The sequence below is a fragment of the Emys orbicularis genome, chromosome 9 (assembly GCF_028017835.1).
Source record: "Emys orbicularis isolate rEmyOrb1 chromosome 9, rEmyOrb1.hap1, whole genome shotgun sequence".
Taxonomy (NCBI): Eukaryota; Metazoa; Chordata; order Testudines; family Emydidae; genus Emys; species Emys orbicularis.
In genome coordinates, this window is record NC_088691.1 from 432,187 (window position 1) to 501,588 (window position 69,402).

The 69,402-nt window shown below is 54.0% G+C and overlaps 2 protein-coding genes across 2 annotated transcripts; one reads left to right on the top strand and one right to left on the bottom strand.

The window, feature by feature from the left end:
* The first annotated feature begins 2,782 nt into the window (after window positions 1-2,782).
* Window positions 2,783-60,228, top strand: ZMYM3 (zinc finger MYM-type containing 3). Its single transcript, XM_065411334.1, has 25 exons — window positions 2,783-2,836; window positions 25,277-26,176; window positions 27,764-27,807; window positions 28,169-28,241; window positions 28,903-29,194; window positions 29,631-29,808; window positions 30,300-30,512; window positions 31,349-31,499; window positions 31,861-31,976; window positions 34,743-34,829; window positions 35,226-35,376; window positions 35,955-36,127; window positions 36,519-36,684; window positions 41,164-41,222; window positions 42,010-42,169; window positions 43,113-43,228; window positions 43,424-43,598; window positions 44,241-44,387; window positions 45,800-45,903; window positions 47,847-48,015; window positions 48,230-48,381; window positions 57,285-57,399; window positions 58,684-58,938; window positions 59,014-59,131; window positions 59,825-60,228. The coding sequence occupies exons 2-25, from the start codon at window positions 25,294-25,296 to the stop codon at window positions 60,021-60,023; spliced, it is 4,296 nt and encodes a 1,431-aa protein (XP_065267406.1). The 5' UTR covers window positions 2,783-2,836; window positions 25,277-25,293; the 3' UTR covers window positions 60,024-60,228.
* A 2,878-nt stretch (window positions 60,229-63,106) lies between these two features.
* LOC135883578 (gap junction alpha-3 protein-like) lies at window positions 63,107-64,093 on the bottom strand. Its single transcript, XM_065410779.1, has one exon. The coding sequence runs from the start codon at window positions 64,091-64,093 to the stop codon at window positions 63,107-63,109; it is 987 nt and encodes a 328-aa protein (XP_065266851.1).
* Window positions 64,094-69,402: the final 5,309 nt, after the last annotated feature.

The window sequence follows — 69,402 nt, forward strand, 5'->3', positions numbered from 1 at the left end:
GAGGTGTCCCTGGGGGAGGGGGCCCATGGGAGTGGGGCAGAAGAGGCGGGGGGGTGAGTAGAGTCGGGAGTGTCAGTGAGGTGAGGGGGCCATGGGGGGGGCGGCAGTGGGCGGGGCCCGGCGGGTGAGGAGAGTCGGGGTGTCCATGGGGGGTGGGGGGTGAGGAGAGTCGGGGGTGTCAGTGAGGGGAGGGGGCCATGGGGGGTGCCCGGCAGTGGGCGGGGCCCGGCGGGTGAGGAGAGTTGGGGTGTCCGTGGGGGGTGTCAGTGAGGGGAGGGGGCCATGGGGGGTGCCCGGCAGTGGGCGGGGCCCGGCGGGTGAGGAGAAGTGGGGGTGTCCATCGGGAGCGGGGGGTGAGGAGAGTTGGGGGTGTCAGTGAGGGGAGGGGGCCATGGGGGAGCCGACAGTGGGCGGGGCCTGGTGGGTGAGGAGAAGTGGGGGTGTCCATGGGGGGCGGGGGGTGAGGAGAGTCGGGGGTGTCAGTGAGGGGAGGGGGCCATGGGGGGTGCCCGGCAGTGGGCGGGGCCCGGCGGGTGAGGAGAGTCGGGGTGTCCGTGGGGGGTGTCAGTGAGGGGAGGGGGCCATGGGGGGTGCCCGGCAGTGGGCGGGGCCCGGCGGGTGAGGAGAAGTGGGGGTGTCCATGGGGAGCGGGGGGTGAGGAGAGTTGGGGGTGTCAGTGAGGGGAGGGTGCCATGGGGGGTGCCCGGCAGTGGGCGGGGCCCGGCGGGTGAGGAGAAGTGGGGGTGTCCGTGGGGGGCAGGGGGTGAGGAGAGTCGGGGGTGTCAGTGAGGGGAGGGGGCCATGGGGGGTGAGGAGAAGTAGGGGTGTCCGTGGGGGGCGGGGGGTGAGGAGGGTCAGGGGTGTCAGTGAGGGGAGGGGGAAATGGGGGGGCCCAGCAGTGGGCGGGGCCCGGCGGGTGAGGAGAAGGGGGGTGTCCGTGGGGGGCAGGGGGTGAGGAGAGTTGGGGTGTCAGTGAGGGGAGGGGGCCATGGGGGGGCCGGCAGTGGGCGGGGCCCGGCGGGTGAGGAGAAGGGGGGTGTCCGTGGGGGGCAGGGGGTGAGGAGAGTCGGGGGTGTCAATGAGGGGAGGGGGCCATGGGGGGGGCCGGCAGTGGGCGGGGCCCGGCGGGTGAGAAGGGGTGTCCGTGGGGGGCAGGGGGTGAGGAGAGTCGGGGGTGTCAGTGAGGGGAGGGGGCCATGGGGGGTGCCCGGCAGTGGGCGGGGCCCGGCGGGTGAGGAGAGTCGGGGTGTCCGTGGGGGGTGTCAGTGAGGGGAGGGGGCCATGGGGGGGGCCGGCAGTGGGCGGGGCCCGGCGGGTGAGGAGGGGTGTCCGTGGGGGGCAGGGGGTGAGGAGAGTCGGGGGTGTCAGTGAGGGGAGGGGGCCATGGGGGGTGCCCGGCAGTGGGCGGGGCCCGGCGGGTGAGGAGAGTCGGGGTGTCCGTGGGGGGTGTCAGTGAGGGGAGGGGGCCATGGGGGGTGCCCAGCAGTGGGCGGGGCCCGGCGGGTGAGGAGAAGTGGGGGTGTCCATCGGGAGCGGGGGGTGAGGAGAGTTGGGGGTGTCAGTGAGGGGAGGGGGCCATGGGGGGGGCCCGGCGGGTGTGGTGAAGTGGGGGTGTCCGTGGGGGGCGGGGGGTGAGGAGTGTCGGGGGTGTCAGTGAGGGGAGGGGGAAATGGGGGGCCCAGCAGTGGGCGGGGCCCGGCGGGTGAGGAGAAGTGGGGGTGTCCGTGGGGGGCGGGGGGTGAGGAGGGTCGGGGGTGTCAGTGAGAGGAGGGGGAAATGGGGGGCCCAGCAGTGGGCGGGGCCCGGCGGGTGAGGAGAAGTGGGGGTGTCCGTGGGGGGCAGGGGGTGAGGAGAGTGGGGGGTGTCAGTGAGGGGAGGGGGCCATGGGGGGTGCCCGGCAGTGGGCGGGGCCCGGCAGGGGAGGAGAAGTGGGGGTGTCCGTGGGGGGCGGGGGTCCCTGGGAGTGGGCGGGCGGGGGTCCGGGCGCAGCCCAGCCCGGGGGCGGTGCCGTGTCCCGGGCCCCCGCCGAAGCCCCGCCCGGCCGCGCTGTCACTCACCGCCCGGGGGAGACGCTCCAGCTCCAGGGAGGCGGCGGCGGAGCCCGGAGCGGGCCGGGCGGCTCCCGAGTGGCGCAGGTAGGGGCCGGAGCGGGCCGGGGCCGGGAGCCGTCTCCCGCGCGCTCGCAGGGCAGGGCCGCCCGGGGCCGAGGCGAGACATCGCGGGGCCCGAGGCGGGGCCCGTTCCGCAGCGGCCTCTCCTGGGCCCGAGAGGGTTAACGGGGCAGACGGCTCCGGGGGGGGGGCGGTACTCCCGCTCCGGCGGCAGGATCCGCTCCGCACTTTGCGGGCAGCCCCCAGGAGGGGACGATGCAGACGGTGCCGTTCCTGATCCCGGGTTCCGCGCCGGGATTTCACCCCACAAGCGAGCATGGGGGGCAGCTGCGGAGGCAGCGTCCCTTACCGGGCCCGGCTGCCACACCGAGTTTCCCGGGCTCCCCCGATTCTGGGCTATGCTCCAGCTTCTTTGGGCTTTATCCTCCGATCCGAAAATCCATCCCGCGTTTTCGGGCCGCCCTGCAGATCCCAGGTTCTGCCTCCGATCCCGGACACTGCAGTCCGCTCCGGGTTTTCGGGGCTGCCCTCTGAAAGGGAGTCTCGCGAGCCCAAGCTCCGCCGCAGCCAATAGGGAACCACCCCCCTCCCGCCGCAGCCAATGGGGAGTCGCCCCCGCCCCCCCTTGGGCTGCAGCGCGCTGAGGGCTCGGAGCGGCGCCTCCATTTAAAGGGGCCGCGACCCGAATCCGGGCTCCGGGCAGTGCGGGCGGCGCGGCGAGCCAGGTACGAGCCGCGGTCGAGCTGGGGGCGGGTCCTCATTGGTTGCGGTGGTTTAGCGCGGCCTGCGGGGCGGCGCGGTCCCGGATAGGGAGGGGGTGGCGGCTCCAGCCTTCGCCCGCGGGGTGCCTTCTGCCTCTGCTCCCGGGTGGGGGCGGGGCTGGGGTACCCGTGCGGAGAGGGGCCGGGCCCCTGGGAGGAGGGGCCCCCTCTGGGCACAGTGACGGGCGCGCGCCGACCCTTATCCCCTTTCCGCGGATTGTAGGGGGCGCGCACCGACCCTTCCCCCGCCCCCTTTCCGCGCAGGGGGGAGGGGGCGCGCACCGACCCCGCCCCCTTTTCCGCGCAAGGGGGAGGGAGGGAGCATATATGTGTAGAGCCGCTATGGGGGAGGGGGAACAGGGTTGGGAGCGCAGGGGCGGGTGCTGCTCCCCTCATGTGGGAGGGGAAACAGGGTTGGGAGCGCAGGGGCGGGTGCTGCTCCCCTCATGGGGGAGGGTATCTGTGTCCTAGGGAAGTGGGAGAGAAGATGGTAGGGGTCTATGGGGAGAGGGTGGAGCAGATGAAGAGCTGTCTCTAGGATTGTTTCTGTCTGTGCTGGTGGCAGGTGGCCGCAGCTGAGTGTTGATGCCTGCCAGCACGTGGGGCAGTCTGGGTCCCCAGTCTGCCCCACTGCCCAGTATTTCAGACCAGTCTGTGCTGGCGTTGAGTGCTTGCTCTGGGTCTCCAGGAAATAGTGTGTGTCTCTTCTACCCCCATGTCCTGACATCATTAGAAGCCCTGCAAGCCTCTGGTTAGCCCAGCTAAGATGGCGCGTTGCCCGTGGTTGGCTGTACAGTGGTTGATTGTAGGTTGTGCTTTGGCCTTGGGGACTTCTTGTTTCCCTCAGACGCCAAATGGGATCAGAACATTTACACCTATTGAGCTTGTTTTCCCAATACCTTTTTCCACATCAGAGTCAAGCAGGGCTTTTTCCAAAGCCCTTTCCCCTCCTCTTCGCCACCTGGTTTGCATGCCCTTTGGGCAGAGACTTTATCTGCAGAGTGTCCCATGTGCTTGGCTCTCCACACATGAGAATAAAAAGTTTGCATTTGAAAGTGCCTAAAAATACTGTTGCTGCTGCAGGAGTCACACTAGGGCTTCCTGAGCTATGTTGTAGGCCCTAGAGTGGGAAAAAGGAGGAGATGCCTTTGTGTCCCTAAAGCAACAGCTCTACCCAGAGGGTGTGCCTGGGGGAGTAGGAATGGGGTGGGGCAGGGCAAAGCTCTGACTGGAGGTTGCTGTTGGATTGGTTGTGGTTGGACATATCTGCTGGTGGTGCCTGCAGAACATGCTTGCAAGGGGTGGGCTGTGGCTGTTGATGGGAGGGGGTATGGCTCTGTGGGGTGGAGGTGGGGTTTTACCTGCCATGTGGGCTTGTTCAGGGTAAGGGTTGAGATGTGGCTCTGGGCTGCAGGGAGTGGTCTTGTGGGATGGGGTATGGTACATGGCTCTGGGATGCAGGGTGGGGATGACCCTCTCAACTAAGTCAGAAGGAGCCATTATTTGAGTTACTTTTCTGCCCCAGTAGAAGCTTCCTCTCATTTCCTGATGTGTTGTTCCAGCTCTGATTCTAGCCTGCAGCTCACTCACTTCTCATCAGTCTGCTTCTTCCTTGTAAACTGTGCTGCCATTCCCTCAAACTACCTCCCAAATTCAAAGCTCCTGAATAGAGCATGACTTTGTCATCATCTCCATCCTAGCTCCTCCTTACCTGAGGAGGTTGTGAAGGCTAGGACTATAACAAAATTTAAAAGGGGACTGGATAAATTCATGGTGGCTAAGTCCATAAATGGCTATTAGCCAGGATGGGTAAGAATGGTGTCCCTAGCCTCTGTTCGTCAGAGGATGGAGATGGATGGCAGGAGAGAGATCACTTGATCATTGCCTGTTAGGTTCACTCCCTCTGGGGCACCTGGCATTGGCCACTGTCGGTAGACAGATACTGGGCTAGATGGACCTTTGGTCTGACCCAGTACGGCCTTTCTTATGTTCATTTCTCATCTTGAAAGGGACAGTAGCACATTTGCCCTCTGGGGTTGATGGAGCAAAAGCCAAACCAAGCTGCACCCCATTGCTCCAGCCATGCCTCTTGCCCATTCACAAGCCCAGGCCCCATTCCATGTTCCCTTTGTGCCTACAGTCATTTCTGCCCCCCACCCCCCCGGCTGCTGGGGGCAATGTAACAATCCCACCCAAACAGCTGGTCACTCCAGACTCCCAATAAAAATCTGGCATCTGGGACAAAGGACCAAAGTTAGGTCCTATAGCTTTAAATTGGGTGGGTGGGAGAGAAGCCTAAGATTGTGTCTAGGCTACAGACTTCTGCTGGCGGAGCTATGAGTTTGAGCTGTGAAGTGGTGTGATCCCTGACTGATATAGCTGTGCTGGCAGCAGCCTGTAGGATAGACACAGTGGCAAAACTGCGCTTTTACTAGTCTAGCTTGTTTTGCTCAGGGTTAGAGGGTATAGCCGAGTCCACACTAGGAGCGCTTTGCTGGTATAGATCTGGCGTAAGAGACCCCATCCTCTACCTCTTCCTCCTTCCCCAATGAAAAGTGTTCTTGGTTGATGGGCATGGACCCTACCAGCAGCTTCCTGTGGCTATCCCCTGGCCAGAGCTCATGGGCCTCTCCAATTGCCCATACTTGAAGTTAATCAACGTAAAGGAAGAGAAACCTAGGATTTACCAAAGTGTGTGTGTGTGTGGCGGGGGGGGACACAGGGACACACTGGTCTATCCAAACCAGCATCCTGCTTCTTCCAATTCCTGATGCTCTCAGGAAAGGTGAAAATTCCCTGTAATGCCCCTGGCCAATTGTATACACCTGCATGTGGGGAGAAAATTCCTTTTCTAAGAATCCAATCTGTGCTGGATTCTCACTGATGGGTCTTTGGTTCCTAGCTCAAGACTCGTTAGAACCCTCTCCCAGCTCTTCAGGTTTTGGGGCCCTAGAAAATAGCATGGCATCAGTGCCAGGCTGCTTACTGGCAGTTTTGTTTGCCATCCCCACGGAGTATAAATGTCTCCAAATGTTCAACATCACAGCTAGTAAATGAGCTTGCTTCAGGGACTGCACCTCATCAAACCAGCACTCTAGCTCTTCCCCATGTCTCAGCTATACTCATCTGGTGGTGGTTTGTGTCTGCAACTGCTTTCCAGGCAGCTGTGGTCATCTGTGGGAAGTTCTGAGGCCATTGCCTTGGCATGTTGGCATGGTGGTGCATGTTTGGGCAATTTCCTTGGCATTGAGGAGCCACTATTCTTTGGCCTTTTCCAGGGCTCCAATACCTGTTTTTGTCTTTTGGCTGGTGACTTGACACTGAGCGACATCCACTTAAGTGTCTCTCTCAGTTTGATGCTTGTTCTTCACTCACCCTGATTTTGTGTATGGTATTGTTTTGGAAGGTGTCTTTTGGTGGCAGGTTTTTGGTCTGCGAAGAAATGCTTGTGGTGGTGTTTGTTTTACAGGTGAGGTTCTGGGTAGAGGCAGTGGTTCTTGGAGAGGGAGCTGTGCAAGCTGCAGGAGAGTTTGCTTTCTGCCTTGGTCTCTGACTGGGGTCAATTCTTGAGACAGAATTGCTCCCTGGGAATCAGGCATTGGAGTTGGGCTGATATTCCTGAAAAAAGGGATTGCCTGCATGTCTGTTCCGGGGCTGGTGTATGTATGCAAATAAAATGAGTTACACTTAGAATGCACCAAGATTCCATATTGTTCACTTCTCCACTGGGAAGCTAATGGGCAAAGACCTAATATCTGCCATCACTTGGCAAAGAGGTGACATAGGTATCAGCAGAGGGCCGTTGGTGTCAGAAGAAGGGAAAACAAGGAGGAAGGAGTCTGCTCCTCTGCTCCAAAATCTGTCACAGGCTGCTGAGCATGCGGATATTGTCTGCCTCAGAGTTTATCACTAGTGCCGAGGTGTTGGACACATCAGCGGATGTACCTGAGTGGTGAAGAGGCGTGAGGAGTGCCTTCAAGCCCTCTGAGGCATCCCAGAGTGGCCCTGTAAGTTGGGCTTTCTGACACACCCTGTCAAAGCCCCAACTCTGGACAGCTCTGCCTTAAGGCTTCTGGATTTCACCCTCCTGCATTCATTTGGCTGAAGCAGGGAGGAGGATAAAGTTTCTGTGTATATTCTGGGCAACCTAGTTTGATTACTGCTGCTCTTGTGAAACTATCCTGAAGCCTACAATGCCGACTTCAGGGCATCCTGTTGCTCTCTCTTGGCAGGTGTACGATCACTTGATGAATCAGAGTAACTACTGCACCAAGACCTGAGGCTTGAACCCCAAGAGTTTGGTGCTCCAGGTGCAAGAAACTCTGGTCTTGGTGCTGGTGTCCCTGGCACTGATAGTTGTGGCAAAGCCAGTGATGGTGTTTTCCAGAGAGCTTGGGATGACCCATATTGTGTAGACCATTCCAGCTGCATGGGGGGGGGGGGGGCAGGCTTGAGGGATCATGGCGTGGATGGCTGCTATTTAGACTCGTATGAGCTAGAAGATTGGTACAGATTCAAAGGCCAGGAGCGGACGATTGTGCTCATCTAATCTGACCTCCTACATAACTCAGGCCAGAGAACCTCACCCAGTGATTCCTGCATTGAGTCCAATAACTTAAGACACTGGGAATGTAAAGACTGCAAATGATGGAGAATCTCTGTTGGCCAGTGGTTAGTTACCGGTGCTGTTAGAATTTGTGCCTTACTTACAGTTTGAATTTGTCCAACTTCAGCTTCTAGCCATTGGATCTTGTTCTGCCTTGTCTGCTAGATGAAAGAGCCATCTGCTATCAGAAATTTCCCCATGTAAATATTTCTAGGCTGTGATAAAGTCCCTTCTTAACTTAATTTTCAATAAACTAAATAGATGGCGCTCCTTACGTCTCTCACTGGAAGGCAAGCTTTCCAAACCTTGTCTGCTTCTTATGGCTCTTTCTTGAATCCTCTTGTTTTTTAATGTCCTTTTAAAAGTGTAAACACTAGAATTGGACCCTATATTCCAGCAATAATCTCACCAGTGCCATATGCATGGGGGGAATGCCACTCCCTCCTCCTGCTCTCCCTGTTTCTACATCTGTCAAAGGCTACATTCCCCAGTTGCACCCTTGAAGTGGGGAAGGGCATTTCACTTACCTCCTACATCGTTACCTCGTTACTTGAAATCCCCTTCGGGATGTCCCTTCATCTGTGCTGCTTGAGTCCACCCCCTTCGGTGGGTACAGAACAATCCAAATGAAAAAAAAATACTTCCATCTCTCTCGGGGCTTTGTGCCAATAAGGGGAAGCCAGTCATTCAGATCCCCAAAGGAAGTCTTGGCCCCTATAGCTAAAGCCAAGGCTTAATCCCAGGGGTTCCAACACAGGCTGGTTTCCTTTTCCGTCTTCTTTCTCCAAAGGCTAGGCCAGGCAGCGTGCTCAAGCCTTTCCTTCAGTAACCTAGGGCCCGGGGCTGGGAGCCCTGTGCTCCAGGTCTGCTTGTTTCAGAGGGCCCCCTCAACTGGCCTGGATTCCTCCCTTTTAAGGGCCAACCCCAAGACCTGACAAGCCTCAGAGGCTTGTCAAATTGGAGCTGGTTGTGACCAAAGGAGTTCTGTAACACCACCTTGCCTGATGGCGGTGAGGGAGTCATTTACATCACCACAACAACCAATAATGGCATTATCCATCTTAGCTGCAGCATTGCAATGGGGGCTCATGTTCAGTTGATTATCTACAACATCCTTTGCAGAGGCTCAGCTTTCCCAGATACAGGCCCCACCCTGTAAGTATAACCTACTCTTTTGTTCCTGTATGTTGGCCCTTGCATTTGGTTGTATTAAAATGCATGGAGTTTGATTTATCAAGTGATCTGGATTTCTCTGTAACAGTGATCTTGTCCTCCTCATACCACTCCCATCAACCTTAATGGCCTCTGCCAACTTTATCAGCAGTAATAATTGAGCTATAACTATTTAAACCAAGGGGATTAGCCCAGATCTGCAGGGCTGACCACACACCACAGTTCCCTAATGCTCTTGGTGGCAGATAGGAAGGAACTGATATGTTTGGGGGCTGTGCTCCCTTGATATGAGTTATGAAACTGAATGTCAATGTCACTAAGGTCATGCAGCCCCAGTGGACAGCCCCTCAGACAAGGGGGTGCCAATCTTCCAAGTGTGAAATCAGAGTTGACTCATGAAGAACAAAAGTTACTGGTAAGTAACCTTTTACTTTTTCCAGGTCCTTGATAAAAATATTGAGTAGCATTGGGCTGAGAACCAGTCTCTCGCAACACAGTCATTCATTGATAGATCTCAAAATGTTAATGGAGAATCATCTGTTAGCACATAAGTGTATTAAAATCTGGCTATGTTAATATTGTATAGTGCTAACTTTTGAATCAGAATATTGTGTGGTATTAAGTCAAATGCCTTACAGAACTCTAGGGGTGTTTTTGTCCACCCAATTACTCTTATCAATCAAACTTGTAATCGTCTCAAAAAATAATATCCAGTTTGTTTGACAAGACCTATTATCTAAAATCATGTTGACTGGGTATTAATTATATTATCATCCTGTAATTCTTTATTGATTGAGTCACTTATCAGCTGTTCCATTATTTTGTTTGAGATCAGTGTCTTGTTTGCCCTTTTTAAATATTGCACAAGATAAGCTTTTTTCTAGTTCTCTGGAAATTTCCCATTATTTAAAGATTTACTGAATGCCACAAGTACTCCTGTTCTTTTTGCGGATACAGACTAACACGGCTGCTACTCTGAAACCTGAAAATTAACATTACTGGTCCAGAGAGTTCCTTGGCCAATTCATTTAAAACTCTTGGGTGCAAGTTACCTGGTGTAGCGAGGTGGTCAGCCCGCTCCTGCCTGAAGGGGATAAAGCAGCTGCAGTGGGGAAAGCGAGGCTGATTGGGAAAGCAGCCACAGCTATGGTCAGCTTAATCAGGGCCCAGCTGGGCCTTATAAGAGGGCTGTGGGCCAGAAGCTGCAGACACACACTCCCTCTAATTTTCTTGAGAGAGAAGGACCTGACTGCCTGGGAAGCTGAGGAGGTTACCTAGGGTGGAGTAGTGCTGGGGAAGGGCAGAGGGAGCTGGGGAGCTCCAGCCTAGCAAAGCCCAGGCTGCAGGCCGAGTTAAGAGCCCACAAAAGGTACTGGGGCTGCAGAGGGGCAACCCAGAGATTGGCAAGGGGGCCAGCTGCCTCTGCCTATGATGAGTGGTTTAGAGACTGCAGTCCGCCCCAGGGAGCAGGGGCTAGATGATGACTGGCAGTAGCCGTTGAGGCAAGGTTGGGGATAGAGGGTTGGGGGTTCCCCTGGGAGGGGAGACCCAGAGACTGCGTGGGTACTGCAGAGGGCAGAACCCCAAGACAAAGGGCACCGGGGTCTGGGAGGGACACAGGGGCCAGTGGCAGGCAAGACATCAGCCATCAGAGGGCGCTCCGAAGCTGGAGAAAGAGCTAATTCCCTGGACAACCATCAGGAGGCGTCGCACCGGTGAGTCGTCACCCCATCTCACCTGGACTTGCTGATTTTAAAATGTTGAACTTTAGTAGAAGTTGTTTAACACCTTCATTATTCTAGATACTTTCTGATAGTCAAAAAGATGAGAAATTTCCAGCACAGTCTGGATCTTGGAAATCTGAATTGGTATCTGGCAAAAGAAAAGTTTAAGATGGTTACCCTAGGAGCCATCGTGTGTGCTAGAGAAAATCAGCTGCTTGAATGCCCTGGACCTTGATGATGCTTCTGTGCACAAAGGGAAACGTCTCAAGCACTGGGAATATCTGATTGGTCGTAGGGGAACAGCATTATCTGCACTTTTAGACTGGTATCAGCACTGTGTTTTCATTAAATGCTTGGTAGTTGTGGACTCCTGGTCTCTGTAGGTAGCCCCGACGTTCCCCTGTCATGACAATTAACTGATTAAGGACACTGCTCTGGATGGTGTCAAAGATCAGTGTGTATATCCTGTGGGGTTCTTAGGATACTTTATCAAGAAGCTTAATGACCAAAGTTCCAACTTGCACCAGAAGACAATTGTCATATTCAGGAGCCCTCTTAAATACATCTCAACTCAAATCTTTCCTGCCTAGGATGGGATCCAACATCTAATTCGCTTGGCAGAAAAGATAATGAAAAGTCAGCAGGTGACAGTACAGGCCATGCTATGAATGTTCTATCTAGTGGCTACAACTGTATTTGTATTTTCCATGGCACAATCTGCACATGAGGCAACCTCAGCAGACCCTGGGATCCCACTGGAAATAAGCAACACAAGGGCTTCCATTTCATATCTGTGTAACAGATTGGATGTCTCAACACCTATCTAAACTGCAGCTGAGGGACTACCCCTTCATTGAACTTTGTCTCCTCAGGAACAGCAATTGCACATAAATGTTCTGGAGATGAAGGAGTCCTATCCTAATCCCAAAGACCTTCAGTGATCTTGTATCCCCAGTGATGGTCTTCATGGAAAGCATGGCAACCTGATACCCATTTCAATCAACAGACAAGGAGGTACTGGGCAGTCCAGATTTGGGAACAAGCTGTGTCCCTCCCATTTTTTGTCAGCAGGCACTTGGCAGGGAACATAAGAACGGCTATACTGGGTCAGACTAATGGTCCATCTAGCCCAGCATCCTTTCTCTGACAGTAGCCGCTGCCAGATGTTTCAGAGGGAATGAACAGAACAGGGCAATTTTAAGTGATCATCCTGTCATCCAGGCCCAGGTTTTGGCGGTTGGAGGTTTAGGTTTACCCAGAGCATGGGGTTGCATGCCTGACCATCATGGCTATTAGCCATGATGGACCCATCCTCCATGAACTTGTCTAATTCGTTTTTTAATCCATTTATGCTTTTAGCCTTCACAGCATCCCATGGCACTGAGTTCCATAGGTTGACTGTGCTTTGTGTGAAGAAGTACTTCCTTTTTTTTTTTTTTTTTTTAAACCTTCTGCCTATTTCATTTGGGTGACCCTTAGTTCTTGTACGTTGTGGTGTTGTAGCTGTGTTGGTAGTAGGATATTAGAGAGACAAGGTGAGTGAGGTAATATCTTTTACTGGACCCACTGCTGTTGGTGAGAGAGACAAGTTTTCAAACTTACACAGAGCTTCTCTTCAGGTCAAAAGCTTGTCTCTCTCGCCAACAGCAGTGGGTCCAATAAAAGATATTACCTCACCCACCTTGTCTCCCTAGTTTTTGTATTTATGTGAAGGGGCAAATAATACTTCCTTATTCACTTTCGCCACACCATTCATGATTTTATAGCCCTCTATCATATCCCTCCATAATTGTCACTTTTCTAAACTGAACAGTCCCAGTCTCTTTAATCTCTCTTTGTATAGAAGTTGTTCCATACCCTTAATCATTTTCATTACCCTTCTCTGTACCTTTTCCAATTCTAATACATCTTTTTTGAGATGGGACTACCGAAAGTGCATGCAGTATTCAAGATGTGGGTGTACCATAGGTTTATATAATGGCATTCTGATATTTTCTGTCTTATTATCTATCCTTTTCCTAATGGTTCCTAGCATTCTGTTGGCTTTTTTGACTGCCGCTGCATTTTGAGCAGATGTTTTCAGGGACCTATCCAGTGCTTGAGTGGTAACAGCTAATTTAGACTCCATCATTTTATATGTATAGTTAGGATTAATTTTTTCCAATGTGCATTACTTTGCATTTATCGACATTGAATGTCATCTGCCATGATGTCACCCAGTTTTGTGAGATCCCTTTGTAACTCTTCACAGTCTGCTTTGGACTTAACTCTTGGGTAACTTTTTTTTCGTCTGCAAACGTTGCCACCTCACTGTTTACCCCCTTTTCCAAATCACTTATGAATATGTTGAACAGCATTGGTTCAGTACAGATCTTTGGGGGATCTCACTATTTACCTCGCTTTATTGTGAAAACTGACCATTTATCCCTACCCTTGTTTCCTGTCTTTTAACCAGTTACTGACCCATGAGAGGACCTTATCCCATGACTGCTTACTATGCTTAACAGCCTTTGGTGAGGGACCTTGTCAAAGGCTTCCTGAAAGTCCAAGTGCACTATATCCACTGGATCCCCCTTGTGCATATGCTTGTTGACCCCCCTCAAAGAATTCTAATAGATGGGTGAAGTATAATTTCCCTTTACAAAAGCTGAGTTGACTCTTCCCCAACATATCGTGTTCATCTACGTGTCTGATAATTCTGTTCTTTACTATAGTTTTAAACCAATTTGCATGATACTGAAGTTAGGCTTACTGGCCTGTAATTGCCAGGATCACCTCTGAAGCCTTTTTTAAAAATAAATAAATAAATAAAAAATCGTTACATTAGCTATCTCTAGTCATCAGGTAAAGAGGCTGATTTAAGAGAGAGGTTACATACTGTAGTTCTGCAATTTTATATTTTAGTTCCTTCAGAACTTCTGGGTGAATACCATCTGGTCCTGGTGACTTATTATTTTTTAATTTATCAATTTGTTCTTAAACCTTCTCTAGTGACACTTCAGTCTGGGACAGTGGATCAAATTGGTCACCTAAAAAGTATGGCTGGAGATATACTCCCCCGTATCCTCTGCAATGAAGACTGATGCAAAGAATTAATTTAGCTTCTCCGCAATTGCCTTGTCTTCCTTGAGCGCTCCTTTAGCAACTCAGTCGTCTAGTGGCCCCACCGATTGTTTGGCAGGCTTCCTGCTTCTGATGTACAAATAAATAAATAAATTTCTGTTTTCTCTGTTATTAGCTGTCATTAGATAGTTACTCTTCAAATTCTTTCTTGGCCTGCCTGCCTTATACTTTTACACTTGACTTCCCAGAGTTTATGCTCCTTTCTGTTTTCCTCAGTAGTATTTGACTTCTGATTTTTAAAGGATGCCTTTTTGCCTCTAAGTGCCTCTTTTACTCTGCTGTTTTAGTCATGGTGGCACTTTTTTGGTCATCTTACTGGGGTTTTTGTTTGTTTGTTTGCTTTTTTAATTTGGATATACATTTAGTTTGAGCCTCTGTGATGATGTTTTTAAATAGTCTCTATGCAGTTTGTAGGCATTTCATCCTTGTGACTGTTCCTTTTAATTTCAGCTTAACTAGCTTCCTCACTTTTGTGTAGTTCCTCCTTTTGAAATTAAATGCTACCGTGGTGGGTTTCTTTTGGCATTTTTCCTCCTTACAAGGATGTTAAATTTAATTACATTATGGTCACTATTACCAGGCAGTTCAGAGTTACGAACTGACCCGGCAACCACACACCTCATTTGGAAGCATAAGTATGCAATCAGGCAGCAGCAGAGACCAAAAAAAAGCAAGTACAGTACTGTGTTAAATGTAAACTACTAAAAAAAAAAAGAGAGATTAAAAAAAATTTGACAAGGTAGGGAAACTGTTTCTGTGCTTGTTTCATTTACATTAAGATTGTTAAAAGCAGCATTTTTCTTCTACATAGCAAATTTTCAAAGCTGGATTAAGTCAATTGTAAACCTTTGAAAGATCATAATGTTTTGTTCAGAGTTACAAACAACCTCCATTCCTGAGGTGTTCGTAACTCTGAGGTTCTACTATATATTCACCTGTTGGACCAGATCCTTTGTTCCACTAAGGACTGAAGAAAGGAAGATGTGATTGCAGACAGATCTGTGGTAGATCCTCGAGAATGGTCCGTGGATTACATCTTCCCCCATTGAAAGGGCACCAAAGGTGGATCACTTCAGCACTCCCATGAACAATAAGCCACTAGTGTCCTGCTCGTGGCCATAAGAAAATCCCATGTTATAAAGGGACGCCTCCTGTGCAGGCCTATGAAAGGAGACTTTCTGGCAAAGTCCAGGAGAGAGAGACGCTCAATGATCCCAAAAGCCCTCTGCCCTCCCAGATAGGCATGGTTCATTGACCTGTTGCAGATCGCCAAAGCTGATCCTTGGTCTGAGAATCTGGCTTTCAGAGCATGGCTCCTGGCAAGGCAGAGATCTGTAGTCATGGTGTCTTTAAGCAGGCAACTTGTGGCCCCTTGAAAGCCACCTAGCAGAAGAACCTGCAACTCCAAGTGGAAAAAGTTTGCAGTGAGGTGCAAAGAGACCCCTTACTTCTGCCTGAGTCCAACTAACTCCATCCAGGTACATTGGGCAACTGTTTCAGCCTGCCATGAACCTGTCACAGCCAGGCACTATCTGTAGCTCCTTATCAGCCTTATGCAGGGCTTATTGCTCTTCAAACCATCCACTAAAAAGCCTTGTTTCAAGTGGTATCAGCGCGGTCCTGAGAAAGCTAATGAAACTGAACAATGACTGCAGTCATGCCCCAGCCGCTGGTGCACGTTATTCCAGGTTTTACAAGGCTACGGTGGTGCTCTGGGCTTATCTTAGAACCCTCTTTGTGGTGATGGAGTTCCGCTTCAGTAGTCTGGCCTACTAAGTTTTCCCTCACCCACATGCTCACCTCAGTGAAGCCTTTTTCTATATGCTGAAGTCCTTTAGTTGTTTTTCGATAGTCCAACTAGTTCTTTGGACACCAATATGCTAGGCAGTGTTGTTCACAGGAAGATACTGTCTGAGCTGAAGTCTTGCTGCATTTCATGTTACGGTGTCCTGACTCAAGTTCCCTGTAACCTGCCCAGCAGTCTATTTAGTGCCGCGCAGGCACTCGGGAACCCGCCCGGGGACCAGCTGGGGGAGGGGCGCACCTCCGCAGGCCTCAACTCTGCTGTGGCCCGGCCTGCCCCTAGGCGTGGCCCGCCTCACCCCCAGACGTGGGACTGGCCTGGTGGCACGACCCAGACGGGGCCCAGAGTCCTGGACCCAGGCGCAGACGGGGTGCCCCTCCCCCTTGGGCCTGAACCAACCCCAGCCTGGATCTGCTGGGACCAGGGAAGGGGTGCTTATCCTACAGCTCCAGCCCTGGAGCTGCCACGCGGAGAGAGAGCTGCAGGGAGTACTCCCTCCCCGCCGTAGCCCCAGAGCACCATCCTGCACCCCAAACCCTTCAACCTTGGCTGCACCCCAGAGCCTGCACCCCCAGCCAGAGCCCTCGCACCCCTGCACCCCAACCCTCTGCCCTAGCCTGGAGCCTCCTCCCACACTCCAAATGCCTCGGCCCCACCACATGAATTTTGTAATGTGCACCAATATGAAGGTGATGTGTCACTCAACACCTCCATATTGGTGCACATAACAAAATTCGTTCCGCACATGGGTGGGAAAAATTAGAGGGAACACTGGTCCTGACTGCCTGAAATGAGAAGACTGGCTCAGCAGAGCTGTCCCTTGGGTATGGCAAATTAGGGCGACTGCCCCGGGTCCCGTGCTTTGGGCAGTGAGGTGAGGCAGGTGGGCGAGCGGGGTGAGGAGGCGAACAGGGAGGCAAGCAGCGGGTGGCAGGCAGGCAGGGGGAGGCAAGGAGGAGCCCCCCTCACAGAACCTCCTCCTGCTCGCCAGCAGGCCACACCAATCAGCGCCTACTGCCTGCTGCGGATCAGATGTTTCGCGGCATCAGGAGGCACTGGGGGTGGAGGGGAGAGGAACGAGGTTGCAGTGTGCTTGGGGGAGGGGGTGGGGAAGAGGTGGGGGCAGGGCCTTGGGGGAAGGGGTGGAGTGGGGGCAGGGCCTGGGGGGAGCACCCCCCTGGCAGATTAGAAACTTGGTGCCTATGTCCTGGGCGCCGCACCCCTCCCCCGCCCCCCAGGGACAGCCCTGGGCCTTGGACCGCATGCCTCAACACAGGTGCCTCTACGGCCTGCCTCAGGGATGTTTCCATGGTAGACATCAGCAAGGCTGATCTGGGGTCCTCTCCCCATGCATTTACAAGGTGTTTTTATTTGGACTGGCCTGCAGGAAGGAGTCCCGTTTCAGACTTGTGCTCCAGAACGTGTTCACAAGATAGGGGAGGTCTTGTGGCATCTATATACTCCATGCTGGCTGAGGGTTCAGGGAGTTAACAAAGCAACTGCCTGCATGCTCAGCCAGAGCTGGTTTGGTAACTCCACAGCGGCAGGTAGACGCCTGGTCGACCCTACAGAGTTAGGTCAACACAAGGCAGCTTATGTCGACCTAACTCTGTAAGAGGCTACACTAAAATGTCACTCCCACTGATGTGACTTGCTCTCTATGCCGACTTAATGACGCCACCTCTGCAAGAGGTATACTAGTTAAGTCGATGTGGTGTCAGTGTAGACACTGCGTTACTTGTGTTGACTTCAGTGGCCTCTAGGAGGTGTCCCACAATACCCCACTGTGACCGTTCTGGTCATCTTTTTGAGTTCCACTGCCCAGGGGCCAGGTACACAGGTAGACACACCTCCTTTTTAAAGCCCCACACATTTTTGAAATTCCATTTCCTGTTTGCTTGGTATGGAGAGCTCATCTAGCAGCTGACCATGCCGGCTCAACAGTGCAGACACACTTCTTCCTGGAGTACACTAAAAGTGGTGGATATCTGTGGGGAGAAGAGGCGGTGGGGGCATAGCTCTGATCTAGCCGCAGAAATGTTGATATCTACGAGCAGATCACTCGGGGCATGGGGGAGAAGGGCTTTAAGAGGGACCCGCAGCTGTGCTGCATAAAAGTCAAGGAGCTGTGGCAGCGTACCAGAAGGCAAGGGATGCAAATAGTGTCTCTGGCGCAGAGCGGCAAGCATGCTGCTTTTACAAATTGCTGCATGCCATTCTCGGTGAAGACACCACTGCCAAGAGCCCTGTGGATACTTCAGGGGAGCTGGAGTAACAGGCCCCCGAAGTGAACAGTGAGGAAGAGGTGTTGGACAAGGCAAAGGAGGAGTATGGGGTACAGGCGACCAGGGTGGATCCAGTGGCATGGTGAGCAAGGACCTCTTTCTGATGTCCAGCACCGGCGAGCCTGATGCAGGGGAAGGGAACCTCTGGTAAGTATGCAATTTGCTTTGATATTGCTTTGGTATTGTCTGTTCATTTATTCTTTTTTGATCATGCTAGAAGAGGTAGTGAAATAGCTAATAGAGGTAGAGGAACTGCCCCATGCTCTATGAATCCCAAGGAGAAGTGAGAATGTAGTGCCTGTAACTTGTGTGGATCAAGGGGAGTGAGTTCAGTATGCCAAGTTTCCATTTATCTTGTGAATACACTCACAATAGTACCTTTGTGCATTGCATCTTTTGCAGCTGGAAATGTGGCCTTGAGGGTCTCTCCATCCAGACCAGCAGAGCGGCTGTGCCACATGAGGAGGAGAAGGAAGAGGACCTGGGATGATGTGTTGCAAAAGATCCTGCAAGCCTCTAGTGCTTCGGATACTGAGCACAGGGCTTAGAGGATCACCCTCATGGATAGAATGGACAGGGATAAAACGGAGAGGAGAAAAGCGCAGGAAAAGGAGAGAGACGTGCAGCACAGGAGATGCTAGTGCTTCTCAAGTGTCAAACATGCTGGAGACTCTTGTTGATCTTCAGCTTCAACAGACCCATGCTCACCTCCCTCTACACCTTATAGAGAGCTGCATTCTGGCACCTCCCCACACCCCTATCCTCCCACATTCCATGTTGTATCCAGGGCCGCTGCATTACCCCTACCACTCCCCCCTGTGACAGACAGTTGGTGTATGTGTATGTGAAATGGAAATAACTGTTCTTTCTTCTTCAAAGGTTCTTTTCCCTGTATTTATAAAGTTTCATTCAGTTACAGATATGTCTGTTTGGAATAAAAGTCTATTTATGGAAACTTAATTCATTTTTATTAGCTCACAACATATGATGGCTAGGGCTGACCTTCACAGATAATAGCAATAGGTGCATTTGCAATGTTATATTACTACACACACACAGCACTCATTACAAGGTTCATACTGGGCTGCAAAAAAACAAACAGGCAGAGCAAGATATAGCAGCACACATCACTGGGGCTCTCTATTAAAATGGTCTTTCAAAGCCTCCCTGAGTCGCATAGCTCCCTGGAGAGATCTTACAGCTCTGGTGTCTGGCTGCTCAAAATCAGCAGACAGCTGTTCCACACCTCCACCCTGGTGGAAACTTTCCCCCCTTTGCTTCACACATACTATGAAGCACGCAGCAGGCAGCTATACCTAGTGGGATATTTTTTTCACTGAGTAATCTCGTGAGTAAATAGTGCCAATGTCTTCTCAAATGGCCAAAGGCACATTCAGCTGTTATGCTGCACCTGCTGAGTCTGTAATTCAAGTGCTCCTTGCTGCTGTCAAGGTGACTGGTGTACAGCTTTGGGAGCCACAGGACTAAGGGGCAGGCTGGGTCTTCCAGGATCACTATTGTCATTTCAACATCCCCAGTGGTAACCCTCTGGTCTGGGAAGAGTCCTTGCTTGCAGCTTTCTGAACAGGCCTGTGTTAAAAATGTGTGTTATGCACCTTCCCTGACCATCTTGCGTTGATGTCAGTAAAGTATCCCTGGTGATCCATCAGCACTTGCAATACCCTAGAAAAGTAGCCCTTTCTGTTGATGTATTTGGGCAAGGTGGTCTGGTGCCAAAATAGGGATGTGTGTGCCATCTACCCCACCCTGTCACAGTTTTGGAACCCCATTGCTACAAAACCAGCCACTGTCCTGCACGTTGCCCAGAGTCACAAACCCTTGTAGCAGGATGCGATTAATGGCCCTGAAAACTTGCATCACAGCAACCCCCACGGTGGATTTCCCAACTCCAAATAGATTGCTACTGATCTGTCAGTAATCTCGCATTGCCATCTTCCACACAGCGATTGCCACTTGCTTCTCCACTGTCAGTGCGGCTCTCATTGTGGTGTTGCTGCACAGGAGGGCTGGGGCAAGCTCTGCACACACTTCCAGGAATGTGGCTTTGCCCATCCGAAAATTCTACAGCCAATGTGCCTCATCCCATACCTGCGTAACAATACAATCCCACCAGTCAGTGCTTGTTTCCTGGGCCCAGAACTGGTGCTTCCCCATCTGCAGCTGCTCCGTGAAGACTAGCAACAACCTTCAATTGTTTGTGTTCCACAACAAGCTAGCCTCCATGGAATTGTGATGTTCCCCACACCACCTCTGGTGGCTCTGCAAATGCTGCAGGATCAGGCGCATTGTGTTCACAAAATAGTGCAGACCTGTGCAGGAACCATGCTTCTCACAGACATGGCGGATGTGTGGGTTTGTGGGACTTTTGAAAAGAGTTACAGACATCATAGGATGCAGATAAAATTATGGGATGGAGAAAACTGCATCATAGGATGTTGAAACTGTGTTCCCAGTTGCCTCTGAGTGACTCATTTGCCCCCATGAGGCATTGCAAACCCTTCCCAAACCATCCTGCGCTAGATGGTGGCAAGTTGTACAGTGGGAGAGCTCCCCGTGGTGTCTGCTGTCTGCATCAGTGCAAGTGCTGGTAGTGAGGACGCACACCACTGACGCAAGGAGCGTGGTGTGGACGTGCAAAAGCAGTTTAATTACTGTTGCAGCTGTACATTGGTGTAACTTAGGCTCGACTTAATTTTGTAGTGTAGACTTGCCCTGAGGGGGACTGCAGGGAGAGGAGTCCTTCAGCAGGCTTGTGAAAAGCTGCCAAACCAACCAACCCACCCAGCAAAGGGAGGAGCAGGACAAAGAAGCTGGGGAAGACTACAGAGGTACAAGTAACTCAAGGGACTGCGGAGGACTGGTTTCTGGCTGTCCCAAACAATGGCCCTGAGCTGCAACCCAGTGGAACCCTAGCCGGGGGCTTCCTAGAGAAGAAGCTCCTTAACACGGGTGAACTAGGCCTGATTAGCCCCTATTACAGGACATCAAACTTTCCCACCACCAAATGAAGCTTTGTGGTGTTTTCATACAGTGGCTAATCTTGTCTGTGTGTTTGGCCGCTGTGGCTCATTCCGCAGGCTTGTACATTGCACCTAATTGTGGTTTTGAGAAGTGTCTTCTCCCCTGCTTTGTACATCAAATGAAACCCCTCCCTGTTCACTGGGCTGGTGTTGACCTTATTGCTGCTCGCTGCTGCGGTGTACTAACTTCTTACTCTCCAGAAGTGGGAATCCTGGTAGAGGGCATCTTTAGAAAAGGAGAAATTATTTAACTTGTTCTACTTCTTGGAAGATCTCCTCTCTGGAGCATTCTCACCTCCCCTAAGGCTCTGGACCTTTTCTTCATTGAGAGGCTTTTCTCTTGCACTCCTTTTTTTTTTTTTTCTCTCTCTCTCTCTCTCTCTTTTCCTTTCTCTGAGGCACATTTTAGATTTTATGTTCTTGAACTGGCTCATCCTGGGAGCTTTGCCCCCTATCCAGCCAGAGGAACTGCCTGGAACAGACAGAGGGCACCATTTATATTTGGCAGGAAGTAGCATGCGACAGTAGTAGGGGGCATGGCTCTCTGTTACTGGTGCCCTAATGGGACAAGGGGAGCTGTGCCAGTCTCATGCTGAAGAGATAGGGCTGTGGGAGCTGATGTCTTCAGAGAAGGAGAGTACCAAGTGACTCATTTCCCTTCCTGAGGGCAGCAGTGCTCAGCTGCTACCCTGCAGTAGGATATTTGGCTATTCTTATTTTAGTTGATAACTGAAAATGTTTACGTCTGGCTGCAGAGTCAGACTTTTACCTCCTTCTGAAGACCGTTTCTCCAGGTCTGTTCCTGCTCCACACATGTATTTCCTGCGTGTTAGTTTGAAATAAACTGTCTCTTGAGTGATGCCTGGCTTTTCTGCTGTGGGTGGGAAGAGAAGAAGGAGCTGATCGAGTCTCACTCTGCCCTTCGTCATCTTGCACTGCAAACCTGTTTGAGAGAGAGAACTATTTGGAGGGTTCATCCTTGCTGCACCCTATTTGTAGTCTATGCTGGACGGTGTGGGCTTGTGACAGGAGTGAAATACGCCCTCTCAAGAGGTGTCGGCTGCTTGATGGGGGTTACCTTCTCTTCATAGTAAAATCATCTTTGACCATATGAACTCCATTCACCTTAGCTGTGAGGTGACTTCTACACAACCAACTAGTGTGGCAGGTCCCAGCTCCTCCAGAGAGGATGCTGGACTAAAGGCTGTAATAATTCCTTCCTCGTAGGTGCTAGAGCTATAGGGAGCATCCACCAAGTGGTATTATGGCACAGGGTGAGAGGAGGAGTCTTGTGCTGGCCACAGGAACTTAGAGGACCCAGGGGCAAGAGACTCAGAGGTACTACAGATGGAGCAAGCTGAGGAGGAGCACCTGCACTCTGCTAGCTATTTTGGGGCCAGTTTAGGAGACTCGAGTGATAGAGCTGCCACAGCTTCCCTGAAGAGAGATTGGAAAAAATAGGGATTGTTACCTTTAAAAAGGAGACGTGATAAAGGTCTGTAAAATAATGACTGGTCAAGAGAAGGTGGATCAGGAGCTCCTGTTTTCCCTTCTCATGACAGAAGAACAAAGGGACATTTTAATGACATTAAAAGGTGGCAGATTCAAAACTGAGAAAAGGAAATACATTTTCACGCAATTTGTAATTAGCCAGTGGGACTTGCTGCCGCAGGGTGTCACTGAGACCAAACACTGACCATTTAAGAAGTGAGTGGACACTTACAGGGTTGAGAATGTCCAGAGTTAGAATAGTGATTGGTAACGAAAGTTGGAAGGCACATTAAACCTCCTGCCTCAGAACTTAGACCAATTTCTAACTCTTAGGGATTAGAATGATGCTTTATCCTACATCTGCTCTTGTGGAGTTCTTGTTCCTTCCTCTGAAGTGTCCGGTTCTGGCCTGTCAGAAAAAGAATGCTGCACTGGTTAGACCATAGATTTGGTCGAGCTGGGCACTTCCCAGGATCCCTCTCCCTCTTTGGTTTTTACACCTGTCATATAGTTGATGGTAGTTTTCCTTGTTTAGCAAAGACATATGTATTTCACTCTCCGTTTCTCCTCATAATTCCAGCTCCTCCAGCCCTTGATTATGTTTGTGGCTCTCCTTTGACTTCAACTTCCAATCTCTCACGTAATGAGGAGCCCAGAAGTGATCTCATTTCAGCAGGGGTAGCACAGATTAGTGCATCCTTGCTGCCCAGCTTGCTCTGTACCAGTTTCAGGGTAATTCCCCAAGGTACTAGTTTATGATTTTCTGTTATGTTTTGTCAGTGGTTTTTAGCCTCTCAGGGTTATTTCTGTCTTCACTCATAACCCGCCTTACTCCCCACTGGAAGGTTTCTTTCTGCAGAAACCAAACACTCCGCAACTCCTGCACCTATACAGCTGGGATCCCAGAGATATGTCCTTGTCTCTCTGTGCTTTTTGACTCCCAGCTCTTGGGGTTAGTCTGTCTCCATGGCGTGGGCTACATAGATTGCTGGGGATTCCTACAGTGAGGGCAGGGGAGGGGCGGCTCCTGGTGGTGAGATGAACTGGCTGGGAGAAAAGGCATTTTAAGTAGTAACAGTGGGCAGCTGTGTGAGAACTGACCCATCCTGCCCCCTGGTCTGTCTCTGGTGAAGTACTGAAGGGGCGATGGGGCACCTGTCCCACTACCGCATTACAGATTGCTGGATAGCTACACAGTCCTCTGAATTGAAACAGTTCCTCTGTAGTAGCTCACTGTGTTTCTCTGCTGTAAACATACTCACTCACCCTTGTAGTTGAATCTTGGCCGTGGTGGAGCATAGGCCTGTGTTGGTAAATTCCCAGGCAGGCAGAGCCCAAGGCAGCTTTTTGGCTCCAGAAGTTTGTAACTCCCTGTTATACTGTGAGAAGTGGAGGTGAGTCGCTTGTCTCCTGGTCTGTGCTCGATTCCCACCAGGAATCTCCTGGTACAGCCTGGAACAGTGTGTAATGCTGTATAGGGGAAAGCAGTGGATGTGTTATTCCTTGACTTTAGCAAAGCTTTTGATACGGTCTCCCACAGTATTCTTGCCACCAAGTTAAAGAAGTATGGGCTGGATGAATGGACTTTAAGGTGGATAGAAAGCTGGCTAGATCGTCGGGCTCAACGGGTAGTGATCAATGGTTCCATGTCTAGTTGGCAGCCGGTTTCAAGCGGAGTGCCCCAGGGCTCGGTCCTACATAAGAACATAAGAAAGGCCGTACTGGGTCAGACCAAAGGTCCATCTAGCCCAGTATCTGTCTACCGACAGTGGCCAATGCCAGGTGCCCCAGAGGGAGTGAACCTAACAGGCAATGATCAAGTGATCTCTCTCCTGCCATCCATCTCCATCCTCTGACGAACAGAGGCTAGGGACACCATTCTTACCCATCCTGGCTAATAGCCATTTATGGACTTAGCCACCATGAATTTATCCAGTCCCCTTTTAAACATTGTTATAGTCCTAGCCTTCACAACCTCCTCAGGTAAGGAGTTCCACAAGTTGACTGTGCGCTGCGTGAAGAAGAACTTCCTTTTATTTGTTTTAAACCTGCTGCCTATTAATTTCATTTGGTGACCCCTAGTTCTTGTATTATGGGAATAAGTAAATAACTTTTCCTTATCCACTTTCTCAACATCACTCATGAGAAAGTCCTGGGGCCGGTTTTGTTTAATGTCTTTATTAATGATCTGGAGGATGGCGTGGACTGCACTCTCAGCAAGTTTGCAGATGACACTAAACTGGGAGGCGTGGTAGATACACTAGAGGGTAGGGATCGGATACAGAGGGACCTAGACAAATTAGAGGATTGGGCCAAAAAAAACCTGATGAGGTTCAACAAGGACAAGTGCAGAGTCCTGCACTTAGGACGGAAGAATCCCATGCACAGCTACAGACTAGGGACCGAATGGCTAGGTAGCAGTTCTGCAGAAAAGGACCTAGGGGTCACAGTGGACGAGAAGCTGGATATGAGTCAACAGTGTGCTCTTGTTGCCAAGAAGGCTAACGGCATTTTGGGCTGTTTAAGTAGGGGCATTGCCAGCAGATCGAGGAACGTGATCGTTCCCCTTTATTCGACATTGGTGAGGCCTCATCTGGAGTACTGTGTCCAGTTTTGGGCCCCACACTACAAGAAGGATGTGGAAAAATTGGAAAGAGTCCAGCGGAGGGCAACAAAAATGATTAGGGGTCTGGAGCACATGACTTATGAGGAGAGGCTGAGGGAACTGGGATTGTTTAGTCTCCAGAAGAGAAGAATGAGGGGGGATTTGATAGCTGCTTTCAACTACCTGAGGGGGGGTTCCAAAGAGGATGGAGCTCAGCTGTTCTCAGTGGTGGCAGATGACAGAACAAGGAGCAATGGTCTCAAGTTGCAGTGGGAGAGGTCTAGGTTGGATATTAGGAAACACTATTTCACTAGGAGGGTGGTGAAGCACTGGAATGCGTTACCTAGGGAGGTGGTGGAATCTCCTTCCTTAGAGGTTTTCAAGGCCCGGCTTGACAAAGCCCTGGCTGGGATGATTTAGTTGGGAATTGGTCCTGCTTTGAGCAGGGGGTTGGACTAGATGACCTCCTAAGGTCCCTTCCAACCCTGATATTCTATGATTCTATGATTTAGACATTGTAACATTGACTTTCTGGCTCTTTCTCATTCCCAGTTGTTTGCTGCTTCTAAATGGATTCCAGTGAATTTCCTGGATCTTTGGACCCACTTTCTCTGCCTGATAAGCCACTGATTGGTGATCTCCCTGCTGACATGGAGTTTGGGGAAGATCTTCTGGGCTCCCAGACAGCTTCTGCACAGCAAGGGTCAGGTCTTCAACCCCCTGTGATGGAATGGGATCAGACCAAGCAGGTCACTGCAGATGGGGACTTAGACCTTTTGGTGAAAGCAGACAGTTTGTCTGACCTAAGCAAATCAAACAATCTTGATCTAAATAAACCCAGTGTCTTGGATGTTCTGGAGAAACCTGGTGTCTTAGATGACTTGGATGAAGCCACTGACTTGATGGTTCTAGATAAACCAGGGGATTTGGAGGGTCTGTACAAGGCACATTCTTCCCAGGACGACATGGATGGGCATGGGGACTCCTCTGTGCTGGCTAGGGAAGACTTTGTGCCAGAAGCTTGGAAAGAAGGGGAAGATAAACCAAAATATGACTCTGGGGACCTAAAAGATGATTGTGCTGCTGCCACTGCTGTGCTTTGTGATGGCAATACCCTGGAGTCCCCCCTGCAGCCCATTCCTGTTGCAGGGGAGCTGAGCTGTGCGCCATCCACAGAGGAATTTACAACGCAGCTCTCAAGTTTGCCAGCGGTTTCGCCACAGCCCAGTCTTAAGCAGGCAAAGAAAACAAGGTTGAAGGCACCAAGGAAAAGCTCCCCTGTGCAAAAAGAGGAGCCAGCAGCAGAAGTGGGGCTAGAACAGAGCCCTGCCCTGCCCCCTGAGCACACTGACGAAGGCCAGGCTGAGGAGGGGGATGAGGATGGTGGTAATGCCCTCAGACAAGAGAGCAGCATGCCGAAAGCACAGGAGACCACACTGTCATCATCCCCAGGTAGGTCTTCCAATGCCGGGGCGAAGTTCTTGCATGACAAGTGGTGGGCAGCCTCTGCTCCAGTAAACTGGAGACTGATCAGCTCTCGACTTACCCTGGGGTCTCCTGCCAGTGTTCCCTTTAATTTTTCCCACTCATGTGCGGAATAAATTTTATTATGTACACCACTATGGAAGTGATGTGTGACACATGACCTTCATACTGGTGCACATAACAAAATTCATATGGTGGGGGTGGGGCCGAGGGGTTCAGAGTGTGGGAGGGGCTCAGGGCTGGGGCAGAGGGTTGGGGTGCAGGGGGGGTGCAGGCTCTGGCTGGGGGTGCGAGCTCTGAGGTGAGGCTGAAGGGTTCGGAGTGTGGGAGGGGGCTCAGGGCTGGGGCAGAGGGTTGGGGTGCGGAGGGATGAGGGCTCTGGCTGGGGGTGCGGCCTCTGGGGTGGGGCCAGGGATGAGGGGCTCAGGGCTGGGGCAGAGGGTTGGGGTGCAGGGTGTGAGGGCTCCAGCTGGGGGTGCGGGCTCTCGGGTGGGGCCAGGGATGAGGGGTTTGGGGTGCAGGAGGGTGCTCCGGGGCTACGGCGAGGAGAGAGGACTCCCCCCAGCTCTCTCTCCCCGCAGCAGCACCTGGGCTGGGGCTGCAGGATAGGCGCCCCTCCCTCTGTCCCCGCACGTCTGGGCCTGGGCTGAGTTCGGGCCTGGGGAGGGGTGCCCCGGCTGCGCCTGGGGCTGGGTTGGGCCACTCTGGCCACAGCTGGGTCCACGTCGCCCTGGCCACAGCAGGAGGGGTGCCCCTTCCCCGGGTGGTCCCCAGCTGTGGCAGGTCTCCAGGCAAGTTCCCTGAGCGCCTGCACAGCTCTAAATAGGCGGCTGCGCAGCTTACAGGGAACTTAGGTCTCTTCTGTGTGTGAACGAGCATTGCCTGCTAATTGGGTGGGCTGGGGAAGTGGCCCCAATAGGAGGGATTAATAGCTCTGGCAGTCAGGGCCCTGGGTGCAAATGAGCGCGCTCATTGGCTGCCGTAGCTTGAAGTTTGCTTCTATTGGCTACTGGTCCCCCTGCCAAAGCGCTGGATTCAGCCCATGCTGGTTGCGGTTGGTGATGTCTGCGGCTACCTTGGCACTAGGGGTGGAGCAGCGTGGGCAGGGCATATCTCCATTAGGCAGGGTTCATGCCCTGCTCTCCACACCAGGCTGAGGAAGGCCTGGACCTACCCACACCTTTCCCAGGCTGAGTCTGTTCTGTGTTTAGAGAGAGGATTCGGTCGCCAGGTTGGCAGGCTGGCTCCAAAAATGTAGAAGTGACAGCTGCAGCTGCCCAGTGTCTCTCTCCCACTCTGCATGCAGGCCTGCTCCCCACAGCATGCTCCCAGGTGTGAATACCACACCTTGTATGTGGTTCTTCCTCCATGTGGCTCTGTGGTATCAAGCCTTGCTGGCATGCGTAGGCAGGAGCAAAGGCGGGTCTTCTTCCCTGTGATTTCTAGCCCCTCCTGTTTATGCAGAGGGCTGCTGTCTCTGAGCAGGAAGCTTTTCCCCTGCTCTGGAGAGAATCAGGGTCTGGGATTCAGGTGTCATCTGTATTTCCGTTGCAGGAGAAGACCTGGCCGGGAAGGGAAGCGAACAGCCAACTGAGAAGGTGAGGAGAGTTCAGACAAGTGTCTCTGTCTGAAATAGTACTTGAAGGCCACCCCTCTGAGTGAGCATGGGAAGGAGTGTGCATGTCTCCTGGGGCAGACACCTTCTCTGTGCTGTGCAGGTGGCTTCAGTGTTAGCTCCCTGCCATCTGCCAGGCTACAGCTCCTTTCTCTTAAGCCAGCTCGGTCCCCCTGCCCTGCTAAACCCAGTCAGGACCTTGGCTGGGCTTCAGCAAAGCTTGAACCATCTGCAGTTAGTTTGAAAGAAGAGCCCTGAAGCTGGGCCCTGGGAGTGGCCGAGGCTCTCTGTCCATGGTCACCCCGGAAGATGGTTGATCTGAATATTCTCTGGGTATCTTCCAGGAGCAGAAGAGAAGCGAACGAGCCAGGAGATCAGAGGCAGCCAGGCCTGAAACTGTGAATTCCTCCGAGAGCAGTAAGTAACCTAGGCTGGCCACTCGGCCCAATTCTAAGTCGGGGGAGAGGGAAGAGGTGAGGGGCGGTGTGAGCACTCCTCTGAGACGCCCCTTCCCAGCCAGCAGCACAATCCCCTGGGCAGCTCTGTCCCTTTCTCCCCACCCCACCTGGGGATCAGGAGGTGGGCTTCATTGTAGGGACTTTCCTGGGGGGAAACATCCAGTGTCTGCCTCTGAGATGCAGAGTCTAAAAGTGCTTGTGGCATCTGCTGCTCCTTCCTCTAGGAGTGGGGAGGAATTGTGCCCCTCGCACCTGCTCCCTTCTCTCTTGTGGGAAGGGGCTGGGGGGAGCTGCCTTGGTCTCTGTAATGCACAGTGGAACGTGCAGAGTTTTCTGCAGTCTGCTCTAAGTGTTTGCAATTGAACTTGCTGCTTGGCCCCAAAGAATCGTGCCTTTCGTGTGGAGACAGCAGTGCCCAAGGCTCAGTGAGCCTGCGGGTTTCCTGCTTCATCCCCTGCCAGCACATTACAGCTTTCCAAGGTCCCTTACTCCTCCCTGCTGAGGAAATTCCAGGTTCTGCACCCTGAAATGGACTCCAGAAAGCCCTGTCCCCAGTCTGGACATAGGGTTATGCTGCAGTCCCTAACAGGGAATCTGTCTCTCCCTTTCCCTGCTCACAGTCCCGGTCTCTGACGAGGACTCGGATGCTATGGTGGATGATCCCAATGATGAGGACTTTGTTCCCTTCCGTACCCGGCGCTCGACCCGCATGTCCTTGCGCACACAGATGGCTCAGCGGGCTGCCCGCTCCACCGTCACCAAGATGACTTGTGCCAACTGCCGGACCCCACTGCAGAAGGGCCAGACCGCCTACCAGCGCAAAGGGCTCCCTCAGCTCTTCTGCTCCAGTTCCTGTCTCACCACCTTCTCCAAGAAACCACCCGGCAAGAAGATCTGCACCTTCTGTAAAAAGTGTGTGCCCTCCCTGCCTTATCCGCCCTCTCGCCCCCGTCCCCCGCCTTCCATCTGACTAGCCATCCTCGCCCCCATCTCACCCTGCCTTCCTCATCCACCTACCCATATGCCCTGCTTTCACAGTATTGCTTACCCCTGCCTACCTTCCCCCGCGCCCACCCTCACACTCTCCCCAGCCCACTACCCTTCCTGCTGAATCCCTTGTCTACTCTCCCTCCGTCACCCCATCCTGCTCCCTTGCCCCCCTTCATACTCCTGGCCTCCCCCCAATACCCTATCGTTCCCCACCACAGGACTCCACTCCCTCTAACTGCACTTTCTGCTCCCCCTCACATCCCCCAGTCCTGGAGCCCCTTGCATTACGGCCCACCCTCCCTCTTTGTCCTGGAGTGGGGGTGTCCCCTGCGCTAACCAGTCCCTTCCTGCCCCCCAGAGAGATCTGGAACACCAAGGATTCTGTTGTGGCCCAGATCGGCTCAGGTGCCTCTTTCCATGAGTTCTGCACCTCTGTGTGCCTCTCCCTCTACGAAGCGCAGCAGCAGAGACCAGCCCCTCAGCCTGCAGAGGCCTCGGACACCAGCCGCTGCAGTGTCTGTCACAAGCCTGGGGAGGTAAGCAGAGCCCTGGTCTGTCCAGTGTTTGGCCCAAGAAGCTTTGAAGCCATCTGCTGGAGCTGGAGTTAATGCAACTGCCCACACCTTCCAGGTGCTTGTGAGCTACCTAATCCAGTTATAGGGGCTTGGTTGAGCCTACCAGTATCTGGGTTGGCCTGGGGAACCTGCCAGGGACTCCTATGGCCTCAGGCTGTGGCCCGTGTGCAGATTTGGGCTTGTTTTCAGATTCTTCCTTTTCCATTGTTTTCTACCCGTCAGCCCCAGAGGCGCAGCTTCTGCTCTCTTCTCCCCATGCTGCCCCTTGCAGCTCCCCGTGCCGCTCATTCCATCGTCCTGTTGGGATGGGAGCCAGCCTGCACGGGTTTGCTAGAGTAATGGCCCTTCCTGCCCAGAGGCACAGGCCAGCTCAAGGGCCAGGCCCCTGCGGAATGGCAGGGGTGGGCCTGTGCTTGCCTCTGAGGCAGTGCCTGGTGCCGGTGTATGTGCAGATCCAGCACGAGGTCAGCAATGGGAACGTGGTGCACCGGCTCTGCAGTGACGCCTGCTTCACCAAATTCCGAGCCACCAAGGGGCTGAAAACCAACTGCTGCGATAACTGCGGCCTCTACATCTACAACAAGGGATTGCCACTGGAGTACCTCTTCCACGAGGGCCAGCAGAAACGCTTCTGCAATTCCACCTGCCTCAATAGCTACAAGAAGGTGAGGGGTTCCTGGAGACAGGGAGGGGCTCCGGGGGCACCCATCTCCCTTTCCCGAGGCTTTTACCAGCCTTCCCCTGGCTCAGTGCAGGGCGCTTCCTCTGCAGTAGCAGCAACGCTGAGCAGTCTCGCTTTTGGCTCCTCCAACACTCAGGAAGTTTCTTAAGAAAAGAGATCCAAAGGCTCTCTTCAAAGCAGACCAGTGGAGGTGCACTGAGCTTACTCTTGCTGCTGGGGCTGCAGCTCCCCAGGCCTGTCCCTGTGGCCAGTGGGCTGGCTGGATAAATCAGCCTGGCCCTGGGACCTGTGGGCTGGCTGGTTAAATCGGTCTGGCCCTGGGACCTGTGGGCTGGCTGGATAAGTCAGCCTGACCCTGGGACCTGTGGGCTGGCGCTCCTGGTCACTTGCCTAGCGAGGCTGATTGTCAAAGGCAGAGAGCTGGCTCCTTATGGTGGCCAGAAAGCCCAGAGCTGGTTCTATCCTGCTGTGCTGTGCAGGATTCAGTGAACTAGACAATACCCCCACTGAGGGGCCTCTCTTGCATCCAGCCATGGGGTCCCTACAAAGCGGCTGTGTGCCCCAGGCTAGCCTGAGATCTAGGTGGGTTCTCAGATGGTAGAGGGGAGTGTGCCAGGGCCTGTGACCCAAGGGGGGAACAGAGTGCAAGCTTGTCGTCCATGTTGTGTGTTCATGTTAACCTGCTGTAGAAGAACTGCCTTGTGGAGCCATTGAAGGGGATGGGAGGAGGGAGAGGGGGTGAGGATGGGCTAGGACATGGGATGGAGGAAAGCAGGGGCCTGAGCTCTCCAGTAGCCGCCCTCTGCTTCATGCTTGCAGAAGAATACCCGCGTGTACCCCTGCATGTGGTGCAAAACGCTGTGTAAGAACTTCGACATGCTGCCCAACGTGGATCGGAGCGGCAAGATGGGCCTGTTCTGCTCCATCTGCTGTACCACCTCTCACAAAGTGAAGCAGTCGGGTCTGACTGGTAAGAGAACGTCTGCCCCAAAGGGCCCTGTGTCGCTGACCTCTGACCTGTCGGAGTGAGGCTTAGGGGGAGCCCGCAGAGAGAGAGGTGTCACACGTTTGGGGATCTCCAACATTGCCCTAGGTAAGCCTGGGTTGGTCACCAAGCTGGAGTGAGGCTGCGACCTCCCTGTCCCCTGAGGCAGCATTTCTGCCCTGGCAAAGCCCAGCATCCCCGTTCTCCTGGGATTGTTGCACCAAGGTGTCTGAGTACCAGGCCCACTATAACAGACCTGGAGAGAATGGGATAGGAACGTGCAGCCCATTCTCTCCCTCCAGTCCCACCTTCCACGCTGCTGCCATCACTGTCTCTGTCTTGCTAGGTCCTGCTAGGCCCTGCAGCTTCTGCAGAAAGAGCCTGTCTGAGCCCTGCTATTACAACAAGACTGACCGGGTTGTGTACCAGTTCTGCAGCCCCAGCTGCTGGACCAAATTCCAGGTACTGAAACATGCTTCCTGTCAGGGAGGGATCCCCCTCCCCTCTCCTCTCCCAGCAGAGGCTGCTGCTTCCTGGGACTCCAACAGGGTGGGCACACTGGAAAGTCCCAGCTGGGGCATAGGAGTAAATTACAACCAGCTACATCTTGCAGCCAGCCTAAGAGCAGAGGGTGGGGCCAGCACCAGGGTTACTTACGAGCACAGTCCCTGCAACTCGTATGCCCCAGCTGGGACTTTCCAGTGTGCCCTCCCTGTAGGAGTCCCAGGAAGCAGCAGCCCCAGATAATGTTGACCAAGAGTCCTAAGAGAGTTGGAGATCCTTGGCCCACTGACATGCATTTTTAGTGAATCTTGGAATACTGAGGAAATTCCAGAAGACTTGGAAGAGAGCTAATGTCATGCAATGGTTCAAAAAGGATGACCTGAGTAACTATAGTCCAGTTAGCCTGCCATCAGTCCCTGGCAAAGTAATGAAAAAGCAAATACAGGAATCAATCAATAAAGAATTAAAGGATGGGAATGTAAGTCATGCCAGTCATCATGGCTTTATGGGAAATAGGTCTTGTCAAACAAACCTGGTTTGGCTGATGAAAGCGAACTGTGTAGCTGTACAGTTAGACTTTAGTAAGGGGTTTGTCATAGTGACACGCAACGTGTTGATTACAAAATTACCACTCTATGATATCCGTCAAGCACATGTTAAATGGATTAAGAATGGTTAATGGACAGATCTCAAAAAGCAGCTGTCAATAGGGAATTACTGAATGGGGATGTTTCTAGTGGGGTCCCGCAGGGATCGGTCTCCTAGGCCCAGTGTTCACCATTTTCATCAATGATCTGGAAGGAAATATAAATTCTTGCTGATACGGTTTGTGGATGACACAAAGCTTGGCAGTGGTAAAAGATGTTGAGGACAGGCAAGCATACAGAGCCATCTGGTTTGGTGTTTTAATAAAACAACATGTGTTTTAATAAAGCCAAATGCAAGTTCATGCATCTAGGAACAAAGAATGCCAACCGCTGGGGAAGGGGACTGTATCCTGGAAAGCAGGGACTCTGAAGGGTTTAGGGGTCATAGCAGACAAGCAGCTGAGTGGGAGCTCCCAGTGCAAGAGATCACTTGATCGTTACCTGTTAGGTTCACTCCCTCTGGGGCACCTGGCATTGGCCACTGTCGGAAGACAGGATACTGGGCTAGATGGACCTTTGGTCTGACCCAGTACGGCCGTTCTTATGTTCTTATATTGATGCTCTGGCAAAGGGCTAATGTGACCCTTGGCTGTGTAAACGGACATAGTGAGTGGGGGAGCTGGGAGGGGACGTCACCTCTGAATAAGGCGTTGGTGAGGCTGATCCTGGACTGCATCCAGCTCTGGTGTCCACACCTTAAAAAGTGTTGAAACATTGGAGAGGGTGTAGAACAGAGCCACAACAAGGATTTGAGGGCTGGAGAAAACATGTGCTAGGGAGAGATGTAGAGGCCAATGTGTTTAGCTTGTCAGAAAGACACTTGAGAGGTGAGTTGACCACAGTGTCTGAACACCTTTGTGGGGAGAAAATACGGGGCACTCTGTGGCTCTTTAATTTAGCAGAGAAAGGCAGAGCGAGAACCAGTGGCTGGCAGCCAAAGCTAGACGCTGTTAAGGATTTTCGGGGACCCCCATATGTCTTACTCTGAATTATAACCTATTGCTAAGCTAGCAACAGTAGGCCGTGGCAGGCCTGCTTAATATTAAAGGTATAGGCGAGAGTTGTAAGCTTGTGTGGCGCAATGCAGAACCTGCATGGCTCAATCAAAAGGCCAACAGGAGCAAAAGGGGAACCAACGCCTACTGGTAGTTGGGTAACCTGACCTAAGATAACAGTAGTTTAGCTATGGAAAATTAATAAAGCAAAAGAGTCTTGTACAGTGAAACCGCAAGTAGGTGGGCACACAGTTAAAAAAGGGCCTGTTGTACAACTCTATTAGCAAATAAACGCATTAGGTAACTTAATACTCAATAAAGTAATGCAAAAGAAGGTAATGCAAGAGGGGGGCCGTGCAAGGGCCTCTAGCAATAACAGGAAAGACCCTAAATGGTATCGGGTCCAAGTCGCGGCCCCAGAAAGGCTCTGATTGGTTTGCTGATAAATATACCAAATAAGGCTAATAAGATTTGTAATGCTTCATTACGCGTTGCGGTTTTTGCCTTTATAAGCTTCAAACTGTGTGATTTATGCAAGGCGGCGGACCCCCTTGCTTGGGGATACGCCGACCTTCCCTTTATGCATAATTGTATTGTGTTACCTAATAAAGGTGCATCAGTGTGTCTGACCCAAAATCAACGGTGTGGTCAATTTTTCCACGACAACGCGTTCAGATTAGAAATAAAGCACCAACGTTTCAGGCAGGGTGACTAGCCGTTGGCACAAACTCCCCCGGAAGTGGTGGATTCTCCACCTCTTGAGGTCTGCACATGAGGGCTGGATGCCTTTCTGGAAGATCTGCTTTCAACATAACCCCATGTTCTAGGGTTCAATACAAGGGGAATTGGGTGGAATGTAATGGCCTGTCACCATCAGGAGGTCAGACTAGATGCACTAATGGTCCCCTTCTGGCCTTAAGCTCAGTGACCTTAGAATGTGCTGGCAGGCAGAGGTGGGTGGGGATATGTTGGCCAGTGAGTGTGGTGGGGCTGGGCAGGAATGCTCCAGCTGGTGGGCACAGTGGGTACATCTGCCCCCTACGTGCCCTTTCTCCTTTAACTTTCTCCCTTTCTCCCTGCAGCGCACCAGCCCCGAGGGGGGGATCCACCTGAACTGTCATTACTGTCACAATCTCTTCAGCGGGAAGCCAGAGATTCTGGACTGGCAGGTGAGAAGGGACAGCAGGGTCTTGGGCCCTGGGTACATGGGGCTGAGGCCCAAACCAGAGGGGTTGCGGAGCCTCCTCAGGTTCCTTTCCCTGCTCTGAAGAGGGAGCAGGAGGGACAGGAGTGGAGCCACCCTTGGGCGTGGCAGAGCCCAGGTCAGCCTGCTCTCGACCAGGTTAGCTGGCAGCCATAGCCCTGTGAGGGTGGCTATGGAAGACATTCTCCTGGTGTTCAGGGCACAGGCTGGGCTGGGTTCGGGGTGAGTCCCCCTTGCCCCAATTCCTACACTGGGGACGTTGTGACTCTGTCTACCCAGCACTATGATTCCGCTCCTGCTTTCCTAGCCAGCCTAGGTTTCCGGCCAGGCTGGCTGACCCAGGCAGCGGTCTCTTTGGCAGGACAAAGTGTACCAGTTCTGCTGCAAGGACTGCTGTGAGGACTTCAAGCGGCTGCGTGGGGTGGTGTCCCAGTGTGAGCACTGCAAGCAAGAGAAGCTGCTGCACGAGAAGATCCGCTTCTCTGGGGTGGAGAAGAACTTCTGCAGCGAAGGTATATGGAGGGAGCATGGGAGAGGAAGGCGCCTGCTGCCGACCCTGTGGCTTGGGGAAAGGAGAGACCTTGTAGTGGAATGGAGGGAGGTCTGTCGAGCCAGGGCAAAGGCCTTGCCTTGTAGTGCAGGGAGGCTGATTCAGGGGTGGAGTTCTGGCTGCTAGCACCTGGGAAGAGGCCTTGCCATCCAATGTCAGCTTGGGGAGGGCTGTCTCATTGCTTTTCTCTGTCTGAGGGTTGGGGGAGACAGCAGGTGGCAGCTCTGCACCTCCTGTCATCACACACCTGCACTCCTGCACCTGGGCTGGCCTGGCCTGACCTTGTCCTGCCTGGCAAGTTCCTGCACACAGGAGGCTGGAGGCGTTTGTTTGGAGTCATGCTCTTCCTAGGAGCAAAGAGATGAGAGATGGCAAATCCGCGGAGGTCCCATGTCGTCCCAGCCCCGGGGCCAGTGCAGGATTGTTCCCGACAACGTTGTGCTCTGTTGTGTCTCCACACACCTGGCTTCTGGTCTTGTTCAGGTCAGGGAGTCCCCCAGTGCATCCTGGGAAGGTTTCACTCCTATTGTTTCTCCGCAGGGTGTGTGCTTCTTTACAAACAGGATTTTACCAAGAACCTGGGTCTGTGCTGCATCACCTGCACCTACTGTTCCCAGACCTGCCAGCGGGCGGTCACCGAGCAGCTGGAGGGCAGCACCTGGGACTTCTGTAGTGAAGACTGCAAGAGCAAATACTTGCTATGGTACTTCAAGGTCAGTATCGGCATTGGCAGCCTTGCACTGACTTGCTGGTGTGGGCACTGATCCAGAGAACTGGGTCCTGCTGTGGGGAGCTGGCCCTGCTGGAGTCCCCAGCTGGCCCTGTTTTGGGGAGCTCCCGTTGCTGGAGGCCCAGGATAGCAATGGTGGGACACTGCTGTGGGGAAGCTCACAGCTGATCCTGCCAGAGCACTGCTCTGAGGAAGTTTGTACTGCGGCAGTCCACAGCTAGTGGTGGTGTGGAGAAGCTTACACTGCTGTTGTTGACAGGGCACTTCTGTGGGGAAGCTCACAGCATCTTACCAAGTGTTCCTCTTTCTCTGCATGCAGAGTGGGTGTAGTTAGTTACTTGGTTGTTTGTGTCTCCTACCACTCGGGGCTTTAGGCAGCTCGGTGCCATGCCTGCAAGCGTCAGGGGAAGCTGCTGGAAACCATCCACTGGCGGGGGCAAATCAAACACTTCTGCAACCAGCAGTGTCTGCTGAGGTTTTACAATCAACAGAACCAGCCCAACCTGGACACGCAGAAGGGGCCCGAGAGCCTGCTGAACAGTGAGTAGGAAGGAGGGAGGGAGCCAGCAGAGCTCAGCCCGAGAGAGACAGGGAGAACTGGAAACTCCAGTGCTGGGACTGGATGAGACACTAGGGAACAATCCTGCACTGGCCCCTGGGGGGATGGACTGAGTGGGACCTACTGGGGCTTCTCCATCTCTAACGTCTATGGTTCTATGACACACAGGGCCCAGATGGGAGGAGCCGGCGCCAGCATGCTGCCTGTAGCTCTCACTCTTAGCGAGGATGCTCAGGGATTTAACAGGCGACTCCAGCCTCTTTCCTCAAGTTGCCAGCTGGGAGCTTGATTTAAAGGGTTAGGGGACAGCATGGTTTGACTTGATAATCCACCTGCAGCCCCGCACCACCTCCGAGCTGTGACCTCCTCAGATCTCATAAACTAAGCAGGATTGGGCCAGGTCAGTGCTTGGATGGGAGACCTTCAAGGAACACCCAGGGTGCTGCAGGAAGTGGTGCTGGTGGTGCTGTAGGTGGGGCTCTTCCCTCAGTCAGAACTCAGCCAGTAACGGAGCAGGACAGTAGAGGGTGCTGTGCTGCTCTTTTAATGAGACATGACATGGAAGTCTTTCTGCTTGTCTGCAATGCCAGGCAGTTGTGGGTAGTGCTGGGGTTGCTAACCCCAGTGTCCTGGACAATCCTGTGCTGTGTTCCAGCAGTTCCAGTTGGAGGTTGAATTCTCTCTGCCTGTTGCCCCGTTTCCTGTAGTTAACTTGTGTAAATCAGTAGTAGGACATTGCAAAGTGCCTTGGGATCTCCCTGGATGGCAGGTGCCGATTGGTACCGTGAGGGGACACAGCTAACCCCGTCCTGGGGACACAGACGTAGCCTTGCTCTGCTTGGCTGTTGTTGGGGCCAGGACCTCCTCCTGTGTTACTCAGTTGATTTGGTTTAGGCTTGCAAACTGCCCAGGATATGTGGTGCTTTTGTAATACTGGGAGATCAAATGACTTGAACTTCAGATGGACCCAGCATCAACTTTTGCCAAATCCTGAGCCTGCTGCCACAAGCACTACACCCTTAGAAGAGCAAATATTCCTCACTGAGAAGATCCCTGGCTCACCTGCACCAAGGTGAGGAAATACACTCCAGAGACCAGGGCTCTGCCCCCAGTCTCCAGGCTCTGTTGCCAGGAGAAGGGGACAGGAATGGACCGGCACCATAAAACCGATGGATGGCAGGGCAGCTAACAGCAGAGCTGTTCCATGTACTCCTGGTGAGAAGCAGCACTCAGTAAATGGCAGCCTTTTCTGTAGCCAGTGAAGTCCCTGAGCGCTGTCTAGGGGTCACCCCACCTAAAGCATGTTGGAGCAACAAAGGCCAGGAGCAAGGGCAAGGCCCTGCACATCGGAGGGGGGCGGGAGGGCCTGCGTGCTGGAATGACCCACCCTGGCGGCCCTAGGGGCCTGGAACTTGTGGCTACCTGGATAAAGCACTGTTGGCCCTCGTAGTATTGAGACATCTGGGAGCTGAGGATCCAGCCAGGCAAGATGTGTCAGGTTCCCCCGACAGAGGGCGAGTGTTACGCCTGCCATTTCCCCTGCCATGCTCTGATCTTGCCTAGCCGGAGGGGAAGCTGATAGCTGCACTGTCCATAGCTGGTAACGTGGACTCCTCCCACCACCTCCTTCCTTGCCCTTGAGGTAGTGCATACTCTGGAGGGGCCTGTAACGCTGCCCTGTGGAGCACTCACACGAGCCGCCTGGGCAAGCAAGCCATTCGCCCCTCTGGGCCCTAGGGAAGGACCTGTTTCACACGCCATGGCCATTGCTTCTGCAGCACAGGCTGCAGGGGATCTGTAAGACTCCCCAAGCCCAGTAATCAGCCAGCCCATCAACCCGTGTTGCTGATCTTCTTTATCCCCTTTGAAAGTGATGAATAGGTGGCTCATCTGAAATGCACCCAGTGCTGTCCACCTTTGATGGCAGTGCCATTTGTATGTGAGCCCAAGAAGAGGCATGGAGCCTCCTGAAGGGAGGCTGGGACTTTACAAGGATGTTTTCTCAGCACAGAGCAGTACATACACAGGAAGTGAAAGGCTTGAAGGATCTTACTGCTGCATGCCACCCCTGATTCCCAAGATGAGCTGGGCAGGTGCTAGGTCTCAGGAAATGGGTAGGTCAGAAGCCAACTGTGTGTAGTAACTAACTAGATTCCGATCGACAGCCCACGGAGTTCAGGTCTACAGCAGGGTTCCCCTGGGGATCCCAGGTTTGGAGGGTGATATGCCTGTCCCAGAACTGATGGGTTCAGAGTGACCTGCCAGAGCACAGAGAGACAGCAGGAAAGAGCTCCTCTTGCAGGGATGTGTATTCTGGTTGGGCCCTGTACAGGTTCAGCTCCAGCAGCCCAAACCAGGAAAGGTGTTTCCTACCAGCAGTGCTCCGGGTGGTTCAGGTGACAGCACAAAGGAGCATGTTGGGACCAACACCCTCTTCCCCAGCGCTGTGGAGATGGCACCATCTCTCCAGAAGCAGCTGCAGGGTCAAAGAGATGAAGAACTCTGGAGGGCCACGAGTGGTAAGAAACCAGTGGCTGTGCCTGGGACAGACCTGGAGCCTTGTGCAGTTCTGATTCCGTCCCAGGCACATTCTTCAGGCTCTTGTGCCGTGTGGCTTTCCGGAGTTCTGCATCCCTTTGACCCTGTGGCTGCTTCTGGAAAGATGGTGCCCCTGGAACTGCTTAGCGAATTGCAGGTTGCCACTGCCCCTTCTTCGGACTAAGTCTCTGTGTGTGAGCACCAGAGCCTCGGGCTGGTTTTGGGGAGACCTGTGTCCCAGAGCTGTGGACAGTCTCTCACTGGGAAGGATTGGCTCTCCAACAGGCCCTACTGCACTTCCTCCCTCTCGGGCCGGCCAGACATTCCTATGCAGAATGGCAATCTTCCCAAATGGGGGCTTGGAGAGCTCCTGACCTGATGGCAGGAGGAACCCACGAACCAGCCAGTGTGCCTCAGAGGAGCACCTGACCCAGAAGATGGGGGATTGGTCACTTAGCTTGTGGGGCTCTGTGAGGGACCTTCTAGGTTCCCAGCCCCTCATGCAGCAGGTCCTTTCTCCTTGGCCAGGTGGGGTGCTGCTGTAGGCCTCTGATTGCTCCGCTGCAGAGATGCCTGTCACCCAGCCTAGCTCATGCCCCACAGCCCTGGCCTTCCCCGCTGACAGCCATGGTCTCTTGGAGACAGGCACATTATGGGCTCCATTCTGTCTGGGCTGGCTGCCTGTCTGCTGAGAGGTGGGAGGTCCCCCAAGAGCCCTGCAGATTCTGCAGCTGGGGACCCTTGCCAGCCCTGTGGCAGGATTCCTGGGGCAGGACTTGCCACACACACACACCCACACCCACACCCACCCACCCACCCACCCACCCACCACCACCACCACCACCCTCCCCCCCCCCCCGCTGGAATCATCAAGTGGGCTGTGCTCGGATTTCCCCAGCAGCTGTCTGTTTTTCCTAAAGAGACAGAAGATCTGTGTGGGTCAAGCACCCAAGAAGGGCTGGTCCCATGACCCCTTCTGTTGCCTGACAGGGCTGGGCCATCGGCAGCTCCTTGCTCTGCTCAGGGAGGAGTGCACTGTGGGGGACAGGTGCCTCTGTGACTCCTGCTCCTTAGCATGTTGAGGCTCTGCTGAAGCCTGCACGGAGAGCTGAGCATGCCATTGCTGCTCCAGCTTCGTTAGTACAGTGTACGGCAGTCCCTGCCCACCAGCACTCACAGTCTAATGCCTGCTGGGTAATTCTGGACACGCTGGCAGACGTGGGTGAAGGAGCTAACAACAAACTACTCCTGAGAGGGGCTTGGGGAGACCATTCGTCTCTATGGTTAGTAGCTGGTTGGCTGGTTTCCTGACCTGGTCTGCTATTACCTCTGCCAGACAGAATCCCTGAGTCAGGCCATCTGTCTTCAGAGTGCACTTGGCTATGCCATCCTCGCTCCTGGGGGGCACGGCAGGGCAGATTTTGGCAGTATTGTTAATCATTTGACCTTCTCTGCCACCTTCCTCCTGAGGATCCCAAAGCACTTTGCAAAGGGCGTACCCTGGTTTACAGTGGGGAGACTGAGGCACAGGGAGGGGAAGTGGTTCAGCTAAGGCCATGCAGCAGGTCAGTGGTCAAGCTGGGAATAAAAGTCTGGAATCTGCTGCCCACCCGCTGTGATGGGGATGGGTAGGTGCCAGGCCAGCGCTGACAGCAGGGATGGAGTGCTGGGGAGAGCAAGATAACAGTGGAGACGATGATGTGATTTTTAAGGTCCAATATTTTGCGACCTCATCGGCTAGAAACATTGGCAAGTATGGTCCAGGACTGGCTCTGGGCTAGTGAGAAGAGAGCATGTCAGTCCCTGCTCTTCTGGCCAGTGGCTGCTGCCATGTCCAGGCCCACCAGTGGGACCCGCCAGCCTGAGAGCGCAGGCGAGCAAGAATGCAGGACGTGCTCATGGTTCTTCTCTTTCCCTTGCAGGTCAGACTCCCGAGCCCAAACCTCCTGGCTCTTCCCCACAGAAAGCAGAGACTAATATGGTGAGGCCTGAGGGGGAACACATTGGGAGAGGCCCTTGGGCTGCCCTTGCCCCAAAGGGGGACTTCCTGAGTTGGTAACAAATTCTAGGATCTGGCCAGTGTTTCCAGGGTGGCCCTGGCCCCATCTGAGGCTGGGGCAGCATCTCTGTGCACGGGCAGAGGAGCCTGAGGTGTGCTGCTGGGAACCAGCCTGTGGGGAGGGCAGTACGGCTGCATGGGCAAGTGGCAATGGCTGACTGGCCCTAGAAGAGCAGACGAACGCCGTGGGAAGGCACATCAGTGTAAAGCTATGAGTGGTTCCCAGCGTTGACTGACGCATGCCCTCACCCTGTTTCCCCCCCCCGGACTGTGGCTGTTCGTTTCACTTGCGAAAGCCTGGGACCCTGAAAAGACCAAATTCCTTCCCTGCTCCCTAGGGTGGGACTGATGGGTGCTACGCTCCCTGCTGATTGGGGCTCGTTGGTCACCGGCTCTGAGCTCGCCGCTCCTTTGGCCAGGTCTGCGCCCCTGGGCAGTGCAGCCCATTCAGGGCTTGGCTCCCTGGCATGGGGTGTGTCCGTAGGTACAAGCACCTGCTGGGTGTCTGGCTTGAGAGCAGTGAATGGTGCTGGGGTGGGTACCTGGGGGTCTGCAGGTACTGCCTGAGACGGTGGCAGCAGGAGGCACCAGCAGCTTCAGGGAGAAGGGCCCTGGCCATGAGGACTGGGCCTTTGCCATGTGGGTTGTTGGGGAAGAGGGGTGTTCACTAGCACAGGACACAGACTTGTCCCTTTCTGGATCTCGACAGGTGTCTGCAAAGGCCTCCTCAGCCCAGATGTCCCCAGCCCCCCCACCGCCACCAGTTCCAGCCACGCCTCGGAAGAACAAGGCTGCTATGTGCAAACCATTGATGCAGAACCGGGGTGTGTCCTGCAAGATAGAAGTGAAGTCCAAGGGATGTCAGACAGGTAAGAGCATGTGCTGTGTCTTCCTGGGGCTGCAGGGACCACTGGGACAAGCTCCTGACTGAGTGCGTGTAAACTCACTGAACACCCAGCACCAAATTGAGAGGGGAGTGGGAGTGGCTGTAACTTCTGAGCTGAAAGCCTGGAGGGGAGGGGAAGCAACTCACCAGTAGGTGCCAGCCAAAGAGAAGTGGTCTGCCCCTGCTGAGAGCAGAGTAAGTTGGCCCAGTCTGCTTTCTAGCTTCCTCCTCGAATAGCACCTGTGCCACCTGTCCCTGCAACCTCCCCACCCCTTCCTTTGGAAAGCCAGGAAATTCTGCACCTCGTGCTTGCTAACTGGCCACCTCCCCAGCAATACCCACTGCTTAGCCCTTGCTGGTGCTGCATCCATCCCAACAGTAGCCATGTGCCTTCTCCCTAGGGCCAAGTGGGATTTTCAGCTCTGATGGATCGTTGCATGTCACTCCAGAGAGCCGGTCTCGTTTGGGGGCGGGGGGCGGGGGGGGGGGCAGGCTGACTACGCACAGGCTCTGGGCGGCAGCAACATCCGAGCCAGCCTGCCAACGGGCTCCACATAGACTGCCAAAGAGGTCTGTCCTGGCGAGCCATTGGTGTGCTTGTGGCATTCCCTTCTTGGGGGAGTCAGCAATCTAAATGCCATTAGCACTGTAAGATGTGTCCCTGGCCGTTGGCTCTCTAGGAGAGGAGGGTTTGCAGCAATAGCCCATCATGCAGGATTTGCCTGTGAGTTCAGGGAACTCGTGTCTGGGTGTGCATGCAGGACCTGGTAGCGCTGCAGTGGGTGTCAGCATATGGAGGAGAGTGAGAGACTTACAGCCAGCAGGGGGTGCTGTAAGGAATAGAACCAAGGTGGGGTGCAAGAGAGAGAGACTGGTCCCCATGCCAGCCAGCAGAAGGCGCTGACATGCCGTTTGTTCTGTGCCAGAGGCAGACTGGAAGCCACAGGTGATTGTGTTGCCGATCCCCGTCCCGATCTTCGTGCCTGTGCCTATGCATATGTACTGCCAGAAAGTACCCGTGCCTTTCTCCATGCCTGTCCCGGTAAGCAACACACCCATCTGCTCGTGCTCCCCTTCCCCTGAATCTCTTCTGCACAGGCCTCTCTGAGCCCCCCTTCCTTCCTCCCTCCTGGCTTTGGGTGCACTTGGCAGAGCCAGAGTTTGCTGTCGGGTGCAGGCCCCAAAGCAGAGGCCGTGTTTGGCTCTGACCTCTGCCTGCTGTCCTGCTGACTGATAGGTGCCTGTGCCAATGTTCCTGCCCACCACACTGGAGAGCACGGATAAGATAGTGGAGACCATCGAGGAGCTGAAGGTGAAGATCCCTTCCAACCCCCTGGAGGCTGACATCCTGGCCATGGCCGAGATGATCGCAGAGGCTGAGGAGCTGGACAAGGCATCCTCAGACCTGTGTGGTAGGTTTCATCGCCATTCCCTGTGCTGGAGCCCCTCTCAGGAGCTGGCCTGGGCTCAGCTGCTACAAAAGCCAGCCCTTCTGTCTGTGCTTCAACTTCTGCACAGCCTGGGGAGTGGGGGGGTTGCTAACTGTGGGGAGCACCACCACTAAGATGGATGCCACTGAGAATGCACCTGAAGAGCTGTGTTTCTGGCAGAGAACTGTGCCTGCAGCGCTGTCTGGTGGGGATGGGAGTACTACACATGTTCCTTAACCATCCTGGGTTCACTTCCAAATGATTTATTTTAAAATGGAGCTCCTGGCAGGAGTGCGAGTCCTTGTCCCTCGCGGGCTATGGGTGTGCAGCACTGCACACGGAGTAAGCATTTCCCAAACAGTCACCTGAGAGGTTTCTTGAGTCCTACTTTGCAGCCTCTGACTTGGTCTCCGGGAGAGGCCATAGGGCCACTCCAAGCACTGGAGAAGGCTCCGCAGCGCGGCTTTTAGGGAGGTCAGCTGCACTTTAGCACAGAGCCTCAGCCTAAGAGAGTCTGTTTAATTCTGCAAGTGTCATTTGACCCATTATGTCTGTTTCCAATTGGAGGGGGTGGGGGAGGCTAATTTGGAGCCTGAGTATCCTGAGCTGCTCTTGTGTCCGCAGACCTGGTGAGTAACCAGAGCGCGGAGGGTCTCCTGGAGGACTGTGACCTGTTTGGGCCAGCAAGAGATGATGTGTTAGCCATGGCTGTCAAGATGGCAAATGTCTTGGATGAGCCTGGCCAGGACCTGGAGGCCGACTTCCCCAAAAGTAAGAGCAGGCTGCGTGGGGCACAGGGATGCATTCAGACTGCCTTGGGGACCCTGCTGCTCAGGCAGCATTTACAGAGAAACTGTTCCTTGTCAAAGAACAAATGGCCAGCTGGGCACACAGGGCCAGAGGCAGAAGGGGCTGATACGTTTGCGGGGTGGAGCTGGTCCCTCCAACATGAGCATGAGGAGAGACCAAGAGGGCAGTGAACGTGCTGAAGTGTCTCTGCACAATTGCAGGGAAGCCAGGGAGGCTCAGCAGTGACCCTGGGCCCTGGCAAGTCAGGGTCACTGGTGCAGCCTATGAAGGGCAGGGAGTGGGAGGGCCACACTGCATGGAATAAGGAGTAATGCCAGGGAGACGCAGATGAAGTTAGCAGCAAAACCTGCAGAAAGGTGAGGCCAGGAACGAAGCGGGGTGTGGCTGTGCCAGATCCCTTGGAGATTCCTGCCTCAGCTGTGGTGTGTCTCAAAGTGAGCTTGGCTGCTCTAGATTGTGACAGTGTCCCCTAAATAGGGCTTGGCTGAAGGCTAGTGCCAAGTGACCGCTGAGCTGGGCGAGGCGACCATCAGGGAAAGGGTTAGGTCTGTCCTTCACTAAATCTGCTCCAGGGATCTGGCTGAATAAACAGCAGAGTGATCCAATGTGCAGAGGCCAGAAGCATGGGCAGGAAATAGAGCAGACAACTCCACAGGGGGCTGTAACCCAGCTCCCAGATGCCCAGGGGGACAGGAAAGCCTCGGAAGCAGTAACTCCTCTGCAAAGCCACGGGGGAGGGGGGGCGGGGGCTAGAGCCTGCCTCTTGGCATGTCCCATTGCAAACCAGCAGCCAGGCAGCTGTGGTGATGCTCCCCACTCTCCTCCCCCAGTGCCCAGGGCACCTTCCCTCAGTCGGGAAGAACACAGCATGGCAGCCAAGGTGGCCCCTTCTGGGGTGACCTGGGACTGTGACCTACTGGAAGGAGCAGCAGAGAAGGGGGCTGTTCTCAGGCATCCGCTCGCTCCTGGCTCATTGGCTCGCAGGTGTGGGTCAGAGATCCCTGGAGTACTTAGCGGAGTGGGAGACTCCAATGAGCCAAGTGCCATGAGACTGAGGGAGCGTGCCTACAGCAAGGTGCGGCCTGGCCGCAGTGTTGGAAGAGGGAGATCATTTGGGACCATGGCACAGCAGGGGAACCCCCCTCAAGAGGGTAGTTTGCTGAATTCTTTCAGAGGCCCAGGTGTTATCATGCACTATGGCTTGGTGCTGTCAGTGCTGCTGCCTGCCATTGGCGGGGGCTAGGAGATCTTCCTGGGGGGATCCCTGGGTAATGCCCACATTAGCCTGGCTGGCTCTGTCCCTTTGGGGGGATGGCGTGGCTGGCGAAATCCCACACCCCTGAACCTTCCTGTGCTGCCTTGTTTCCCGTCAGACCCTCTGGACATTAACCCCAGTGTGGATTTCCTCTTTGACTGTGGCCTGGTCGGGCCAGATGATGTATCCACAGATCCAGACCTCCCTCGCACCATCCGGAAGGTGAGCGCTGCATGTGCGTATGTGGGGCTGCAGCAGCCCAGGGCAGCTGGTGGACATTGCCTGCTGAACCCTGTGGGGTTCTGGTCTCAGTTCGGGCTGTATGGGGGGCAGGAGGTGGGCTGTGCGAGGGAGCTTTGCCACTGAATGGACTGCAGCCCGGATGCCAGGTTCTCTCCTTGGATGCAACCTAGATGGAGCTACTATAAGGTGGGTGCAAAACTGGTTGGAAAACAGTTCCCAGAGAGTAGTTATCAGTGGTTCACAAAAATGCTCGAAGGACATAACGAGTGGGGTCCCGCAGGGATCAGTTCTGGGTCCGGTTCTCTTCAATATCTTCATCAGTGATTTAGATAATGGTATAGAGAGTACACTTATAAAGTTTGTGGACGATACCAAGCTGGGAGGGGTTGCAAGTGCTTTGGAGGACAGGATTAACATTCAAAATGACCTGGACAAACTGAAGAAATGGTCTGAAGTAAATAGGATGAAATTCAATAAGGACAAATGCAAAGTCCTCCACTTAGGAAGGAGCAGTCAGTTGCACACATACAAAATGGGAAATGACTGCCTAGGAAGGAGTACTGCGGAAAGGGATCTGGGGGTCATAGTGGATCACAAGCTAAATATGAGTCAACAGTGTAACATTGTTGCAAAAAAAGCAAACATCATTCTGGGATGTATTAGCAGGAGTGTTGTAAGCAAGACACAAGAAGTAATCCTTCCACTCTACTCCGCACTGATTAGGCCTCAGCTGGAATATTGTGTCCAGTTCTGTGTGCCACATTTCAGGAAAGATGTGGACAAATTGGAGAAAGTCCAGAGAAGAGCAACAAAAATGATTAAAGGCCTAGAAAATATGACCTATGAGGGAAGATTGAAAAAACTGAGTTTATTTAGTCTGGAAAAGAGAAGACTGAGAGGGGACATGATAACGGTTTTCAAGTACATAAAAGGTTGTTACAAGGAGGAGGGAGGTAAATTGTTCTTCTTAACCTCTGAGGATAGCACAAGAAGCAATGGGCTTAAATTGCAGCAAGGGAGGTTTAGGTTGGACATTAGGAAAAACTTCCTAACTGTCAGGGTGGTTAAGCACTGGAATAAATTGCCTAGGGAGGTGGTGAAATCTCCATCATTGGAGATTTTTAAGAGCAGGCTAGACAAACACCTGTCAGGGGTGGTCTGGATAATACTTAGTCCTGCCATGAGTGCAGGGGACTGGACTAGATGACCTCTCGAGGTCCCTTCCAGTTCTATGATTCTGTGTCCAGCTAGGCGCCCTCTTGATGTAGATTTTCCTTCTGAAGGAGCCAGGCTACTCGGCTCTAATTGCAGAGGGGCCCTGAGTTCAATTGAACATAGTAGTCAGCCTGTTCTAGGGTGTAGGGCTGCCTGTTGCTGTGTCTGTACTGCTCCCAGAGCTTTGTGGGCACTAAACAAACCTTGGGAATGTCGTATGAAGATCAAATGCTCAGCTGAGCATATCACTGATCTCCCTGACCCGGAGAGCTTGGCTTTGCTGTGGGAGTTCACAGCCTCTGTTAACATGTTGAATTAGTGCCATTATTGCAGCTCCTGCTGCGTGGGAGAGGGCTGGTCTGATGGTTGGCTGTCTCCTTTTGGTGATAGCTCCGTGGCTGCCCCCGGTCTGCCCTCATTGGTAGCAGGTTTTGGTCCTTTGCCCCAGCAGTGCCTGCACCTGTCTGTTGTGATACCCTGTGATAATGGGGTGTTCCTGCATGCCAAACATGCTAACAAGGCACCTGAGCCTGGTCTCACAGCTGATTCCCCTAACCATTACTGTCGTGGGCATTCTGGAGAGGCCTTCCAGTCCTACGCTTCTATGAGCCTGTGGGCATTCTGGGATCCTTTGGGACTGTCAGGAACACCTGCCTGTGCACCCGTGTGCTCTGGATTTCCCAGCCTTACGGTGCATGTCTCTGCAGGGTCAGAAGCGTCTGGTGCTCTCCGAAAGCTGCTCCCGGGACTCCATGAGCAGCCAGCCGAGCTGCACAGGACTGAATTATTCATATGGGGTGAATGCCTGGAAATGCTGGGTGCAGACAAAGTACGCCGGCGGGGAGTCCAGCAAGGGAGAGGAGCTGCGCTTTGGGCGTAAGTGTTACCTCTGCCCCAGGGATTGCTGGGGAGGGGTTGCAGCATCAGGCTGAGGAGCCCAGTGGGCCTGGGAAGCCTGTCCCAGGAGCTCCTGAGTCCAGCGAGCCCCAGGGACCTGTCCCTGACACCAGCAGCCAGGCTCCCTTGTCAGCGCTGAGCACTCCAGCCCCCCAAGAGCTCTTGCCTGAGGTTGATCTGCTTGTCTCTGCAGCTAAGCCCATGCGTATCAAAGAGGATATCCTGGCCTGCACGGCTGCCGAGCTCAACTATGGTCTTGCCCAGTTCGTCAAGGAGATAACACGGCCCAACGGCGAGCGCTATGAGCCAGACAGCATCTATTACCTCTGCCTCGGCATCCAGCAGGTAGGGGGGCTCCCTTGGCCTCATGTGCTCCACCCCAACGCCAGGCAATGGGAGAGCGTGGGCAGGCCTTGCACCCCTCCCTCTCCCCAGTACCAGTAGGCTTTTTCCTGGGCCTCACACCCTCCCCACCCAAACCTGTACCCAGGGCAGGGGGCTCCCCTGGCCTGCTCCCCCCATGACCCCTAGTAACTAGCAGCTTCTTGTGTTCTAGCTGTGTGAGGATCGCGCTGGGGGCTCTCTCTTCAGGTGTTTTTTTCCAGGCCTCTAACTCTCCTCACCTTTCTCTGAACTCCCTCTAATTCTGCAATGTGTGTTCTGACCAGTACTAAGAACAGCCAGGCTGGGTCAGACTAAAGATCCATCTAGCCCTCTATCCTGTCTCTGACGGTGGCCAGTGCCAGATGCTTCAGAGGGAATGAACAGAACAGGGTAATTATCATGTGATCCATCCCCTGTCCAAACCCAGCTTCTGGCAGTCAGAGGGACAGCCAGATCATGGGGTTGCATCCCTGACCATCTTGGCTAATAGCCATTGATGGACCTGTCCCCCATGAACTTAGCTAATTCTTTTATGAACCCAGTTATGCTCTTGGCCTTCACAACATCCCCTGAAAACGAGTTCCACAGGTTGACTGTGCTTTGAGTGAAGAAGTACTTCCTTTTGTTTGTTTTAAACCTGCTGCCTATTAATTTTGCTGTACATAAGAACGGCCATACTGGGTCAGACCAAAGGTCCGTCTTGCTCAGTATCCTGTCTTCCGACAGTGGCCAATGCCAGGTGCCCCAGAGGGAATGAACAGAATAGGTAATCATCAAGTGATCCATCCCCTGTCGTCCATTCCCAGCTTCTGGCAAACAGAGGCTAGGGACACCATCCCTGCCCATCCTGGCTAATAGCCATTGATGGACCTACCCTCCATGAACTTATCTAGTTCTTATTTGAACTCTGTTATAATCTTGGTCTTCACAACATTCTCTGGCAAGGAGTTCCACAGGTTGACTGTGAATTGTGTGAAAAAATACTTCCTTTTGTTTGTTTTAAACCTGCTGCCTGTTAATTTCATTTGGTGACCCCTAGTTTGTGTCTTATGAGAAGGAGTAAATAGCACTTCCTTATTTACTTTCTCCACACCACTCTTGATTTTATACTCCTCTATCATATCCCCCCTTAGTCATCTCTTTTCCAAGCTGAAAAGTCCCAGTCTTATTAATCTCTCCTCATATGGAAGCCGTTCCATACCCCTAATCATTTTTGTTGCCCTTTTCTGAACCGTTTCCAATTCCAATATATCTTTTGTGAGATGGGGCAACCACATCTGCATGCAGTATTCAAGATGTGGGCGTACCATAGATTTATATAGAGGCAATATGATACCCTGTGGTAGAGTCTCTGCAGCAGTCTTCCTTGGTCAGATGCATCCATGTATTCCACATAGGTGTGTGCGCGCCCAGCGCACCAGAGCTGGAGAATTTAGCCTAGCAGTACCTGTAGGAGGTGGCACTCGTGCCTCATGCTGATAGTCCCTCCCCTGGCTATTGCAGGAAGCGCTGCCTCTACCCCTTCAGTTCCTTCTTCCTGTCCGGAGCTCTGTGTGGCTCCTAACCTCACAACCTCACTATGTCTTAGTGCCTTTCTCCAGTTGGGTCTACGTAATAGTGCCCTTAGTCTGATGTGTGTTAGCATTAGTTTCAGTATTTCCCTTGTGATGCCATCACCAGGGATTAAACATTGTCCATCGTGTGGGGGAGTGATCCCAGCAACGATCCCCACACACAGAGCTTGCTGTGCTTAGACAAAGCCCACGGCAAGGAGTGGTGTCAGTTCACAAATCATTCACCAAACGGACTCGGGTAGCGAGAGATCTTGGTATGAAGCAGCCCCTGCTTGAACAGGCCACATGGCCTGTTTCGGCACCAAGGCCTACATGGGATCGGACGTTGCCCTCAGGTTCTGAGTGCTGCTGTTTCGCACTCGGGAGCTGGCGCCTCTCTGAAGAGATGGAGGAGTCGCTCCCTCTGAGTGCGCCAAGCAAGAGGTCTCGTAAGACTGATCGTGGCTGCTCCAGGTTGTGTGGGGACTTGTCTGCCTCCTCCAGAAGGAGTGTGGACCGAAACGATGCAATGGAGCAGTTTCCTTCAACCTCTCCCCGCTACTGCACAGGGAGGTCAGAGACCCTGTCCTATTGTCTCCAATTTTGGTCCCGTGGCATCTGTTGAGTCCAGTACCGATGAGGGTGATGCCAGCACTGGCTGTTTCTGCGCCAGTGGCATAGCAAGTGGCAATGGACCTCTGCTTTTCTGTCCTGACTTCTCCCTTGGTCCAGGACTTTGCCAGGGCTGCATCGTTTATAGCCCATTGACTGGGCAGGCTGCTGCACCAAACATAAGAATGGCCATACTGGGTCAGACCAAAGGTCCATCTTGCCCAGTATCCTGTTGTGATGGGTTCGATCACAGAGACCCCCTTGGGACTGTCACCTGACGTGCTGGAATTACCTCTGAGCTCGTTTTCCACTGCCAGCTTGAGACTCCAGAACCCTGCCTTGTTGAGCCAGACACGGTCCATGCCCCCAAAGCTGCAGACTTTTAACCAAAAACTGCTCAGCAAGTCGCCTATTTCCAGCACCCAGACACCCAGTTCCCAATGGGACCCAAACCCCAAATCAATCTGTTTTACTCTGTATAAAGCTTATACAGGGTAAACTCATAAATTATCCGCCCTCTATAACACTGATAGAGAGATATGCACAGCTGTTTGCTCCCCCAGGTATTAATCACTTACTCTGGGTTTACTAAGTATAAAAATTAGGATTTAAGTGGTTTCAAGTGATAACAGACAGAACAAAGTAAGTTACCAAGCAAAATAAAACAAAACACATAAGTCTAAGCCTAATACATTTAGAAACTGAATACAGGTAAATCTCACCCTCAGAGATGTTCCAATAAGCTTCTTTCACAGACTAGACTCCTTCTTAGTCTGGGCCCAATCCTTTCCCCTGGTACAGTTCTTGTTAGTTCCAGCTCAGGTGGTAACTAGGGGATTTCTCATGACTGCAGCCCCCTTTGTCCTGTTCCACCCCCTTTTATGGCTTTGGCACAAGGCAGGAATCTTCTGTCTCTCTGGGTCCCTACCCCTCCTAAATGGAAAAGCACCAGGTTTAAGATGGATTCCAGTACCAGGTGACATGGTCATATGTCCTGTGAGACCCCAAGCCTCCATTCTTTCCGGCCTGACTCACATGAACATAGGAAGGCTTACAAGTAAACAGAGCCATTTACAACCAATTTTCCTGGTCAATGGGAGCCATCAAGATTCTAAACCACCATTAATGGCCCACACTTTGCATAGATACAGTAGGACTTCAGAGTAATACTTCATATTTCTAGCTTCAGATACAAGAATGATACATTCATACAAATAGGATGAACACACTCAGTAGATTATAAGCTTTGTAATGATACCTTACAAGAGACCTTTTGCATAAAGCATATTCCAGTTACATTATATTCACACTTATAAACATATTTCCATAAAACATATGGAGTGCAACGTCACACCTGTCTTCCGACAGTGGCCAATGCCAGGTGCCCCCAAAGGGAATGAACAGAACAGGTAATCATCAAGTGATCCATCCCCTGCCGCCCATTCCCAGCTTCTGGCAAACAGAGGCTCGGGACACCATCCCTGCCCATCCGGCTAATAGCCTATTGATGGACCTGTGTGTCTGTCAGCACCACACACCGATGTTTCCCTTCCACAGTCAGTGGAAGTGGGGCTAGGGCTGGCACCAGGCTCATCACAAGGGATCTCCTTGGTGCCAGGAGCAACTTTGGCATCCCTGTTGTCAGCGCACACTCGTCGCTCTCCACTTTGGCACCGTCAGTCACCTCGGTACCACTGCTGGTTTTGGGGTTAACACTACTTCCAGCATCAGACATTATGGAGGCGAACTCAGTGCCGGTGATTCTGTTTCCACTGTCGGCCCCAGTTCCCTCTCCATTCTGGGCTACAGGTGAGTCAGACTGGTTGCTCACACGCTCAGGGCAGGTGCCACCTTGATCCCCTGAAGCCTGGGACTCCTTGGCGTCCAGGTCGGGATCTTCCTCCTCTCGCTGTCCATCACCTGACCTGCATCGGGGGCCGTTCATGGAGCCATATGGGTACCAGGATTGGCGCTTGTCTTGCAGTCAGGATGGGGTCTCCTGGCCCAACACCTACTGGCCACCGATGCCCTATCCATACCAATGGCCTCCATGGAATCTGTGGGATGCTCCTCGATCCAGAGGTCCCTCTCCTCATCTTGCTCTAAGGTGAGATCACTGGGCAGGTCTGTGGTGGTGGCTGTTGATGCACCATAGCCCCAGGTACCTGTGAGCCTTCCCCTTGCAGAGCCTCCAGAGTTGTCCCGTCCAGGCCCATCAGTCCTGGAACACGATCCGGCATGGCCACAGTTAACCACTCCATCTTTGTCTCAGACGATTCCCAGGTGCCTGGATCTTCCTCTTTCAGTACCAGAGGATTTCAAAGCATAGCAGGACGTTTTGCGGTGTGGTCTGGCTTCTTCCCTGGGTGTTCAAGCAGAGTTCCTGCAGGAGAATACCTATACGTTGTTGGATATTAGCTATCTGCCCCTGGAAGAGTCGTCCTCCCTAGGAACAGTGCGCTCTGGAGCATGCCAGCTTCGGTGCTGCCTACTACAAAGTGTTGGAGAAACGCTACTTCATTCAGGTGCAGGGATTTGAGGGTTTCTATTCCTCTCCATCCCTATATTCCCTGGTCGTAACCAAGGTGAACAATAGGAACCGGCAGGGCAGATTTAAGTCCATTCCAAAGGATAAGGACTGTGAACGGGTGGATGTGATGGGAAGGAAGATTTGCACCTCCTCCTCCTCCTCCGTGCAGATACGGGTTGCTAACCAGCAGGCACTGCTGTCCAAATATGACTTTGTGAACTAAACAGCTATCTCTAAGTTTGCAGACCAGCTGCCCAAAGCCTCCATTGAGGAATTCCGGGCACTTCTCTCCGAAGTCTGCTTGATAGCTTAAGACTTCATTGCAGTCCACGCTGGACTTCGTGGATGCTTTTGACCTTGGCAGTGACCATGAGAAGGCTGCAGAATTCGGGCATTGCTCCCCATGTGCAACAAGCCATAGAGGATTTGCCCTTCAATGGCCGAGTGTTTTTCTTGAACAAGACAGCCGAGACGCTGCACTCCATCAAGGACTCTATGGCTTCCCTGTGGTCTTTGGGGGGTATACGCCAGCAGTGCGGAGATGCCACTACAGTGGTCGTCAGGAGCAGCATCGTCTGCAGCGCACATTTGGGCAGCCTTTCCCTCCCCAGAAACAGTGGGACTACCCCAGAAAGGTGCAGAGGTCCTAGAGGAGGAGGCATTCGGGTCTGGGGTTTGGCCAGTCAACACGCTTTCCCCCAGTGCCACCCAAGCACCCATTTTGACTCCTTGGTCTGGAGCAGTGTTCATGTCATTGTTTCCTTCTCCCCATCCCCTCCGTTTGGGGACAGGCTGCCTCGCTTTCTCAGTGCTTGCAGGTTGATCACCAGCAGCAGCAGCTGGGTCCTAAGGACCATCAGATTGGGCTATGCCATCCAATTCCTCTCCATCCCTCTCCAGGGACCCCTCTCATGAGGTACTGCTCCTCGTGCAGATTCTCTCTCTACTGGCTGCTGGAACGCCGGGGTCAGGGCCTCTATTCCCAGTACTTTCTGGTGCCCAAATCCAAGGGGAGGAGGGGTAAGACCCATTCTTGACCTTCACTGCCTCAACAGTATCAGGTACATGAGGTTCCGAATGGTCAGTCTATCAACTATTCTCCGCATGGTGTCTCAGAATGACTGATTTGTTGCTGTGGACCTTCAGGATGCTGACTTCCATGCAAAAAGCAACAGAGGGTCCTGTGGCACCTTTAAGACTAACAGAAGTATTGGGAGCATAAGCTTTCGTGGGTAAGAACCTCACTTCTTCAGATGCAAGAAGTGAGGTTCTTACCCACGAAAGCTTATGCTCCCAATACTTCTGTTAGTCTTAAAGGTGCCACAGGACCCTCTGTTGCTTTTTACAGATTCAGACTAACACGGCTACCCCTCTGATACTTGACTTCCATGCAGCGACTTGTCATAGCGGAGCGTCATTTTCCAGATATGGCGCTTCCCTTTGGCCTCTCTTCTGCCCCTCGGGTTTTTACTAAATGCATGGTCCTGGTGACTGCATGGCACCTCAGGAAGAAAGGAACCACATCTTCCCAGACCTGGATGACTGGTTACTGAGGGGCAGGTCCAGAGAGGTAGTCCTTTTTCACGTAAACACTACACTGCGCATTTTTGACCATCTGGGTCTCATCCTAAACATGGGGAAGTCAATTTTGGTTCCCACTTAGAAAATTGAGTTCCTTGGGGCCCTAATAGACTCTACAAGTTCGGGAGTGTTTCTGTCAACTGGCCGTTTTCAGGCGATTTGCCACCATTACCGCAGTCTGCAGTCTCAGCCTTCCACAACAGCTGGGTTGTGCATTGAGGCTCTTGAGCCACATGTCCACTTTCATGCAGTTGGTACAGTTTGTAAGGTTGCATCTTTCCCCCCTTTAAATGTTTCTCAGGACAGTTTACTATCCGACTCTTCACTCTTTGGACAGATTGGTCCGTCTCCCTCCACTGGTCCTGGACTCCTTGCAGTGGTGGACACTTCCAGAGAATGTTTGTCAGGGCATTCCCTTCGTCTGGCCCTTACAACCCAGGTCTGTTGTCACAGATGCTTCCCTGATGGGCTGGGGAGCGCATCTGGGGTTGCTGAAAGTTCAAAGTCTGTAATGGGAACAGGGGCCTCACTGCATATCAATGTGCTGGAGCTTCAGGCCATCTACGATGCCTGTCACACTTTTCGGGACCGTATCAGGGCTCAGTGATTCACATACTAACAATACCACCGTGTTGTATTATGTGAACAGGCAAGGGGGAACATACTCCAGGGTATTCTGCCAAGAGGCAATCAGGCAGTAGTAGTTCTCCACTGAGGAGAGGATCACTCTGATAGATGGCCACTTGCCCAGGTGTAGAATCATCTCGCAGACCTTCCCAGCAGGAATTTTTCCCTGAGTCATGAGTGGTCCCTGAAGACATGTGTCCTCTGGTTTATCTTTGCAGCTTGGGACATTTTGGTGATCGACCTGTGCTAATACCATCTGTTCTGTTCTCGAGGGGGCCTCAGTCCGGGCTCCCTGTCCGACGCTTTCCACCTTAGCTGGCAGTCGCTTTTCCCTGATCCCGATCCTCTCACAGGTCATCCTCAAGCTGAAGGTGGATCAGGCCAAACTCACTCTCATGGTCCCAGCATGACAGAGGCAGTGCTGGTTCTCCGGCCTTCTCACACTGTCATACCCCTTCCTCTCCATCCCAACCTACTCACTCAGAATCACGGCTGCACCTTGCATCCCGGGATTACCTCCCTGCATGCCATGGTGTGGCTGAACGAGGAGAAAGTGCGGTGTTCAGCCACTCTTCAACAGGTCCTATTCAACAATAGAAGGCCCTCTACCAGAATGGCGTATTCGGTGAAATGGAATGGTTTTCAGTGTGGTGGTTGAATTTCGCAGCCCAATCTAGGACATCTTGAAGTACTTGCTGCACCATCAGTCATTGGGTCTTGCGCTTAGCTCATTGAGAGTGCGTCTTGCAGCGATATCAGCATTTCATCCCCCCCATTCAGGGAACATTAGTCTTCTCCCGTGCCATGGGAGCAAAATTCTTATAAGGGCTTCTTTGTCTCCATCCTCTGGTCTGACAGCCAGTTCTTCTTGGGACCATATTGCAGTTCTAGCAGCTTTGATGGGACCTCCATTCAAACCCCTGGCATCTTGTTCCTTTCTGCTTTTGTGTCAGAAGACTGAGTTCCTGGTAGCGATAATATTCACACGGAGAGTCTGTGAATGGCAGGCTCTGATGGCAGAGCCTCATATGTAATTCTCCATGGACAAAGTGACATTACGATCACACCCAGCGTTTTTGTCTGAAGTGGTTTCTCAGTTTTATTTGAACCAGGCGGGATATTTGCCTGTGTTCTTCCCGAACCTGCATTCACTTCCGGAGGAGCAGCGTCTTCATCCATTAGATGTCAGACGATGTCTAGCCTTCTGTCTGGACAGAACTAAACCGTTTCATGCCTCGCCTGTTTGTGTCATATGCAGATCGCATTAAGGGTCAGGCGCTCTCGTCACTGACGATTTCTAAATGGATAATGTCCTGTCTCGACTGCATATGAAATAGCTTTGGCTATGCCACCTCAGTGGGTGCGAGTGCATTTTATGAGAGCACAAGCAACATCAATAGCATTCCTCAGTGACATCTGTGTTGGATATTTGCGGGGCTGCTCTGTGGTTGTCGATACGTACCTTTACAAACCATTATGCCATTACCGTATCTTCCAGGGCAGATGCAAGTTTTGGTAGATGGTCGTGTGATCCTTGTGTACGTAGACTCCAAGCCCTGCCTCCTGGGGGGGGTTACTGCTTGGGAGCCCGCTAAGTGGAATACACAGCTGCATGTACTCAAAGAAGAAGAAATGGTTCCTTCCTGTAACTGGCTTTTTGAGATGTGATGCAGACATGTATTCTACAAGCCACCCTCCATCCCCTCTGCATCAGAGTCCAGTCTCTGGGCGTTCGGTGCGAAGGAACTGAGGCGGGGGGAGGATGCGGCCACCTTAGATAGCCGGGGGGAGGTTTTGAACATGAGGCACGAGTGCTGCCTCCTATGGGTCATGCTAGGCAAAATTCTCCAGCTCCAGTGCACTGGGCGCGCACCAAGTGAAATACACGTCTGCATCACACTTATAGTACAGAACAATTCCATCCTGTGCCCGACACTAACCATGTGTTCTCTCCCTTCCAGTACCTGCTGGAGAACAACCGGATGGTGAATATCTTCACAGACCTTTACTACCTGACCTTCGTGCAGGAGCTGAACAAGTCCCTGAGTGGCTGGCAGCCCACACTCTTACCAAACAGTACGTGTCCCAAGGCTGCACGCTCCTTTATTAGCAGCCACTAAGGTCAAGCTCTCAGGCCTGGCTGGAGTTGGCCAAGCAGGGGCCACCTTTGTCCCTTCCCCTCCTCCCCTCCCCCCAGGATGCTTCCTGGGGAAGTTTGCCATGGGAGGCAAGTGGATCCTTGAATCCTCCTGAGGGCACAGAGCCAGGCCTGCCCACTCTTCTTCCTGGAGGGGGAAGGCCACTGCCCCTGCTGCATCTTGGAGCCTCATGTAACCTCCCCCCAGGACACCACAGCAGAGTTGGGCCAGGGATTGTCGGCAGTTGGGATTCAGCATCTCAGGCTGACTGAGGGTTGAATCCAGGCTAGCGGATGCCCGTGGAAACCACATTCTCTGTCCAGATACAACAGGGGACTCTCCATCCAACCCCTTTGGACCAGGCTGCTGCTTTCCATAGCAGGGGAAGGCCCTGCCCCAGCCTTTGGAAAGCACTGTGTCAGACCAGGGGGCTTATGAACCCTTGTCTGCTTCCCAACTCCCAGGCCAAAGGTTTGTGACCTTCCTGGCATAATCCAAGCAGTAACAGAGAGTCATTCGGCCCCCGGTTAGACACCTACATAAGGGCCGTGCTTTCCCTAGTGCTCGGCAGCCAGAGGGCGCCCCCATTCTGGGCCCCAGGGTGGGTGCCCTTGTCTCCATGTACCCTGATAGCAGTCGAGCTAACTGTCCCAGCCTCTTGCCTGCCAGGGGAGGCTCTTGGGCTGGAGCAGTTTGCCTTGGTTTTGCATGGGAGTTGCCTGATCCTGTCCTGCCTGCTGCTCTCCCTTTCCTTCTGATTGTACTAGCACATGCAGCTGTGCGTGACACTCAGTACCGAGGCGGGGGCCCTTGGTTTGGTCTGGGGCTGGCTTGCACCAGTTGTGCTGTGGTGGGTTAACCTAGGTTAGGTCATGGCTGGGGAGGGTACAGCGGGACAGCTCCCAGCCTGGTGTCAGTTGGCGCTGCAAGCATGGCTCCTCTGGCTATTCCATCTGGACCTGGGCACTCCACAGGGCAAGGGTCCCTGCTGTAACAGGTGTTGTCCTGCCACTGGGCCAAGCTCCCTCTGCCCAAGGCAGGGAGAGAGATCCAGGGGAGGACCCCAGTGCCCTGGCTGATGTTCCCCTGACACACATGGCTGAAGCTGGGCTGGTGGTGGCAGCCACATCCCCTCCAGTCTCCCTGCCAGGCCAGACCTTGCCGGGGAACCCGCAGCATGACAGATGCGTGTGACCCAGCTTCTTCCGCTGTGTGCTTGCAGACACGATCTTCTCCCGTGTGGAGGAGGAGCATCTCTGGGAGTGTAAGCAGCTGGGGGTGTACTCCCCCTTTGTCCTCCTCAACACCCTCATGTTCTTCAACACCAAGTTCTTCGGCCTGCAGACTGCGGAGGAGCACATGCAGCTGTCCTTCACCAATGTGGTACGCCAGTCCCGCAAGTGCACTACAGCCCGGGGCACCACCAAGGTGGTGAGCATCCGCTACTACGCCCCCGTCCGGCAGAAAAAAGGGCGAGGTAGGGGCCTGCGCGTGTCTGTCTCCCCGCCCCTGCCCCGCGTGTGCGCTGCTCTGACTTGGCCTCTGTCTGCAGACAGCAGTTCTGGGAAGCGGAAGCGAGAGGAGGAGCTGCCGATCCTGGAGCAGCGGGAGAACAGGATGAACCCACTCCGGTGCCCGGTCAAGTTCTATGAATTCTATCTCTCCAAATGGTGAGTTTCCCGGGGAGAGAGAGCCACCGCCCATCTGCTGGGGCGTCCCCTGCTCTCCTGCAGCCCCGTGTGTCCAGTCTGGCCCCTCGACTGGCTGGAAGGACATTGCAGAGCGGCCCGAGGCTGCCCCCGACATGTGCTGCCTTTGCAAAGAGCTGTGCAGAGCACTGACTGCCAGGGTCCTGCCAGTGAAGCAGGAGGCCTGAAGAGCGCGTCTCCAGGGGTTGGTTTCTCAAATCCCCAAGTCCGGCCTATGTCTGCCGTTGCCGGAGTGCTGTGATCACAGCCCCTGGGCTGAGTAACTCGTCTCAGTGGGCGCTGTCCCTCCCTCCCCTCGGATTGGCAGGAGGAGGTGGCTGTGGTGCCTCGGGACCCCCCACTCCTGCCTGCCATGAGCATTGTCGCAGGTCACCTTGGGAGAGGAGCTCCAAGCCCGGCTCATGGGCCCTTCCCTGCAGGAGGACGAGCAGTGCCCTAAGTGCTAGTGCCTCCTTTACAGACCTCAGGCAAGTGGGCTTTAGGCCTCTCCTTGTCTCCTGGGTGAATGGGGGGGCACCGGGGCCCACTGGTCCCCTGGGGGGCTTGCTGGGTTCCAGGTCAAGAGGGAAGGACCCTATGGGCTCAGGGTGGCTGAGGAGGCCTGGGCTTTCTGGCCTCTAGGGTGAGGTTCACTCTGCCCCTCTCTTGCCACAGTCCAGAGAGCCTGCGGAACCGGAACGACGTCTTCTACCTGCAGCCAGAGAGGTCGTGCATTGCAGAGTCGCCTCTCTGGTACTCGGTCATCCCCATGGACAGGAGCATGCTGGAGAGCATGCTGAATCGCATCCTGGCCGTCCGGGAGATCTACGAGGAGCACAGCCGGGGCAGCGGCTTGGAGGAGGACATGGACTGAGCGCAGGCCAGGGCTGGAGCATGGGCAGGCGGCACCCAGAGCCCGCTGGGCTGGGTCTGCTCTGGCCTGGGAAGGTGTCTCCCCTGCTCCTCGTATCTGGCCAGGGTTGCGGCATGTGAGTGTGGCATGGCACGGCATGGGGTTGTAGTGCCGCTCCCAGCCCTGCAGACGTGGTAGCGCTGTCCAGCTCAGCGCGTGTAGGACTCTGAACATCCCTGCCTGATGCTAGTAACATGCCGTCCCCCTCCCCCACCAGCCCCTGGCACCCAGGCCCTACCTGTGCTCTGCCTGACTGGGGCAGTGTCCCACTTCCCCCGCCTGTCTTCCCGGGGTGGAGATACAGAGCCAGTCCCTCTCCCAGCCAGGAGCCCCAAAGGGCACTGGCCCGGTGAGCCCTGCCTGTCCCTTCTCCCCACGGCCGTTCTCAGTCTCCCCCTGCCTGGTGTAACATGGGGAAGAGACTGCTCAGTGCAGTGGGGACAGGCTGGGCCTAGCAGCCCGCACAGGAGGCCCTGAACCTACAGTCAGCTCCCTGCCCAAGCAGCAGGAGTGGGGAAGTGAGCCATGCTCAGCACGCAGGGCCCTGGGAGGAGCCGTGCCAGCCGGGGTAGCAGGGCCATTCCTAGACGCTGACTCTGTGGGCTGGACCATTCCCAGCTCTGCTGGAGGGGGCTGCGTTCCCAGAGGGGCCTCGCTGTGCTGTCTCTGGCTCCTCATCTCATTCTCCTCTTCAGCAGCGCAGAGCTCACTGCCCAGAGGGCTCCTGGGATCTCCCTTCCCCAGCTCTGCATTAGCTGTGGCTTCACCCTGCATTGTGCACTCACAACAGCCACTGGGGGCCGTTGAAGGTCTGAATTCTGCATCGGGCATGGGAGCCAAGGGGCATCCTCGCTGCCAGAGCTGACGAGCAGGGGCCCCTCCCTTCCTCCCTGCCCCCCAAGCTCTAGCAGAATGGACGGTGCCCCCGTTGCTAGCCTGACACTATCAGATGGAGGAGGTAGCCTCTGTGCCTGGACTCATTGCTGCTGGGCCCGTCTCCTCCAAGCCTGCATTAGACTGAGAATCCTGCTGGGCCGCGCCAGGCCAGAACTTGCAAGCAGTGGAGGGGGGCCGCAGGCCGACAGAGGAGTGGAGCCTGCCTGGGTCTCTCCGCTTGCCCAGCCCCTGCCCCAGCTTTGCTGTTCCCTTCTGGCTCCCTCCCCTTGGTGTTTTGTTTTGATTTTTTATCAGCTGTCAATGGGACTCGGCACTGTCTGTTGAGTCTGTATATATTGTTCTGGGACCTGGCCCGGGGCCCTCTGTCTCCATGTCAAGAGTGAGCCAGTCACCGGTCTTGTTGTAGTGCTAACGGGGCATTAGGCTAACCTTGTGTCTCTAGAAACCATTCATTTCAAATAAAGATGCAAAAACCTGCCGGCAGCTGCTGTCCTTAATCCACTGAAGGGCAGAGCAGGGGCTGCCTCTGCTCCAGGGAGGAGGCTAGGGCTGCTGCCCCCTTGCCTGTCTCAAGGGCTCAGTCATCAGGGAGTTATGCTTGATCCCTGCCACCTTGCCCCCGCCATCCATCCCAGGGTCTGTGACGGATGTAGGACCAGGTCTGGCAGCTCACCTGCCAGGGCACCCTATCCAGCAGCTGGGAGCTGTAATTCCCAGCATGGGTCGACGTGCTAGCTCTGCCTGAGCTAGGGCCCAAACCCACCCCATGGTGGCCTGTCACTTCTGGCATTAGAAGCTATGAACTGTGGTAGGAGCCGGCCTGGCCTGCATGGGGGGAGGGAGGGCCATGGCCTTCCTGCCTCCATCTCCTATGAGCTAAGCAGGGAGCGGCTGGGCTGTGCCCTTGAGGGCGTGAGGGGCACCCTGTGTGCAACACAGCCTTCTCCAGAGGCTACAATTCTCCCTCTGGCAATCTGACCAGTCCTGCGTGGGACCTGAGGAGAGTGTGGACAGGAGACAGCCAAGCAGCCCTAGGTCCAGGTTCACGGAGCCTCCCTGCAATGAGATGAACGTGATCTAGCGCTGGGGGGCTGAAATGAATGGTGGGCCCTGCAGGCGCCGTCTCACCAGCTGCTGTCAGCCTTGAAAGAAGCTTCCTGGGCTAGCCCTAGTTCCAGCTGCAGTGGTGGTCCCTCCCCTTTTCACAAGAGAGAGAATTCAGTCACATCACAGCAGGGGGTGCCCAAATACGGGGGTCCAGTGCTGCCTTGCTCAACAGCTGTAGCTGCTGCTGAAACCTCAACATCACCTGAACATCACAGCTGCAGTCTTTGCTTCCCCACACGCGTTGCCCTCGGAGGTAGAGATGGCTTGAGAGTCGCCCCGGCTGGGGCGTGGGGCTGGGGAGGGAGCCGTGGGGCTAGGAGGCAGCAGCAGTGGGGCCTAGGCCTTCCTGCTCGGAGCAGCACCATCTTCCCTGACAGGCTGTTACAGCAGCAGCCTGCAAAGCTGTGGAACATCCAGCTGGGCCCAGGTGCGTGGCAGAGGCTATGTCCAGTCCCATTCTCCTTGCTGGGGCCTGGGAGGGTCTCTTGGCCCTGAGCAGCCACCTACTAGGAGTCTCTGCTGGGGCCTTCCTGAGCAATGTTACTGCCCAGGAGTGGAGGTCAGGCTGGGGGGAGGGCGTGGGCAGCTCTCTATCCAGAAAAGGGGAAACACCAGTGGGGCTGCCCAGGTCCAACGCAGCCCGGAGGCCTTGTCACATGGGGAAGGAAAAGCTACAGGCCCTGCCTGCGTCCTATCAAGTATAGAGCATTTACCCCCATCGGCTCCCGGCCCACTCCCTGCCTCCTGCCCCCGGCAGCCACAAGGCTGCTGCAGCGCCACTGAAGGGAGAGGGCTTGAGCTGTGCACGTCTGGCTCAGGGTTCAGGCTCCTGGACACTGGTGTCTGTATTATGGGCCCAGTATTTCCATGGTGGGGACAACATGGTATCCATGGAAACACAACAGGCTCCTAAGCCAAGCTGTGCGCCCTGTGATGCAGCCTCGTGGTAACGGTGCTTGTCTGGTACAAGAGCCCCCTTCCCCTGCCTGTCAGACCTGGGCCAGTGCAACAGGCTCTCAGTGCAGGGATGGGCCGCCTCCTTAAACAGCCAAGTCACTGGGTCTCAGCTTAGTGCTGGATTTACTGGACCTGCTGCCCTGCTGCAACAGTTCTTCCATGACCAGACCCTGGGTGCCTGTCTCGCGGCTGCTCCGTGCTGCACGGCTGTCCCCGCCCGCTGAGGGAGCAGCTTGGCTGGGGTAAGGCTGCAATGGAAGGCTGGGGTCAGCGGCATGGGGAAGGCTGTAGGGTGCAGGACAGTGGGGAATGTGGTGGCCGCTTGTTTCTCTGGGAGCGTTGGAGCTGGCCTTGGGGTTGGGTGCCCGACAGTGGTCGGCTGCCAGCCTCTGCCTGCACTTGGTGAAGCCCAGGTGGTACATTTCTATCAGGTTGAGGAGCAGAGACAGGCAGGCCACCCCCGTCATGAAGAGGATAAAGATGGTCTTCTCGGTGGGCCGAGCTATATAGCAGTTGACTGTGTTGGGGCAGGGCCAGCGGTTGCACGTGTAGAGGGGCTTTAGTTCGAACCCATACAGTGCGTACTGGCCCACAATGAAGCTCACCTCAAAGAGCATCTTAAAGACAATGTTGCAAATATACGTCCTCAGAATGGCCCCCCGCAGGCGGATTTTGCCATGAACATCTTTGATGGAAGGTTTATGCTGCACCAGGGGTTCCTGCTGGGCCCCCCAAGTCTCCTCTCGCTGCTGCTCCTTCTCCGCCATGCGCACCAGATGCAGGATGTGGCCCAGGTAGACGAGGCTGGGGGTGGAGACGAAGATGATCTGCAGCACCCAGAAGCGGATGTGGGAGATGGGGAAGGTTTCGTCATAACAGACGTTCTGGCAGCCTGGCTGCTTGGTGTCGCAGGAGAAGCCCGACTGTTCGTCCCCCCAGACTTTCTCGGCAGCTGCCCCCAAGACAAGGATACGGAAAATGAACAGGACAGTGAGCCAGACCTTCCCCACCACTGTGGAGTGCTCCTGAGCACTCTCCAGAAGCCTCCCCAGCAGGTTCCAGTCACCCATGAGTGCAAATACCGGCTCATCCTAAAAGAGAGGAACACGCCCAGACGTCGGCATCCCAGAGACTCCGGCACCCTGCGCTGCTCCAGACCTGTGAGAAGCTGGCATGGGGGCACCCTGCACTGGGCACATCCCTACAGCAGAGCCCTCCCTGGTTCCCGCTGCACACGCCGGCATCTGGAGCTTCCTCCCTGGGGTCCCAGAACAGCAATGCCTGATACAGCTCACAGCCATGCTTGTCTTTTGCTGCCAGGGATGTGTTTGTAAAAGCCATGTGCCTGACTCAAGAGCAAAGCCAGGGCAGGGAGCGGGTTAACCTGAGGCTACCTGAGCCCATCAGCTGCCTGTGGCTGCAAAACCCCTCCAGGATTAACCCCTGTTTGGCCCCGGTATCCCGCTTTAAGAGCACTGATTGCTGGGGACTGGCTGCACTGACAGCAGCACTGGAACCCAGACTGGCTCTGAGGTGGCCCCAGGTCCAGCATGGCTCAGTTCTGTTCCTAGCTCTGCAGCAGCCTCTCAGGGCAGCTGGAAATCAGTGGCCTCCTGAACCGAACAGCTGAGCAGGTCCCTGTGGAGGGAGTCAGGTGGCTGGGCAGTAGGGGGGAGCCTGCACTGCGCTTCCTCTTCTAGGGCTTAACCCAAGTTGAAAGCTCCAAGGCTAGAGTTCAAGTCAAAGCCATTTTGCTCAAGCCCTTTATGTGGGGCTCACAAAGCGCTGCACCAGGAGCCCGTCCTACACCACAGGCAGCTGAGGCAGATGCCCAGCCCAAAGCTGCTCCCCATGCAGCCAGGGCCACACAAGGGCGAGGCTGGGGCGAAGGGCCGGGGTTTCTCCCACAGACCAATGGAGGGCAGGGTCGGGGCCCATTTGTGCAAATTGGAGCAGACACCAGTGCCTAGTGCATTTGGCAGCTGCCATGAGACCACAGGCCGGGCAAAAGGCAAAGAAACCCCCTCACCGTTTGCAGATCCTGTGGCCGTGGAGGCAACTCAGCTGCCCCGTGCCTCTGGGGTAGTAGATCCCCGCAGCCCCACCAGGACGTGTCCCAGCTCCTCTTCCGGGGGCAGAGGTGTCCGGCTGGTCTCTGGCAAGGGGCAGGCATCCGAGTCTGTCTGTCTGTCTGCCTAGCATATTTTATGCAGGTTATGTTGGAACAGGCGCGTCGTGGCTGTCACCGTGACTGACAGCGGAAACAGCCACTGGGAAATCTCTTTACCTCTTTATTTTTGGCTTGAGCACGTTTCTAAATATAATCCCTACTGCAGGGAAGGGTATAGGGGCAGCGAGGGGGGGGAGCTCTCTGTGACCGAGCCCAAGCAATTCACTGGCTCTGGCCGCCTCAATGCCATTGGAGGGTCGTTTTCCTGACCGACCTGCTCCATCCGCTGCTGGGCCTGGGAGCCTCTGCAAACGCCCCATCTCTGACGCTGTCCTCACATGGTGCCTTGGGCTCCTCCACGCGGCTGCCCGGTGCCCAAGGATGGAAGGCTCTGCCTGAACTGGGGGGGGACCATGCCCCAACGTGCGGGGGCGGCCAGTGCAGTCCCTGGCGCATCCCCGCTCACCTGGCCAGCTGGGGTGCACTCCGGTCAGAGCCCTGTGCTGCAGCTGCACAACAAAGCTCAGCGGACCAGGGCCCCCCTGGGATCCTGCACAGGGAGGGGTGGAGGCTTGCAAAGCCCTCCTTGCCATTCTCGCTGCAGTGGGGGCAGGGCATGCAGTGTAGCCACGCCCCCGTGTTAATATTTATAGTGTAGAGGTGGAGTTAGCTGCCCCTCCCCTCGAGTTTGTAGAAGCTCAGAGGGCAGGGGACTGGGCAGATGGGGTACCAGGGCTCAGCCTGCCCAGTGAGATCCATGAAACACCAGACACGTCCCCAGCATAAACCCTGTCCTGGGCCAGCTGTGGGACGGCCCCTCTGCCTGTCCTGGGCACAGCCTGGCTACGTGCCCATATGCTGCAGCCCCAGCAGCAGGGACACCAAGCCCAGGCGCCAGGGACTGTTCTGACCCAGGGCAGAGCAGGTCCCTGACCACTGGCTAATAGCCATTGATGGACCTGTCCTCCAGGAACATCTCTCATTTCTTTTGTGAACCCACAACCTGCTCAACATCCCCTGGCAACAAGTTCCTACACTGACTGTGTGCTGTGTGAAGAAGAACTTCCTTGTGTAGTTTTAAACCTGCTGCCTAGTAATTTCATTGGTTGCCCCTTGGTTCTTGTGTTATGAGAAGGGGTAAATAACACTTCCTCATTCACTTTCTCCACACCAGTCCTGATTTTATAGACATCTATCAACTCGCCCCTTAGTCATCTCTTTTCTGAGAGAGAGTCCCAGGCTTTTTAATCTCACCTCATACGGAAGCTGTTCCATACCCCTAATCATTTTTGTTGCTCTTCTCTGTACCTTTTCCAATTTTAATATCTCTTTTTTGAGATGGGGTGACCAGAAGTGCACACAGTATTCAAGATGTGGGCGTACCATGGATTTATATAGTGGCAATATGATTTTTACTGTCTTATTAGCTATCCCTTTCCATTGGTTCCTAACATTTTGTTAGCTTTTTTGACTGCCGATGCACATTGAGTGGATGTTTTCAGAGAACTATCTACAATGACTCCAAGATCTCTTTCTTGAGCGGTAACAGCTAATTTAGACCTCATCATTTTGTATGGCTAGTTTAGAGTTATGTTTTTCACTCTGCATCACTTTGCACTTATCAACATTGAATTTCATCTGCCATTTTGTTGCCCAGTCATTCAGTTTTGTGAGATCCCTTGGTAACTCTTCGCAATCTGCTTTGGACTTAACTATCTCGAGTAAGAAGGAATTTCCCCCAGGTCAGACTGGCAGGGACCTTGGGTTGTTTGCCTTCCTCTGCAGCCTGGGGGGTGAGGGGGCGGGTTTCTCTGGATCTGTGTCACTGACTCATTTCCCTGCCATTGCTGGGGCCTCAGGCACTGCCCCTCTCTGCCTGTGGGCTCCTGTGGGCTGATTGCAGCTGCTGGGTGGGGCCGGTGTAACTGCAAAAACTGCAGCAGGTGCAGTGTATTAAACTGCTCTCCATAGGAATGCGCTACTGGTAGCAGTTACTGAAGGCCTAGGTTGCGTTTCCCTAGTTTGTTTATGAGACGGTCATGGGAGACAGTATCAAAAACTTTACTAAAGGCAAGATAGACCATGTAGACCACTTCCCCCCATCCACAAGGCTTGTTACCTTGTCAAAGAAAGCTATCCGGTTGGTTTGACACGATTCGTTCTTGACAAATTCATGCTGGCTGTTACTTACCACCTTATTTTCTTCTCGATCTTTGCAAATTGATTGCTTAATTATTTGCTTCGCTATGGGCCCAAGCCCTAGGTCAGGGCGGGGCAGCAAACACACAGTCAGGAGCTCGGGCCCTTAGGCAGGGGCTGAGCCAATAGTTCAGTGTGAGTCCTGGCCCTAGGTCAGGGCAGGGCAGCAAACAAACCGTCAGGAGCTCAGGCTTCTAAGCATCTGGTGCGAGGGGGAGACTGCCACCCGTGAGTGGGGGTGGCAGGGGGGACGCAGGCCCACCCACTCCACTGCGTCCCAGCCCGGGGCCCTAACAGTGGCAGAAGACCCGCTGCTGTGTCAGTGGGGTTCCTGACCACAACACACTGACATTGGTTCTGGCCCTGCTGCGGCCAGGCCAGGGTCGGCTGCCCCCGGGCTACTTCCGGACTCCCCCTCGTAAGGTACCTGGGTTTGGCCGGTGTCCTCGGCGGTTTCCAGCACCATCGGTTCCTCCAGGTAACTGGCGAGGGGTAGGCTCGGCTGCCCCTCGGGGTAGCTGGCGAGGGGTAGGCTCGGCTGCCTCTCGGGGTAGCTGGCGAGGGGTAGGCGCGGCTGCCCCTCGGGGTAGCTGGCGAGGGGTAGGCGCGGCTGCCCCTCGGGGTAGCTGGCGAGGGGTAGGCGCGGCCTGCCGGCGTTCCCCAACCCGGAGCTAGGCCACAGGCATCTGGCCTCTCCGGCGGCTGGCCTTCAAGTGAGCTCTGCAGCGGGGCTTTTCTACTTCCTGTCCTGCGCCGTGACCTGTGGGGGGCGGGCGCAGGACCCTCTAGCTCCGCCCACATTGGTGCTAGGGGAGGCTCGTCCCTCCGCAGGACTGTGGGGTATCCCACCGCCTCGCTACAGCTCCATTATCTTTCCAGGTACAGAAGTTAAGCTGACTGGTCTGTAATTCCCCAGGTTGTCCTTATTTCCCTTTTTATAGCTGGGCACTAGATTTGCCCTTTTCCAGTCTTCTGGAATCTCTCCCGTCTTCCATGACTTTTCAAAGATAATTGCTAATGGCTCAGATATCTACTCAGTCAGGTCCTTGAGTATTCTAGGATGCATTTCATCAGGCCTTGGTGTCTTGAAGACATCTAACTTGTCTAAGTAATTTTTAACTTGTTCTTTTCCTATTTTTGCCTCTAGTCCTACCTCATTTTCACTGGCATTCACTATGTTAGGCGTCCAATCGCCACCAGCCTTCTTGGAGAAAACAGAAACAAAGAAGTCATTAAGCACCTCTTCCATTCACACATTTTCTGTTGTTTTTCCCCTTGTTGAGTAATGGGCCTACCCTGCCCTTGGTCTTCCTCTTGCTTCTAATGTATTTGCAGAATGTTTTCTTGTTTCCTTTTATGTCTTTAGCTAGTTTGATCTCGTTTTGTGCCTTGGCCTTTCTAATTTTGTCCCTACATACTTTTGTTATTTGTTTATATTCATCCTTTGTAATTTGACCTAGTTTCCACTTTTTGTAGGACTCTTTTGATTTTTAGATCATTGAAGATCTCCTGGTTAATCCAGGCTGGTCTCTTGCCATACTTCCTATCTTTCCTACACAGTGATATAGTTTGCTCTTGTTCCCTTAATAACATCTCTTTGAAAAACTGCCAATGGTCTTCAATTGCTTTTCCCCTTAGACTTGCTTCCCATCATGGCTGGCTCTGGCTTTTTTGCCGCCCTAGGCAAAAAAGCCTCCCACTGCCAGAGCGCCAGGGGGAGAGTGGCGAGCCTGGTTGGGGCTCCGTTCTCCCCGGGGGCCAGAGCGCCGGGGGGAGGGTGGAGAGCCCGGCCGGGGCTCCGCACTCCCCGGCGGCCAGAGCACCGGGGGGAGGGCGGCGAGCCCAGTCGCGGCCCCGCTCTCGGGCCGGAGCGCCGCGCTGCGCCGCCCCCCTCCAGGTGCCACCCCAAGCACATGCTTGGTGGGCTGGTGCCTGGAGCCGGTCCTGCTTCCCATGGGATCTTACCTTCCAACTCCCTGAGTTTGCTTAAGTCTGCCGTCTTGAAATCCA

Coding starts and splice junctions, on each gene's coding strand:
- ZMYM3 (XM_065411334.1), top strand. CDS start 25,294: ATGGATTCCAGTGAATTTCCTGGATCTTTGGACCCACTTTCTCTGCCT. Junction 27,808..28,168: donor GCGAACAGCCAACTGAGAAG/GTGAGGAGAGTT, acceptor GGTATCTTCCAG/GAGCAGAAGAGAAGCGAACG. Junction 29,809..30,299: donor TCTGTCACAAGCCTGGGGAG/GTAAGCAGAGCC, acceptor GTGTATGTGCAG/ATCCAGCACGAGGTCAGCAA.
- LOC135883578 (XM_065410779.1), bottom strand. CDS start 64,093: ATGGGTGACTGGAACCTGCTGGGGAGGCTTCTGGAGAGTGCTCAGGAG.